Consider the following 68,648-nt stretch of genomic DNA (forward strand, 5'->3'; position numbering starts at 1 on the left):
GTGTTTGGAAGGAGGGTGTACAGGGGTGGGGGGCACTGAGAGCCTCCCTCACTCCCTTTCCTGCAGGCTCAGAGACAAAGTGGTTTCAGGGGTGCAGCCTAGCATGTGGATTCATTTTTTTTTACCAGCACCCAAAATGTGTTACTGCTCTTTGCGTGTGGATTTGAGAGGTGGAAGTGGGCCCCACCTCAGCCCTCTCCTGGGCAGCTCTGTCGCTTGGTGCCTCACCTTTTGCACCTGAGAAATGGCCGCTGTGAGGCTTACACGGGCCGACGCCGACGAGCGCCAGTGTGGGGCTTGGCATTGTTTTATCACTGTCATTGTCATCGTCGTTATCAGATGCAGAGGCTGGGATTTCCCTAGGACCAAAGGGAGCTTGCGACGTCTGGCAGGTGGGGAAACTGAGGCCTGAGCGAGCGTCCATGCTCTGGCACAGCAGGAGCAAGGGCTCCGAGCGGAGGAGGCTTGGGTTCAGACCCAGGCTGCACGGCGCCCTGGCTGTGTCACCTTGGGGGCTCTTGTCCCCTCTCTCGGGGCCTCAGCTTCCTTGCCTGCAGACAATGTGGTCAGCACCAGCCCTGGAGGAGGTAATGGCGGGATGCACAGGTGCTGAATCCGGGTTTCCTCTCCCGCCTGGTGGCACTGCGGGTCTCAGGCAGGGTCCCTGGTGGGAGCTGCTCCCCGGAGACCTCGGCAGGTGCGTCGGCACCAGCCCAAGCATCTCAGGACACCAGACTGTGTGTGTGTCCCTGTCCCCGGAGAGCGTGGCTGCTGGGACAGTGTGCTCTGTTCCGCTAGAAAAGGTGGCCAACTGGGCTCTGCAGGAAGCCGCTGGGGGTCTCCCTAGCCTGCTTGTGTGCACAGCTGTGGCATGGACAGAGAAAGCCTGAATCCTGCTGGAACCCTGCGGGCGGGCAGAGCCGGCCTCCTGCTCAGCGCCCTGGGTCTCCCAGGCGATGCCAGCCCTTAGAAGCAGACCTGTGGTGCGCTCAGACTAGAGAGTCAATGACTGACGAGCAGCAGTGATTTGCCTCTTAGTCCACAACAAAAGCTAAAATAAAGTGAGCCCGTGAGCGATCGAGCAAGCAGGTGTTAAGGGTGTCGTCTGAGGTGGCGGCCAGGAGGGGCTAAGAGAGGTGGTATTTTCATCCACGGAAACCAGGCCACCAAGGCTGCGCACGGCAGAGATGAGAGGGCCCGCGCCCTGGGCACCAGCTCTCTGCCAGCAGGGCCCCCACCCCTCCTCAGCTTCCTGGAGAGGAGGAGGAGACAGAAGAGGGGGGGGCAGCCCTGCCCCACCTCCATCACAGCAGGGCAGGTGCCCTGGGGGTGACGGGCGGGCGTGTGCCAGCCACACTGCTGAGTCAGCCCCACCCCACCCCGGGGCCTCGCGGGCGCTGGGGGCTCTGGCAGCCGCGTCAGGGCTGCCCGTGGCCCACAGAAGTTGCACCCAGGAGCAGGTGGGGGGGGGCATGGGAAGCCCCTTCGCTTTCCTCCTCTCCCAGAGCCCAGCAACGGAGGCCACGGAGGCGGCAGTGAGAGAAACGCACGTGGACGTATTTATTGACGGGGAAGGAGACAACTGGTCACCCAGCGCACTCGCAGAGCGGACCCAGGGCCCCCGGAATGGCTTTGGCAGCGACCCCAGAGCGTCCCCCGCTCGGTGGGCTTCCACTGGCCCCACCCCCCTGCCTGGTCCTCCCTGCCCCCAGCCCCTTCTCTGTGGAGTCCCAATACCCGCCTCACACCCTCCGCCCCCGAGAGCTCCTTTCTCCTTGGTTCAGCCCGGGTTGGATCCTGATCCGGTTATAGCAGGAGCTTGCAGATGGAGTTCCACAGAACCTTCTAGAAGGGAGGATCCGGATTCCTGCCCACCTGCTCTAACCATTGCAGACCACGTAAACCTGTGTGCTGTGTTCCGTGGCTCAGTCTGAGGTCTCACCAGGGGCCACCAAAAACCCACGCCGGCAGAAGTAGCCCCCGAGCCGAAGGGGGCAGGGGCAGGCTAGCCGCCTCCTGTCCATGCCCAGCCAAGCCCGCCTGTGCACGTCAGGGTGACCTCACCCCGGGCTGTTAACCTCTGGGGCAGCTGTGTCTTCCCCTGTGGGAGGGCACACGGCTCGGCCAGGGGTTTACTCACAGGTGAGACTCAAGCTATGTGCAGGGTCCCCAGTCGCTGGGAGAAAACCTCCCAATTCCTCCCCCTCCTACTGCCTGCAGCAGGAAGGGGAGTAATTAAAGAGCATTAGAGGAAATTAACCCCGCCTGCAAGATAAGCTGATGCCTCCCACCCTCTTCCAACACCTGGGCCCCTCCCTGGCTACATCTGGACCGCCAGCTCCGCTCAGATCCAGAGCCAGGTACCGGGGATCCAGGAGCATCCGGACTGGAGATCCCCCGGGGCGCCCCCTGCCCTGCCTGCAGTCCTGGCCTCCTGCACCCCCACCCTGGCCTCCTGCTCACTTTGCCTCTCAGCGATCCTGAGCCGGAAGCCAGGACTCTCCTAATTAAAGGCTCAGCCAATGGTAACAAGCACCTGCTGAGCATGGAGTCGGGAATTAAAGGGTTTGCTTTGCTTTTCTTTCTCCTGTTTGCCATCAGGCCCAGGTGCTGAGCTGTCCTGCGTCCGGGTGCCTACACACAGGCGGAGGACGCTGGGGTCACAGCCTCGGGGGCCCCCAGGGAGGAGACAGCCGGTCTAGCCAGGAGGACCACCTGGGTCTCCCCTGCTGTGTTCTGAGAGCCAGAGCATCCTGGAGGCAGCGCCTCACCGAGACCCCACGGACCTTCTCCTGGGGCAAACCCAGAGTCTCTCTCCCTGCGCCCCCGGCAGGCGTCCGCATAGAGCGGCCGCGATTCAAGGTGAGGGCTGCCCGCCAAGGCCCCTCGCAGCCCTTCTCGGACGTGCTGAGGCTGCTGGTCTTTTTCCAGAACATCTGGGGGCTGTGGTCAGTCCGTCCCAGGTTGGGTGGGGCCAGCTCCAGAGTCCAGGCGGGGTGGTGTCCGTGCGTGCTGCAGCCCCAGCGCCCAAGGTGGCCAGCACACTTGCAGGCACTGGGCTGGCGGGGGTGGGGAGAGCGCCAAGTGTCCCCCGGGAGGGCAGCGAGGACGGCTGGTGGGGGGCGCTCAGGGCTCCATGTGCCACCACTTGAAGGCGAAGGGCTTCCGGCGCACGTTGGTGCCGCAGTGGATCTCCCCGAGCAGCTCGTGGTAGGACAGGAAGTCGTCGATGAAGACGCAGCGCAGGCCCAGCGGCTCCAGCAGGGCCCGCACCTTCTCCTCCAGGCAGCAGCGGCCGTCGATGATGGGGCCGTAGGGCTTGGGGATGCCCAGGTGCTTGCCCAGCACCACCATGTTCACCTGCGATAGAGAAGGCAAGGGGGAGGCTGCCTGGCTGTGGAGGCTCCACACGCGCGGCTCCTACCGGGCTCCGGCTGCTGCCTCCCCCTCCCAGGGCCAGGGCCAGCCCCGCCAGCATTCCTGGGCCCCCAGGTCTGTAGCTCAGGAAGAACCAGAGTGGAGGCAAGCAGAGAAGAAACAGATGGGTGGTTTCGAGACTCTGTAACAGCCAGAGCTGTAGGAGAAAACATACACTTGGCAACTTTGTATCAGTCAAAGCCTCCCCTTCCTCCAGCACTCTTTCCATCTACTAGGAAATCAGGATTATAAGGACTTTGTTAGAACAAGAGATTTCGCTGTCACCTGCCAGGAACTTGTGCCATAAGTATGCACTCTGGACAAGGCCTACAGTGCGATGTCCTCACAAGTGTGGCGTGCTTGTGCAGTGCACACCTTGTTCATCTGTTCTTGGCAGCCCTGATCATTGTTATCATTTATCGAGCCGTATACACACAGCCTCTAAATCTCACAACCTCCCTCTGGGGCTGGGGCCACATGATCAAGGCCACATGGCCAAAGGCTGGGGAGATGAAGACTGGAACTTGGATCTGACCCCTGCTTTCACACCCTGCCCGAGTGGGGCCACGTGCGGGGATGAGGCGCTGGGGGAGGGACAGGGAGCCCCTGGGCCACCTAGTGCATTTTGGTGGTCCCGCTCCTTCCTGCCGTGGAGACCTGGCTTGGGCTCTAACTGGGAAGGGCAGTCTCCCCAGCGCAGGGGTGGGGGCTTCTGAGGGAATCTCAGCTCCAGATTGACAGCTGAGGTCAAAAGGCTGTCTTTGGGGGCTCAAAGGGGACTCTGGACCCCGTGTCTGGAGGGCGGTCCTGGGTTGTCTCCAGATGGGATGGGCTGTCTGGGACTCCTTGCCTTCAAACTCCCCACGCCCTGGCCCACCACCCTCAGGTCTGCCCTGCAGGGCCACCCACGGTTGAGGCAGCTACAGGGTCCCTGGGGGCCAGTGCCATGCGCTATCTAGTTGCCCACCAGTGCTGGGGTGGGGGGGAGGCAGGAGAGGAAGAGGAGCCAGGCCGTGCCTCTGCTTCTTCCCTGGTGACAAGTCAGGAGGGTGGGGGCTGGAGCCCACTCTGCTGCCTGTGCTCTGTCTGGGGGCCTCGGTTTCCCCGTCTGACGAGCAGGGAAGCCAGCTGAGCGCCCCCTAAGGGCCCTTGCAGCGAGAAGGGACTGTGGAGATTCCCACGGACAGGGAGGCTGTCGGGCAGGGCCACTGCCCCAGGGAGGGCTGCCCAGGGTCGTGGGCTGTGGCCTTGGCCCTGCCCCACCCTCAGTGGGTCCCCGAGCGCTTCGCCGTCCAGCACAGCGGCCGCCGCCAACTACACACAGCTGCTCACGCCCAGCTTCACGGTGAACGAAACGGATGCTTCCGTTATTAATCCACACGCGAGCGCCCCATGGTCACACACAGGCGACCACGTGTCCACGGGGCCCTGACACATCTCGCGGGAAGTGCGCGGTGTGAGAAAACCAGGCCTAGCTTTCAGCCTTGTCTGCAGCAAATCCCACTTCGGTTTCCGTGCACAGCTGTCTGCCCCCTGGATCCAGAATCTTCTCATCCCAGGAAGTCCCGTGGCCGCACGGCTTTGCAGGGTTCTCCCAGCTACAGGTGCCCTGGCATCCAGTGGGCAGAGGCCAGGGCTGCCATCAACCCATACCCACCCGGCATCGGGGCCTCTGCCCCTGCCTCCAATCCGCACCTAGACCCCAGGGTCACTTCCGACCTTCGGCTTCTCCGAGAAGAGGGATTTCAGCTGCAGCAGGGCTCCCCCACCCCTCGCAGCTGCCACCGCCTGGCTTCCCTTCCCGAGGGCTTAATGAGTGCTTGGGCCAGGCCTGCACCTGTACCACCAGCATCTCCGGGTGACAGGCAGGTGAGATCACACCTGCTCACACTCGCCAGCTGCCCCGGGGAATGAGAGCCGGAGGCCTTGCCTGTGCCACCTGCGCAGCTGCCCTACCCCAGAGTTGCCTTGGAGAGCCACACGGCGCCGGGGGTGGGGGGCGGGGAGACAGCCGGGGTGGGGGTACAGTGTAGGCAGCCAAGACCCGGAAAGGAAAAGCTGAGACATTCAGAACCCGGCTGTGCTTTGGGGGCAGGGGCTTCCCTGTGCCCCACGGTGTGTCCCTACCCCGTACCCACTTGCCTCCCAGACAGGTGCACCTGCCTCATCGTGACCAGCAAAAATGCCACGTGGGGGCAGGCGCTCAGCCCCCCTCTCCCACCATCCAGGAGCGGCCAGGTTCAATCCCCACCACAAGAATTTGCTCCAAACTCCCCACCGTGCAGTCCCCACCTCCAGCTGCCAGCAGAGACCCAGAGGCGGGGTCTCCCCCACCCCCAGCACCCCCGCTGTTTGGGCTGGGGAAATCCCTGGCCATGGGCGCCGCCCTGTGCAGTGCGGGTGTGTATGGCAGCCCTGGCCTCTGCCCATGGTGCCAGGAGCACCCGCCTCGTTGGGACACCCACAGTGCTACACCCCTGGCTCCGGCTTCCTGTGGGACGGTTTGGTTCATCAGGCTCCTGCACCGGCGGGGGAGACCTGGAGCCGGGGCCAGGCCTCAGCCCGCCCAGTCCCGGACATTGTGGGTATTGGGTAGTGGACCAGCAGGGACGAATCGGTCCTGGTTAAGAACCATGCAGGGAAATGGTCTCTGTCTACACACACGCATGCGCACACACACATATGCACATGCACGAACACAATGCACACACGGGGGGGTGGGGGGCACATGCCCCTGGCCGCAGGGGAAGCCTCTCACCATGTCGGGGAAGAAGGCTTCCGCGTAGGAGCCCTTCAGGGTGAAGAGCTGCGGGATGTCCACGATGTCGCTCTCGGTCAGGCCCAGCTCCCGCTTCAGCACCTCGCGGTTCCAGTCGATGCACTTCTGGGGGCAGGAGGGGGCAGGAGGGCTCTAACCCTGGCCGGGCACCGGCTGTGCACAGCTCAGCTCAGCTCCGAGGGCCTGCGCAGGGCAGCAGCCGTTGCCATCCCCTGAGGGGGCGGCTGGGAAGCGGCAGAGCTGGTACCTGGACGGAGCAGGTTCTGGGTCACTAGGACACCATCCCGGCCTCAGCCACAGCACGGTGCACCTGGGCAGCTGGGGGCAAGTGCCCGGCCCCACTGGTGAGGGGCAGGGGGAGGGCATCTCCTCCCACTCACTGGGCAGCGGCACTACCCTTGGGCAAGTCCTGCCCCTTGCTGAGACCCCCAGAGTACAGCAGACCTCCCTCATCAGACTGGGAGCTCCCTGGGGACACAGCCCTGTCTCTCCATCAGACTGTGGGCTCCTGAGAGCAGAGACGCTATTCTACCCACAGGTCCCAGCCACCCCAGGACCATCAGAGACCCAGGGCTGAATCCTCCGCCCATCCCCACAGCTGCTGGGGGAGCTCCTCCTTGGAAGGTGGGGGACCCCTTAGAGCAGCCGGTGGCCCTACTGTGCGCCAGACTGCACGCACCTGTGCATGGAGATTGTCGCTCCTGAGACGCCTGTCTGCCAGCATCTCGTTGATGCTCCTGTTTGCCTTGTGTTTTAACCCTGCAAGAGAAAGACAGGACTGGGGCTGCAAAATCCAGGCCAGGATTTTCCTCCTGCCTCAGAGCCAGGCCTCCAGCAAGGAGATGGAGACCTGGAGACCATGCAGAGGGACCAGGCTGCGGCTGTGGGTAAAACCTGGTGACGGATTCGCAAACCCGTGGGCAGGGACTTCTGTGCGCTGAGCCTAGTAATTATAGCACCAGCTGCTGTTACCAAACACTCACCGTGCCCTGGGAGCCCTGCTCAGTTTGTTACTGAGCTTTAAAAGAATCCTTGGAGGAGTTAGTTATGACCTCCGACTCAGAGGCACCGAGAGGCAGCTCCGACCCCAGCCTTGATCCCAACGCAGCCAGCGGGCGGCAAGACCAGGATCTGAACCCTGTTCTTCCCAATGTTCCACTCCTCAGGTGAGAACACTGCAGTGGGGGCGGGACCAGGGAAGTGGGCAGGTCCTTGGCAGGTAGGAGGGGCGGAGCCTGTCAGTTTCTGGGCCTGGGTGCCTGGCTCCTCCTCCTCCACGCCCCCCTTGAGCCCTGCTATCCTCCCCTCATCCCCCCTCCCCCACAGCTCCACAGCCCCAGGAGAGGAACCCCAGGCTCCTCTCTGAGCCTGGAAGGGGGTGGGAGGGGAGACAGGCGAGCACGAAGGGGCCTGGTGCACACAGGCACCCAGGCACCCCGGTCTCCTTTGCTCTCCCGGGGTGTGCCCCAGAAACCGCCCTGCCCCACCCAGGAAGAGCCCTGGCCCGCAGGTGTCAGGGCAGCACCGTGGGCACTGTCCTGGAGAGCACCTGGTGTGACCGGCCGTTGTCACTCACCCTCAAACTGGGCCGCCTCCCCGTGGCCCTCCTCTCTCTTCTCGTGGAACAGCTGGAGGCAAGCGCTCGGGCTGGCCAGGAGCAGCCGGAAACCCTGGCACAGGGGGAGGGAACAGCTCAGGGGGCAGCCTCCCCCAAGACACAGGAGACCCCAACTTCAGGAGGGGCCCCATTCAGGCCGGGCATGGGGCACCCTTCCTCCCCCATCCTGCCACCAGCCCCGAAGAAAATGTCTGCTATTCCCTGGTCCCCCAGCCTGCAGCCCTCCCCCACCCAGCCACCGGGAACCCGGCTCGCCCTTCCACACCCACCCAGGTGCCTCCTGCCTTTTAGGGCAGCAGCTGAGCTCCCTTGCAAGTGTACCTGCTACCCCCTGGGAGCTCGTACCCCGCTGGGGTGGGCCCCCGGGCCCCCGGAATGCCCCTCCTCGCTCCCTGAGGGCCACCCCCTCCTGGGTCACCTCTGCAAAGCAGCAGAGCGCAGTGGTTAGTGCAAAGACCTGGCCCCTCCGCTCTGAATTTGAATCCTGCCCTGCCACCTGCAGGGCCTCAGTTTCCTCACTGGTAAAATGGGTACAACAGTCACTGCACACATCTCGTGGGCTTGCTAGAGGATTAAGCACTCAGATGAGCGCTTGGCACACAGTAGGTGCTCAGCAAATATCCCCAGCGCGCGCCTGGTGGCTGGGGCTTTGGGGGCAGGCGCACAGCCAGGAAGGGTGAGAACAAGGGCCCTCGTAGTCTGCCCAAGAGCAGCCTCCGCCTGAGGCTCTGCCCTCCCCCCAGGGCGCAGCTGGTCTCAGCCCTGTCACAGCCGGCGGGGCAGGGTCAGGCAGGAGGCGGGGACGCACCTTGGGGTCGGAGGTGGGCACGAAGCTCAGGAACTCGTCCACGTGGCCCACGGACAGCCAGCTCGAGTACAGCTCCACCGGCGGCTGCACCCGCTGGGCCTGCAGGAAGCCGCGCAGCGCCTGGGCCATCCGCCGCCCGCCGGACCTGGCCACGGAGGGACGGGCAGTGGTCACCCCGCAGCACTTCTCGGACGGCCCCTCCCCCCCACGACCCTCTGAGCCGGTCCAAGGGGAAACTGAGCCCAAGCGACTCAACGGGGCTCCCACAGCTGAGGAGTGACAGGGCCAGACCTCCCTGATGGCCAGTGGCACTGGGAGCAGGGGGGACCCCCAGGGGGGGACAGGGGGTCGACACGCCGCGGGTCAGGCCTGTGCCAGCACCGAGTGTCAGGGCGGGGCCGGGACCTGCCCCAACCCCTAGGTGCTCCCAGGAACCTGGCCCCTGTCCTGTCTGTCTCCCAGAGCGCCTGCCCCACCCCCACCCCGACCTCCTCCTTGGGGCCCAAAGGAATCCCAGGAGACAGCTGCATGGACCAAAGGGAGTGGAAGACCCCCGGGGCCCAGCCCGGGGTTCAGGGCAGCGGAATCCTCACTCAAGGGACACACAGCCTTTGGCTCCAAGCAGCCCCTGCTCAGTCCAGCGAGTCCCCGGGGTCAGGGGCTGGCAGGGGCAGGGCTTGTGGCCCCCACACCCCGCACGCCACCATCCCCAGGGAGGCGGCCCAGGAATCTGCATTTGCAGAAGCACCTGCTTCCCACACGTTCTGGTTTGAGGACCCTGCCCCGGGCACCCCGTGCTCAGCACTGTCCAGTCCCCAGGAGTCCCTGACAGGGGGCAGGGCCCCTCCAGAACTCCCTTTGCCAGTGGGGGGGTTGGCATGGAAAGAGGGGGCTGGGGCAGGGGCAGGGAGCAGGACTGGAATCCCCGCTCCGGGGGAGAAGACGTCACCCAAGGCCACGTGTGCATGGAGGGACCCCCAAGATGTCTTAGGCAGGCAACATCCCCATTTCACAGACCAGGCGGCGGAGGCTGAGGGAGTGATGTCACAAGTCAGAACGTCGGAGCTGGCGCAGGGGTGCAGCGGGTTCAGCCGCTGCTTGCGACCCCAGCGTCCCAGGCTGGAGTGCTGCTGGGAGCCCCAGCTGCTCTGCTCGCAATCCGGCTCCCTGCTGGGGGCGAGCGGCAGAAGGCGCCCCAGGGCTGGGGTCCCTGCCACCCGCCCGGGAGACCCAGACAGGGTCCTGCTCAGCCTGGCTCACAGCTGGCTGTTGTGGCCACTCGGGGAGTGAACCAGCGGCTGCAGGATCTCCCCAGCCCTCTGCCTTCCCGATAAACAAATCACTTTTTTTTTTTTTTAATCAGAATGTCTCGCTGCATTCCCCCCTTGCCCTGGCCGCGCCGCGCGCAGACACCAGCACGCGCCCCCTGCACAGACAGCGCTGTCCCGTGCGCTTACTGAGAGGGTCACGTCTCGCCTCGCACTTGCTGGCCCGGCCTGAGGACTCGACTCGGACAAGAACCCACGCCAGCTCCCGACCTCAGACGCAGAGAGCAGTCCTGCCACCACCACGCAGCCCGCGGACACCGACTCAGCGGCCTCTCTCCCTGCTCAGACCACGAGGAGACCTGGCTAAACCCCGGGGTCACTGCCATCTCACGCATGGTAGCTGCAGGACCTCACGGGGCCCCTACGAGGCCTCTGCCCGTCCCCCACCGACCCGGGGCTCCACCTCCCCAGCGCACTCTCTGAAGGCTGCAGCGCCCCCTAGCGCCCACTCCGGCCCCACCGCTCTCTGTTGCACCAGGGACCACCTGGCCTTCCTGGGTCTCGCTAGTCTCTCGCCTCCACCCCACTGGGCTGTGAGCTCCAGGAAGGCCGGGGTCTCTAAGCTGTTCCTGCCACAGCCTCAGCTCCACCCCCCGCCCCGAAACCACGGGATTGGAGGCTCTGCATAATACACAGCCCACGGTCCCCACGAACTGGCACGTGCCACAGACCCCCTGGACAGTGACGAGTGAAGGTCCTGACTCGAAGGTTGGGCTGGATTACAGGAAAGATTTCTCTGGGGTTTCTGTTATTTTAATCTCGTGTTGGCAACTTTAAAGGATGTATTTCAAAACAGTGAGAATGTGTTCCTAAGGAAGCAGCAGGAACCCAAAACAGATAAGGTTGGGGATGAGGAAGCCCCCCCACCCCCACCCCGGGTGCTCTCAGCCCTCTGCGTGGTGGGCAGGGGCATGGACGAGATGACTCCAGCCCAGAGGAGGCTCTGTCTCCGAGTCATCCTCAAAGCCACCACTAGGTGGCAGAGTTGCTCAAAGAACATTTCCAATTCGGCGTGCAGAGGGTGCAGACCCCAGGCCTGCAGAGCCGGGAACCGATGTCTGCTAAGCACCCACTATGCGCCTATTCTAGGCTCCTCCCACTTCGTGTCTTAGTGAATCCTCACGAGCTCTCTGATACCCACACAAGCCCAGCCTCACTCCCCACCGCTCAGCCCCTTACCCCGTCTGCTCCAGCCCCACTGGGCTCCCCGCTGTTCTAATGTCACCTGCCTCAGGGCCTTTACCGACCCTCTGCATGGAGCCCTGCACAGAAGCTCCGTGCAGGTCACCTCCTGTAATCGTCACAACAGCCTTGTGAGATGGGGCCATCTGCAGCCCAGGGTTACAGGCGAGCGGCCGGGGGCTTGGGAGAGGTATGTGATGCGCCTTTCTCCACGCAGTCCGTGCAATTCTCGTCCGCCCTGCGGGTTTGCTCGCTGTCCCTCTCTGCTGGAACATACTAGAATGTAGCCCCGTTCACTGCTGAGAAGCCACGGCAGGAGCAGGGGCAGCGGCCCACGTGGCTGTGTTTCAGTTGGGATTCCCACTGCGCCACTAACACGCCGTGGGCTCCTGGGCCAGGCTCTAGCCCTCTCGGAATCCCAGGACTCCGTCTGTCTGTGGAGGGCCCTATTCCCGTCTCAGCTCTGGGCACGGCCACAGCAGAAACCCCTGCCCGCCGTCCAGGCTTTGCTCCGTGCCTGGGCCCCCCAGAGCACACCGATGGGCGTGGCTGAGCCAGGGCTCCCAGCTCGGCTGCCCGGCCGGCCGCAGGGTGATCTAGAGGCTGGGGCAGGAGCCGGGCCAGGGAGCGGAGCGGAGTCCTCGGAGACCCCCCCCCCCGAGAGCCCCTCCTGCTCCCGAGCCCCCATTTGCTGAGTTCTGGGTCGCAGGCCAGCTCCCCAGGCTGGTGCGGGGCTGGGGCAGGGACCCCCTGAGACCTGGACGAGCCCCGTCCCCGCCCCCCCACCTCTGCAGCCTCCCCTGAGCCCTGCTCTCTCCGGCCCCCAGGCTGTGACCCGTGCGGCGCCCTCTGCCTGGCACACTCTGCCTCACTCCCTTCTCCGTGCCGGGTCCACGTCACCGCCGCCCCCAGGAAGTCTTCCCTGACACCCGCCTCAGGTGCTGTACAATCCCATCGGGCCGACATTGCTCGCCCGTCTCCCTCCTTAGACTACAAACCGCCCGGGGCGTGCTCCTCAGCTGTCCTGCACCCCCAGGCCTGTGGAGAGGACGTCGCCATAAAGTCATTGAAATAGCAGACGGGTGCACGCGACTTCGCCCTCCTGAGCCTCGGTGTTCTCATCTGTGAAAGGGGACAGCAGGGGCAGGCACGCGGCACGCGGTCAAGGTGCTACTTGGAGTGCCCCCCCACACTGGGGCCCCAGTCCCAGCCCCCTGCTCGTGTGCACCCTGGGAGGCAGCAGCGGCCGCTCCGGTACTTAAGTCCCCGCCACCCTCAGGGGAGACCCGGGTGGAGTTCCTGGCTCCTGGCGTTGGCCTGGCCAGCCCTGGCTGTCGCAGGCATTTGGGGAGCCAGCTGGTGGACGGAAGGTTCTCTGTCCTTCGACTCTCTCTGCCTTTTCCAGGAAATAAAAAATCTTGAAATAAAAAAATCAAGAACAAAATGGGAACCGATAGTCCCAAACCTGCAAGAACTAAATGGGCGTGGCGCACAGTAGGTGGTCAATTAACTATGCCCACCTGCTGCAGGGCGGGCCCAGGCTGAAGGCTGGCAGGGAGCGCCGGGCACTGAGAGCCGGCTCACGTGGACTCTCTGCCCCCGGGAGTGCTGGTTTTGCTGCTGGGACAGGGGTCTCTATTAGGCCCATTTTACAGAGGAGGCGACTGAGGCAAGGAGTAGCAAATACACTTAACAAGCATCTGTTCTGTTCCCTCATAGACCCCCGCTCCCCTCAGCAGTGCCTGGCACACACCAGGCGTCTTTACAGAAACTGAGCACCCACTGTGTGCCCGGCACCAGCTGGGCGACAGGTCCAGCGTTAAGCGGCAAGGCCGGACTCAAGCCCAGGTCGCAGGAAAGCTGCCCAGAAGCCTCTAGGCCCTGGGGCCCACAGGGAGTGGCCAGGGCCCGGCCCCCGCTGTGTCTGGGCATGAGTCACGGTCAGGTTGAGCCCGCTCCGGCCCCGGCCGTCCTCGGCCCCAGGCACCAGCCGGGGCACCTGCTCCCCGCCTGGGTGGCTGCCAGAGAGCCTAGCCTCGCCTGCTCCGGAGACCTGAGGCCACCAGGTTCACATCCCAGCACCGCCCGTCTCCCCTGGGCCTCGGGTCTGAGGGCAGCCAGGGGCCGGGGTAGGGCTGGGGGCGTTGGGGCACGCCCACGCTCCCCGCTCACCCCACCAGCAGGCTGGCACCGGGCGTGGGGGGGCGAGTGTGGAGCTCAGAGAGGAAGCAGTGCACCCACACCCCATTCCTCTGTCCCGCCGGAGGGCGTGGCCCGTGGCCAGAGCGCTAAACCCCAAATACCTAGCTTCCTGCCCCATCACAGCCACGGGGCGGGACCCACCGGGTCGCCTCTGTCACCTGGAAACCTGGCCAAACACACCCTGACCTCAGCCACCCGCCCTGGCGACCTCTGGGCCCTTTCGGGAGAAATCAACGAGTCCATCCCCCTGCCTCCGCAGCTCTGCTGGGGCTTCCGGCTTTTCGGGGAGGCCCCCTGCGGACATAGTGCAGGCTGGGGACTAACGGAGCCCCTAAAACCAGGGGAGGCCCTGAGGCCCTGGGCCACGAGCTTGCGAGTCCCCCCCTAATGTTCTGGGAGGTTCTGCAGGGAGAGCCCAGGACTCCGGCTTCCTCGGCCGAGGCTAAGGCCGCCTCCCAGGTCGGGTGCCCTGCTGGGGACCTGGGGCCTAGGGATGGATGCCCTGCGTGGTCCAGCCCTCCCCGGCCCGGCCCCGCACCTGGGGAAGCTGCCGCCGATGAGGATCCGGCCCAGGGGGTAGTCCTTGCCGCCCACCGTGACGGGCGGGCTGACGTCCAGGTTGCCGAAGGAGTCGAGGCTGGAGGCGCCGGAGGTTAGGGTCTCCCGGGTCACATATCCAAAGTCAGGACCCTAGGGGAGGAGCAGCGAGACCCCGCCCCCAGAAGGAGGGGTCAGTTAGGCCAGGAAGGGGCGGCTCTTGGAGTGGGGGTTGGGGGGATAACGGGGGACCTGAGAAAGCACCTCTGGCAGGGTCTCACAAACCCGCACCCCCGCTCTCTGGGCTCCGTGCAACGCAAGCTCCGGTGGATAACGGGATAACCGCATAACCGGAAGACCGCGGGCGCCTGGCAAGGAGCAGCCGTCTCTGAACCCAGAGCAAACCCCGTGGAGAGCAGACCACACTCACAGCGAAAGGCGCCCCCCGGTGCAGCGCGTGCAGAATCCTGGCGAGGCGGCCCCGGGAGGCCGGCCCCCGGCTTTTAGAACTCCAGGGAAGCCGGCGTCAAGGGGAGGCGCCGGGGCCAGCGTCCCGGCCCAGAGGGTTAAGCACCGGTTCGAGTCCCAGCTCCACTTCCGATCCAGCTTCCTGCTAACGCGCCTGGGCAAGCAGCGGAAGGCGGCCCACGTGCCTGGGCCCCTGCACCCACGTGGGAGACCCGGATGGAGCTCCTGGCTCCTGGCTCCTGGCTTGGGCTGGCCCAGTCCAGGCTGTTGCGGCCAACTGGGGAGTGAACCAGCGGATGGAAGACCTCTCTCTCTCTTTCTCTCTCTCTCTTTCTACCCCCGCCCCGTCTGTAACTCTGCCTTTCAAATACATGAATCTCCTTTTTTTATATAAAAACAGAAAAATAAGTTATTTTGGTGCAAAAAAATTTGACCTCGATGCAAAGCGTTCTCATACACGCCGTTCCCTGAACACTTTCTTTCCAACCTGAGAGGGAGCGCGCGCTCCCAGGTTCACTCCCAGCTGCCTGTAACAGCCGGGGATGAGCAGGGGGCTCGAGCTGGGAGCCAGGCCCCACGCCAGGTGCCCCACGTGGGCGGCAGGGCCCCAGTCACGTGGGCCATTGCCACTGCTTCCCAGGGAGGCGTCAGCGGGAAGCTGCAGTCGGGAGCCGGAGCTGGGTAACAAACCCAGGTACCCGGATGTGGGACGCGGTATCCTAACCACTAACAAGACACCCACCCATCCCCCCATGACGGAAACACCCACCCCCAGTAGCGGAAACGCCACCCCTCCTGTAGCTTTTTTTTTTTTTTTTTTTTTTTTTTTTTTTTTTTTTTTGCCAAGCAGAGTTAGAGAGTGAGATAGAGAGAGAGAGTTATAGACAGAGAGAGAGACAGAGAGAAAGGTCTTCCTTCTGTTGGTTCACCCCCCACGTGGCCACTATGGCCGGCGCGCTGCGCTGATCCGAAGCCAGGAGCCAGGTGCTTTTCCTGGTCTCCCATGGGGTGCAGGGCCCAAGCGCTTGGGCCATCCTCCACTGCACTCCCGGGCCACAGCAGAGAGCTGGCCTGAAAGAGGGGCAACCGGGACAGAATCCGGCGCCCCGACCGGGACTAGAACCCGGTGTGCCGGCGCCGCAGGTGGAGGATTAGCCTAGTGAGCCGCGGCACTGGCCCTCCTATAACTTTTTGAAGACCCCCTGTATGCATAGGTTTACATTTTTCACACTAAAACAAGCTTATCTTTTCATTCCACCTTCCATGGATTTTTAAGCGCCTGTACCGTAGGGACAGGGTGAAGGATCTTAGCTTCCATTGCAAGCTGGGAAAGGAGCAAACGAACCCCAAAGAAAGCAGCAGGTGCAAGATCACAGAGAGCAGAAACCCACAGAGGCCCCCGGCCCCACAGGTACAGCCTGGAGCTGGGGCCAGGTGTCCCCCGGCCCCACAGGTGCAGCCTGGGGCTGGGGGCCAGGCATCCCCCGGCCCCACAGGTGCAGCCTGGGCCTGGGGACCAGGTGTCCCCTGCCGGGCACTCGCCCAACCTCTCCAGGCTGGGGCTGATGTCCCCACTGGCTCTGCAGGCCCTCAGCCCCCTGCCCCGGCGCCCCACCCCCACCCCGGACTGGCACGGGGTCAACCAGCAGAGACAGGGCCACTCCAAAGACGGGGCCTGGAGCCCAAGGGCGGGGGCTGTGGGGGCAGCCTCTCTGGTTCCGCATCCTGATGTCACCACTAACTTACTGGGTGGCCTTGGGCAAGTTCCGTAACCTCCCAACCTTCATCTTCCTCCTTCGCAGAGAAGGACTTAGAATAGCTCTATCCATAGGTGTGCCCTGTCAGCTAAATGAGGTAGCCAGTGACATGCTAGGGAGACAGTGCTGGAACTCGCTACATGATGGCAGGTGCAGCTGTTGCCATCCTGAACACACGAGGTAGCATAGTGCCTGGCACACAGCAGGTGTTCAGAAAGCATTCGCTATCCGAGGAGAGGCTCTGGCTCTTAGAACAGGGGCCGGGGGCTCACCAGGGGTGCCCCCTCCCCCCAAAAAAGGCAGCTTGATCTCCCTGGGGCTGACTCTTCTGTTGATTTCCCTTTGGAAAACAGGCCCCTACCTAGAACTGCAGTCCCAGAAAAGGGGCGATGGGCACCGGTGTCCATTTGCATGTGGTTTGCATATCCCTAGCTCGTCCTGCCCCAGCCCCTCCCTGGCTGCCCCCACTTCCCACGTCTGCGGCCCCCCCATCTTCGCAGGAGAGGCCTCGCTGGGGGCTCCCGTAGGAGGGCCCACCCGGCCCCCTCCCCACTCTGCCTCTGTGTACCAGGATCCTCTTCAAGGGGAAGTCCCTCAGGCCTCTGTTCCGGGGCGAGTCAAAGACCACGGGGAAGGACTTGTGCGGGGCCTCGACGTAGCCAAACTCCATCTCGTCCTGGGAGAGGAGGGGGAGGGGAAGGAGGAGGGGGGAGTGAAGTCACCTGACCGCACAGGCGCTATCAGACAGGTGGCCCCCGGGCAGACCTGGGCGGGGTGCGGGCGCCGAGGTGGGGGGGTCCCGGCTGGGCCTAGGGCATGGGGAGGGAGGCCGGGGCCTCTGCCAGGAGCCAGAGGAGGGGGCAGGACCCGTGCAGGCTCCCCTGCCCCAGGCCTCGCCCCCTCCCACACGGCTTCCGCCCCCACCTGGATCCAGCGGTCATTGCGATTCTCCGCCCGCAGGCAGACCACCAGCCTGCAGTCGGCCTTCGACGCCAGCGAGGCCAGGTCGGCCAGAAACTTCTCATTGGAGCCGTGCGGGTCCACCACGCTGCAGAGACAGGGAGGCGGGAGCTGGTGAGGACCTGGGGCCGGGGCCGGGGCCGGGCCGGTGTGGCCTGGGTTCAGCCTGCACTGGGCTCTGGGTGGCCCCCCGGGGTGCAGAGGTGCAGACACAGCCTTTGCCCTAGAGAAGCTCCAGGCTCGTGGGGGACCCAGGGGACGTCCCCAGACCAGGTGACAGTGAGCAGGGCTACGCCCAGGCTGTGGAGCCCAGAGGGAGGCACCTAGGCCAGCACAGGTAATCCGAGAGGCCGCCCTGGAGGTGACCTGGGCCTGAATCTCTAGTCCTGGAGCAGGCGCCCCGGCTCCTCCTGTTCCTTAGCCCGGCCTGAGCCGAGGACCCGGGCGGGGCTGTGAGCAAACAGGCGGACAGGACGCCCTCTGAGTGCCTGCACACACCTGGGCCCAGGTCAGCAGAGCGAACCTGTCCGGCCACCCCCGTCCCGGCCTTGGGACTCGTGCGCAGCCCAGCTGTGGCCCTGTCTGTGGATCCGGCCCCCGCACAGAGGCCTGGCGGGGCCTTGTCCCACGCCCCCCAGCAAGGAGCCCGCCCAAGGTTCTGAGAGATGCAGATGGCCCAGGGCTGCACTGGGCTGGGTTCCCGCGTCCTCAGCAGATGCAGGAGACGAGGCCCTCTAGGGTCGCTACTGCCCAGGCCACGCCCAGGGTGCCCCAGGGCTGCAGCCTTGAGACCACTCAGGGGCCAGGAGGCGGGAGCCGCAGCCGGGGACCTGGGCCAGGCCCGAGCTGCAGGGCGGTGCCCACGCACACCGGCTCCGGTCCTGGGCCCTGCTCCCTGCCGGTCTGAGCGAGGGGCCAGCCAGCACCCTGTCCCCACCCCTCCACATCCAGGGCCATGGGGCGGGGGGGGTGGGGCGGCCTCACCTGCACACATACAGCTCCAGGGGGGGCTGGGTGTTGGGGGTCATGATCCAGGGGGCCACGCGGAAGGTCACGGTGTCTGTGAAGACGGGCGCCTCGGCCAGGGGCTGGGGGGGATGGAGGGAGACTCAGCGCCCAGCCCCAGCCCGGCCCCCACAGCCCTCGGCCGAGCCGCCGTACCCTGGTGTCCAGCAGGCTCACGCTGAGGGAGACCACGCCCGCGAAGTCGGCGTCCGGGAAGGCGAGCCCCTCCACGTGGAAGAGCACCTCCCGCTCCCCCGGCTGTCGCTCCACTTCGTAGGACAGGAGCCGGGGCCCCAGCACCTGCCTGTAGTCCGGGAGGGACCTCCCACCTGCGGAGAGCCAGGGTCAGGGGCCAGTGCCGGGCGGGGTCCCGGGGTGGGCAGGAGCCCCATGGTGGGAGTCCAGGGGCAGAGCCGCCTCGGGGGTGCCAGCTACTCGGGTCGCTGTCCAGCCGCGCCACGCCCACGTCACGTGGCTGTGGCTCAGTGAGTCGGTTCCTCATCTATAAAATGTGCCACGGTGTGTTTCTCGGGAAGCCGTGAGAACTCTGAGCCAGGCAGAGATCAAAGTCCCCGACACAAAAGGGGGCCGGAACCCCAGCTGTGGCCGGAGGAGGGGACAGAGTGTGCAGGGAGGTGCACCTGTCATCCCTGAGAGCAACCATGCGCCCGTTCTCACTAGGCTGGGGAGATGCTGGAGGACTTCCCGCCGCCGCGTGGTGTCTTCCAAGCAGGAAAGCCACAGGGACAGAGAACAGAGGGCGGGGAGGGGCCGGGGAGGTGGCCAGTGTCCCAGCGGTGGCCGGGTGTTTTTATTCGGGACAGTGAAGACGCCAGGGACGAGGAAGAGGCGGCGGCGGGCGGGCGGCGGGTGGGATGTGCTAAATGCCACAGAGCGGTTCACTTAGAAATGTTGCAAGCCGGGCGGCGGCACGGGGCAGCGGTGACCTTGACCCCATATCCCAGCTGCTCCACTTCCCATCCCGCTCCCCGCTCCTGCCCTGGGGAAGCGACGGAGACCGGCGCAGTGGTCCTCGGGCTCCTGACTCCTGGCCTTGGCCTGGCTCAGCCTGGCTGTTGCAGCCATCTGGGGAGTAGACCGGCGGGTGGGGGACTCTCTCTCTTTCTCTCTGCCTTTAACAGCCTCTTCCTGCGGCTTTGCTTAATAAGAACTCTGGGGGACAGGACAGAGAGGATGGGGTGGGGCCCGGGCCGCAGCCTCCCCTGGGCGGTGCTGGGCAGGCAGAGGAGGGAAGAGGTCCCAGGCCGTGGACAGGAGAGGGGCTTTGGTGCTCAAGGTGCCGGGGCCCTAATGCCCGCTCTGCTCCTGGTTGGTCCTATGACAGTGAACTCATGCGTTGGAGCCTCGGTTTTCCTCCCTGTACAATGGGCCCAATGCGGACCCTCGTTCCGGGACACTACATTGGACACCAGCGGCGTCCAGTTTAGAGAGTGATGAATGGGTGGGAGGGCTGGGAGAGATGGGGGGGAACAGGGAGGGGAGGGCGCTCAACCCCCACCCCCACTCCCACCCCCACCCCGGCCGCTCACCCCGAGCACAGAAGACCCGCAGTCTCTTGGCATCAGATGAGGGCACGTTCAGGACCAGCCTGTGGCTGTCGAAGACGCTGTCCGGACCTTCGCAGCTCAGCACCATGGGGGACATGTCCTTCAGGTCTGGGGACAGGGGTGCCTTTACAACCCCCACCCCGGCTGGGTCCCCTCCCCACCCCCCACACTGGCTGGGTCCCCCCGACACCAGCTGGTTTCACCCCACCCCCACCCCGCGATCGCTGTCGCTCATTGGCCAGGCCCCCCCCACCGGCCAGGTCTCCCCCCCTGACCGACCTGGTCCTCTCCCCCAACTCCGGCCAGGTCCCCCCTCCCCCAGCAACCGTGTCGCTCACCGGCCAGCGATATCAGCTGGCCATCATCAAGGTCGGGGTCCCTGGACCTGTCACTGTCACGGTCGCAGTTCACCAGCAGGATGGCCCCATGGCCCTCAGGGCCCCAGTGCCAGGTTCTCTGGGGCCAAATAAGAAGATCTGGGCATCAGAGGGACTGGGGGCTCGGGAAAGGGGGTTCTGCACGGGGCCCGGGCCGCCCCTCCTGGCAGCCTGAGACGCACGCTCTGGGTTTGCTGAAAGACTCACAGAGGGACTGCAGGCTGGGAGCTGGAGCTACCCAGAGTCACCCCGTCTTTGTGCAGTGAACAACGTGTACAACCGCACACACCAGGCACAGGGGCCCCGGGGGGGCAAGGGCACCGCCTCCACACCCAGAAAGGGACCTCAAGAGCCAGCGCCGCTCGGTCCGCCTGGGGCACAGAGGCTGCCTGCCCACCCTGGATGGGGGTGAGGGGTCGAGAACCCGGGGAGACCCTCCCCACCCCAGCCCTCCCCTGTGGCCTGTCCCACAGACGTCCCTGATGTCCACCCACTGTCCTACAAGCCCTGCACGCTGAGGCCCGCGCTGCAGCGGGAAAGATGGCTGGGACCTCGCCCGCCTCGGCAGCCACCGCTCTGCCCTGCTCGCCTCCGCTTCATCTCCAGCCGACTGCGGGGCAGGGCTCAGCCTCGTGGCACCCAGGAGGGAAGAGAACCCAGGCTCGGGGACCACACCGAGCACTGCCAGCCTAATGGCCCTCTCGTCCACCCCACCAGGGCCCAAGTACCCTCGTGCAGTGAGCAGCCTGCACAGCCGTCCACGGCAGCCCTGCACTGCCTTGTCCATAAAGCCTTACGATCCAGGCTGCCTCTCTAGGACCTTTCTCTGCAAACTGCCTTCAGCCTCAGATACCTCCTGCGGGGGAAGACCCCCCCGCCTCCTCCTCCTCCCCCCGCCTCCTCCTCTTCCTCCCCCCACCTCCTCCTCTTCCTCCCCCACCTCCTCCTCTTCTTCCCCCCGCCTCCTCCTCTTCCTCCCCCCGCCTCCTCCTCTTCCTCCCCCCACCTCTTCCTCTTCTTCCCCCCGCCTCCTCCTCTTCCTCCCCCCACCTCCTCCTCTTCCTCCCCCCACCTCCTCCTCTTCTTCCTCCCCCCGCCTCCTCCTCTTCCTCCCCCCCGTCTCCTCCTCTTCCTCCCCCCCCCCGCCTCCTCTTCCTCCCTCTTGGGGTCTAACTCGGGCTCACCACCACAGCTTCCTCTACAGAGGCTCATCTCCTTGCCTCCAACCACTCAACTACAAAGCCCCTGAGCGGTTCAGGGTTCAAAACCAGAGCTCCAGACGGAAGAGGCAGCGAGAAAAGACCCCGGCCCAACCCTAAGACAGCCCGAGAGAGACGCGGAGGGTGCGAGCTGGGCACAGCGGCTCCAGTGCTGCTCGGACGCTGCACCCCACGCAGGGCGCCTGGGTTCGAGTCCTGCTTACACCCCCGAACCCCGCTTCCTGCGAAAGTGCGCCCTGGGAGGGCACCGTTCTGAGACCTCTCTGTCTCTCCTCTCACTAAGGACACAGAGAGTTTAAATCGCCTTAAATATGAGCAGAGAGGATGAGTTCTTGTCCACGAAGCACATGAGTGCTGGTCACGTGGCGTAAGTGCCCACCAAGGCCTGTGTGGCCATCCCTGGAAGGGTTCCCTATGCCTGGGAGACCCCAGACCCTGGGGCCTCGCCAGCCCCCTGGAGGGAGGCCCCCTCCCCCAGGGCCACCCCAGGTTCCGGGGGGTGGCGGGGGGGTCTCACCTTGTTCCTGCGGCTTCTCTTCATCTTGCCGGTACGGCCCAAGTCCACATCGAGGGAAACATCTGGAAAGCGATGGGGCGGGGCTGACGGGGCCTCCCCCAGCCCCAGGCCCACGAGAACAGAGAATGGCCCATTCCCAGCCCAGGGACACCCTCGCCCTGGTCCTCGGCGCTGGGGGCGTCAGTGACTCGGGTGCTGGGGGCCCCGTGTCACTGGCTGTCGAGCTGCCGGCTCTGGTGGCCTGGGCCTTCTGGAGTCTACACTGGTGGCCCTGAGCGCTGGCAGCTGGGGACCCACCCGGGGTTCCAGGGACCGGGCTCTGCTGTCCCCAGAGCCTGCGCCGTGCGCTTGGACTGGAGGGGCCCGTGGCTCTCCGGGATTTGGTGCCAGGTCCTGGTGTCCAGCGAGGGCACACCGGAGACTCAGCCGTGGCTCCAGCTGTGGGCTCCCGGGCTGTGGCATTTCTAGGTCCTCCCCTTCTGCAGAAAGCACCCGGCCCTTGATCAGGCCCGAGGTGGAACAGCCAGGCATCCAGCACATGGCGGGAGGCGGCTGGCGGACAGACCCAGCCGCACCTGAGGTTTGCGGCGCCTGCGCACAAGCTGCAAGGCCGCACCTGCTTTCTGACGGCGGAAGCCCGAAGCCACTCTCCGAAGGCTGAATCTCAGTTCACTGCTGAATGAGCGGACGGGCCTGGTGCGTGGCGGCAGGTGCACCTGTTCCCTGCTGACTGTGCAGCGCCCCTCCCAGATCCCGCCCCCACTCCTGATGGAGACGCACGACCCGGAAGTGAACTCTGTGCCACCAGCTTTGGGCCATAAGACGCTGCTGCTCGGGTCATGCGTGCAACCTGCAGGTGGCAAGGCCCAGCTCCCTAAGCACTGCTGGGGGGAGGGGGACAGGTGCGGGGTGGGGGCCATGGTCTCCAGGGGCGGTACTCACCCACACCAGTGAGGTAGAGCACGCTGTGGGCCAGGGCGCCCGCTTCCGGCTGCCCGAAGTAGGAGACCTTTACCTGGGGACACACAGTCGGCCGGAGGCCGCCCCTTCAGCCACGGCTGTTGAGGGGGGCGGATGGCGTTGCCCCTACAGCCCCACTGGGAGGAGAGGGGGCACGGGGGCCCAGGGGCAGCTGAGGGCCCGGGACGCAGGGGCTCCAGGCTTGTGTTCCCAGCTAGAGGCTGTGGCTGCCCCCCCCCCCCCGGGTAGGCTGAGAACAGGACAGTTTGGGGCCAGGGGCGGGGGGTGGAGGGTGTCCCAGAAGGAGCAGGTGACCGCAGGCCACATCCAGGGACCGGACAGCTGTCGTCACTGTCGTCAGCAAGTCCCGCAAACTCCCCGAGCCTCTGGTTCTCCGTCTACAGAATGGGAGCCATGACCCCCACCCCACCCCCACCATCCCAGGCAGGGGTCTTGGAGCTGCACCCGGTGCTCCGCCCCATGGCCTTGGGGACAGGGCACAGGCAGAGCCCGTCCTGCAGCCATGCGGCCCCAGCCCCCACCCTCTCCAGGGCCTGCTGGGGAGAAGGGATCGTGTCAGTGAGCAGGAGCCCGGGACAGCGGCTGAGAGAGGTGGGGCTGTTAGGAGTGGGCATCTGTTCACGTGCTGTCCCGGGAAGATCCTAGCCCATCCTGCCTCAGGGCCTGTGCACCTGCTCCCTCTGTATATGAATGGGGGTGTGCCATGGGGGCTCCTGCTGTAGGTGGAGCTGGGGTAGGCGACACAGCCCCTGACCGCCACGGTGGCCTCTTACCTTCAAGTCATTTAAGTCCTTGCTGGCGGTGCCCACGGACAAGACCACATCCACGTTGGCATCCAGGGGCCAGTGGGTCTTGCCCGCAGGCTCTGTCACCTGCGTGGGGTCATAGGCCACGAAGACCTCCACGCCGGGGCTCCCGGAGACCCCGAAGGTCTTGGCACCCTGGGGAACGTCCCTGCCAGGAAGAGACCACGGATGACGGTGGCAGTGGGCGGTGCGCCGGGGCTGCCGGCCGTTCAGACAGTGCCCCCCGCCGGGCTAGCGCGCAGCTGGCCAACCTCCAGGCGCCCCACCCTCAAGCCTCCCCCACGTCGGCCACGGCCACGTTCCCCAGGCCTATGGGCCACCCGTTGTCTGGCCAGGTCTCCCGACTTCCGCGGTCACCGCTGTGCTTCCGGCCTCCATGAGGCCCCCTGCAGGGCTGGGCGCCGCCTCGCTCTTCTCCCAGTGCCACCCGCGCCCCTGCTGTCTGTTCCGCAAGCATCAGTCGGGCTGTGTGCTCCTCTGCTCAGGAACAGGGGTCTCCCTCCCGGCGGGCAGAAGGCACGCTCCTCCCAGTGGCACCCAGGCCCCCGCTGACCGCCCTGCCACCTCCCTGGCCCCTCCTCCCCATTCACGCTCCTCACACATTCTGTGCCCACCACACTGGCATTCTCTGCTGTTCCTCAAAGACACAAGGCCGTCCTGCCTCAGGGCCTTTGCACCTGCTGTTCCCTCTTGATAGAATGCTCCCCCCACCCCCACATAGCCACATGCCCCCCCCCCTCACCGCCCGCAGGGTTCTGCTTAAATGTCCTCTTCTCGGCGAGCCCCTCTGTCACCGCATTTCATGTCGCACCTCGCCCCCTCTCCTCGCCCCTGCTCTGACTCCTGCCCATGCCTGCGTGGTGTCCCTCTCTCCTGCTAGGTCCGCCCCCGAGGGCAGCAGTTTTGTGTTTGGTTCCCGGCTGGACCCTTCGCACTCATGACAGTTCCCGGCGCACTTGCTCTTGGATGGAGGCTCCTCACGTCCTGCTGCCCCGCCGGGCGTCCCCAGGCCCACCTGCACCTGATAGAGATGTCGCCCGTGACTGCCGCGGTACCCAGGGACCCACACGAACACCGATTCCCCAGGGCTCTGGAGAGGAGGCCGAGGGCACACACGCTGCCCCCAGCCACAGCTGCTTAGGGCCACGGAGGGAGCCCTGCAAAGGCGGGGCTGAGCCCACAGGAATTCAGGGGACAGCATCTCGTCCCTTGTCCCTGGATAAACCGGGACTGTGCACCTCCCTGCACCAGGCCCCGCGGGGAGGTCGGGTGAGGGCATGGCCCACCAGTGTTCCTCCCTCCCCTGGCCATCGCCCAAGGTCAGGTCCACGTCCAGAGGCCGCTGGCCTGCCATGTTCCCCGGTGGGGTCTGTTTCCCTATCCTCTGCCTCTGTCCTTTCCTGGACACCAGGGATTGAACCCCCTGGAGACCCCTCCCCTGGTCCCTGTGTCCCCGCCAGACAGCTGCCCCGGGGACAATGGTGATGCTGGTCAGCTCTGGCCATCACATGCTGCTGCCCGCCGTGCCCCCATGAGGAAAACACTCATCCCCACACGAGGCAGGAGTGCATGGGGGCCCCGGCCCCCCGAAGCTGCCCGCAAAATCCTTGCCACCACCAACCCACACTCTCCATGGCCGCGCGCCCTGACGCCGCCAGCGATCCCCGGCTTAACCCACTGCACCACACTACCGTCCCCTAAGTTTGCTTTTAATACAGAGATGGCCCCTGATCTGTGGTCTTACAATGTTAAAGCTTTATGATAGTACGAAGTGCACCCAAGCAACCATTCTGTTTTCCATTTTCAGAATAGGATTCAACCTTTGGCTAGCACAGTGGCATAGTGTACAAAGTCACCGCCTGCAGGGCCGGCATCCCCCATGGACGCCGGTTCGAGTCCTGGCTGATCCACTTCCAATCCAGCTTTCTGCTATGGCCTGGGAAAAAAGCAGAGGATGGCCCAAGTGCTGGGGACCCTGCATCCACGTGGGAGACCAAGAAGAAGCTCCTGGCTCCTGGCTTCAGATCAGCCCAGTTCCCAGCTGCTGCAGCCCTTTGGGGAATTGAACAAGGGAATGAAACATTCTCTCTCTCTCTCTCTCTCTCTCTCTCTCTCTCTCTCTCTCTCAGAGCAGGGGCCTGCGGAGCTCAGCTGGTGGACGTGTCTTAGCGCAGGTCCGTCTCCCAGTGGGTCCACGGAGGCCCTGAACGCTTTGAGTTGAAGAATGCGGAGCTGAAACAGACACACCCAGCAACTGAAAGACAGAGACCCGGCTCTGGTACCCTGGCATGTGCACCTGCTGGCCCCAACACAGCAGGCCCCACGGGCCCCCCCCGCCCCCTCCCCTCCCCTTCCCACACCCACGCCCTTGGGGAGCTCCCCCTGACACACTGATGTACAGGGAACCCCGCCTCCACGCGCAGAGTTGGTGAGCTGTCTGTAAAGCATCTCCCTGGGCACCCACGTACCTTGTAGATTACAGCCCTGCAAAACCGCTCTGCAGCCCCTCCTCCTGTGCACCCCCACTCTGCCCAGGCTTCCGGAGCCAGTGGATGGCGGCCACATCCTCAGCCTCCCCTCCCCCCTTCCCTCCTGCATCCTCAGCAGTTCTCGGCTCAGCCCTGGTCCAGGCTGCCAGCCCCTTCCCCGTGGGTCTGGCGAGGCACTGGCCTCCTTGCCTCGGCTCTTCCACCCCAGTCCGTCCCCAACTCAGCAGGAACGGAAGTCCCGCCTCCTCTCCCCCTGCTCAGAACCCTCCCTCGGGATAGGCTGCCGCGCCACCTCCCGGCCCTGACTGCCCCCTCCCCACGTGCCTTGCCCTGCTGTGGTTCTCTGCCTCGATGGTTCCATGGCAGACACCGGGCCCCCGCTTCCCTCTGAGAGAGGACTTCCCTGTCACCCTATGGCAGCCAGGGTGACATGAATGACACCGTGAAGCCAGAGCTGCGTCACCCCGGCTTCACCCCGGCTCCCGCAGCCCCTGGCCTCCGAGGTCCGTGGCGTGGCTGTCTCTCCCACCAGAAGTCAGGGGCCCTGTCTGTTTCCTTCTCTGTGTGTTTCGGCATCCTACTCTGTGCCTGGTGTGTCACGAATGAGGACACAGCCACCCAGCACTGTGCAGGCGGGGAGGTCACTGAGCCAGGATCGGAGCCAGGGACACGGCCGCTGCAAGGGACCAGGGCTCTGCAAAGCCCATCCCACCACCCCCAGCTCCAGGCTACTCAACCTCTGCCAGTCGCAGCCGTGGCCACGCCCACCCCTGTGGGGTCACCAGCAGTGCGTGGCCAGCTCCGTGACCCAGCCTCCCCTGCCTGTGTGCTTGGAAACCCTCTCATGTGGCTCAGGAATCGAATTAGTTATGCACAGAAAAATGGGGTCCTCTCGGGTTGCACGCGTAGTGGAGATTCGTTAAAATACCACATTTGGGGCAGGCGCTTGGCACAGCAGCGAGGATACCACTTGGGATGCGCGTGTCCCACGGTGGAGTGCCTGGGTTCAAGTCCTGGCTCCAGCAGGATTCCGTGGAAGCCCCGCCCAACACGGCTTCCTGCAGCCCAGGCTGCCCCTCCCTGCACCAAACCTGCTCAGGAGCTCGGGTCACCCCTCCATGGGCTGCCGGGCTCCTGGTCACAGCTTCTCGCCCCCTTGGCAGGAGCCAGGTACAGGGGCTTCCCCAGGAGACTCCTCCCCCTGGAGGGGCCTGTGCTGCACCTGCTGGGAGGAGGCGCTGCTTTTCCTGCTGGACCCAAGCAGGCAGAGCTCTGCCAGACAGGTGCCGGGCGGCCTTGCACTCTCATCTCTTTGGCATCCTCTCCTCGCCCTGCCCAGAGGCTCAGAGATGGGGCACCTGCTGCCCTTGCTCACCTCTCCAGTCCCCGGGCTGCAGATGTGGCCTTGGGGGCCTCCAGGTGCACACCTCAGCCCCCAGAGCTGACCTCAGCCCCCAGACCTGACCAGTCGCCAGGTGCGCAGCCAGGCCAGTCTCCAAGCTCCCCACCAGATGAGGTAATGGATTTAAATGAAAGGGACTATTAGCGTCACCATTGCAGACACTGCGCACTCCTGCCCTTGTTACCATGGTTACCATCTTTCCTGTTCTGTAGAAGGAATGTGGCACCAATCCCAGCCTCCATTTCCCTCTCTCTGAAATGGGTATAAGCCAAAGAACCAAGTGCTCAGGGCTCTGGGTGTTCCTAGAGATGGTGCATTTGAAACCTGACCATTGTTAGAGTCCGCTGCTGGCGCTGCCGTCACAGTCACTGCCCTCAGCCCAGCCCACTCCAGCCAGGACCCCTGTGCTTGCTCTGCGCCCGCTCGGCTCCGGCACACACCATCCTGGGGGCCCTCACGGTCAGTCTGTGCCGCCCAGGGCACATCCAGCCCGACTCACCCTGCACCGTCCCCCACCCTGAGCCCAGGGCAGGGCCCCCAGGCCGGGTTCAAGAGAGAGGCAGCTAGGAGAACGGAGGTGATCCTTAGAGAACCTCGCAGAAGGAGGCACACAGGGTGGGTGGAGGCCCGGCCGGGGCTGCTTGCTGTGGGATGCTGGGGCGAGGAAGTGCCCACACTCGGACACCCCTGCTATGTGAGGCTCTCGCCTTCACAACAGCCCTCCTGGGACGTGTTACTGGCCCATTTAAAGATGAAGCCACCCCAGACCCCCAAGAGGCTAGGCAGCCCCTCTGGGGGAGCACGGTCGGCCAAGGCGGGCGTGAGCAGCAGGTCCCGCCTCTCTCCCGGGCTGTCCCAGCTGACATCAGCATGCGCACGTGTGCCCTGCGCGTGCCCCGTGCGTGCCCCGTCAGGGATGGGAGGAAGAGACGGCCAGGGAAGACGGAGGAAGGAAACGAGAAGGTGTTGAAACCTGGCCACGCCAGCTCCGCCTTGACACTTCCGCACGGGTGAGCCGTGGAGGTCAGGACAGGCTGTCCCCGCCCACACGCCTGAACCCTGCAGGGGTGAGGTTGGTGCAAGTGGGGAGGAGGGAGCGCACGCCTGGCCGGCCCCGCCCTGCCCAAGTGCATCTGCACAGGTCTTAGACCAGAGGGGGCTGGGAGGTCATTCTGGCCATCCCCCTGCCGGGCCAGGACCCTGAACCTGAGCACCACCTCCCAGGACAGAGAGCTCACGGCCCCACACCTCTCTGTTGTGACAGTTCAGGTCATTAGAAAGTGTTTCCTTTGGCTCGGCTACAAGCAGCCTTCCAGAAGCTTCCACCCCCCCGCAGCTCTGTAGGCCACGCCTCATCTCAGGGACTCTGGCGGGAGGGGGCGTGCAGCAGTCCCACCCCAGAGCTGGGGCAGTGCAGCCCTGGGGGCGGGAGTCAGCTGGGCAGGGGTGGGGGCCCAGGGGTCCCTTGGGGGTGTCCAGGGCCCTGTGCAGGGGCAGGAGGGGTGCATAACACAGAAGAGATGGGAGACTGTGGCTCCCTGCCCAGCCTCCAATGCACCCGGAGCCCCTGGTGGGGGCGGGACAGCCTCCAGTTTTCCTGGACTGAAATCCAGAGCAGTGGTCCAGGAGCCAGCAGGACCCGGCAGGTGCCCTCTACGCGGCCAGCATGGGGAGGGCTCTGCGGGGGCTGCAGATCCGGCTGGGGGCCCAGCACCACAGGGCACACAGTCCATGGCCGGCCCTGTCCTAACAGTCAACAGCTGCCCCCCCCCCCCGCCCTGCCCTGCCCCGGGACACACAGAGCTCCCACTAGGAGCTCCCACTAGGGCTGCAAACCCACTGTACATCAGTACCTCGCCAGGCACCAGGAAAGTGGACCGGGGCTCCACAGTGGGCAGGGCGTCCGCATGCTCAGAGCGCCCTTCCTCCACTCCAGTCCACCCGCCCGGCCCCTGCCCACCCAGGCTAGAGACAAACTGCAATCCAGACCGCACAGGGCACACAGGGCAGAGCTGGGAATCCACCCTGCCTGGGTCTGCTGCAGAGCTCGCCCTCCGCCCTGCCCCCACCCCAGAGAATAGGCACTCTCCCAGAAGTAGGCAGTCGTGGGTTCAAATCCCAGGCCCGGCAATCATGGGCTGTGGGATTTCAGAAAAGTCTCACGGGGGGCGGCACTGTGGTGTAGCAGGTAGAGTTGCCACTTGCAGCACCGGCATCCCCTATGGGTGCTGGTTCGAGTCCCGGCTGCTCCACTTCTGAGCCAGCTCCCTGCTAATGCACCTGGGAAAGCAGAGGAAGATGGCCCAAGTCCTTGAGCCCCGGCACCCATGTGGGAGACCCAGAAGAAGCTTCTGGCTCCTGTCTTTGGCCTGGCCCAACCCTGGCTGTTGCAACCATTTGGGGAGTGAACCAAGGGATGAAAGATTCTCTCTCTCTCTCTCTCTCTCTCTCGCTCTCGCTCTAACTCTGACTTTTAAAAATAAATAACTCTTTTTAAAAAAGGAAAAAGTCTTTTGACCTCTGTGTCTGTTTCTCTGTCTGCAAAATGGGAATCCCAGCAGTCCCTGTCCCGGGATCTTCTTGTGCGATTTGATGGAGATGGCGGGGGAGCATTTAAGACAGTGCCGCCCCCTGGGCCGCTACCCTAGGGCTGTCCCAAAGGCAAGGAGCCGGGGCCGGGCTCGGGGAGGAGAGGAACTACCTGCCCCTCCCTTTACTCTCCTGGCTGAGGGAGGAAGCAGATCAGGTGTGCAGCCATTAAACCGGCCCCTGGCAATGGTGTTGCCCCCCACCGCCCTGGGCAATGGTGTTGCCCCCCACCGCCCTGGGGGGCGCTCCCACAGCAGGGGTGGGCGGCACCTTCGCAGAGCATCGGAGCCCACGGGAGCAGGTGCCAGGAGCGTTTGTTAAGTGGCTGCAGTGGTCTGCAGACCACAGGGGGTTCTCGGACATGGGGAGGTGTGGGTGCTTGGCAGTGGGAGGGGCAGCTCAGACACCCACCCCCGGCTCCCTGCGCTGGCTCTGATCTCCCCCGTCTTCTCCCCTAGGGCTGGCTGCAGCCAGAGGTACGAGGGAGGGGGGTGCCGTGGCAGACGCCCACCTCGCACCACCCTGGAATTCCAGACTCTCCCAGGGCAAGGCTGTGCCCTCACCTTCTCCTCCTTCCCCAAGATGGCCATTGCTCCTGGGTGCCCAGGGAGGGCCGTGCCCAGGAGCCCGGGAGGAGGACCCCGGGGGCACAGGCCCTCTCTCAAGGGGAGCCCTGCCTGCCCAAGACTGGGGCTGGGGGCAGCTGCCCCTCCTGGGTGTGCCCCGCGGAGACGGTCAAGGGCCGGGCACCTCGAGGTGCCCGCAGGTACGGCCCGGACTTGAGAGGCAGCCTCGTGAGTCACGCTGCCTCTCCCCAGAGCACATTGTGAAAGTCCTCGTTTGTAAAATGGGGACAACAAAGGCGCACACAGCAAGCCGCAACGTCTCCATTGAGCTCCGGCGAAAACAGGCTCAGAGAGGCCGAGCCACGGCCCCAGGGTCACACAGCCGCGCCCGCACCCACCAGCCCCCTAGATTTCAGCGGTTGGTGAATCGGAGCTCACGTGGTCCTGCCGCCAGGAGCTTCCTCCCAGGGAGCCCAGCCAGGTGCCTCCGGACTGGGGCCAAGGCCACAGAGGGGGCCCCGCTCTCTCAAGCCCCACCCCCGGTCCTCTACTGTGGCACCCAGTCTGGCCCAGATGGTGCCAAGTGCGCCCCCTGCTGGGCCCTACTGTGGAGTTTTGTTTATTTGAAGCAAAGAGGGGGGAGAGAGACAGAGATAGGGAAAGCTCCCAAATGCTGGTTCATTCCGCAAATGCCCACAGTGGCCATGGCTGGGCGTGGGCAGGAGCTGGGAACACAGTTCCTGTCTCCCCACCGTGGACTCCTCGCCCTTCCCTCCAGAGCAGTGCCTGGGCCAGGGCTGCAGGGTGGGGTGGGGGGTGGGGTCACTGCAGGATCATCAAGGTGGCCGGGAAGGCGAGCAGGGGAGGTGCACAGCGGGGCTCCGCGTGGCCTCAAACGCTGACGCGGGGCAACTGAGCTGTCTGCCCCGGGCCCAGGCTGCACCCAGGCCCAGACACACGCGGTCACCTGGGAGGACACACACGGTCACCTGGGAGGACACACACGGTCACCTGGGAGGACACACGCGGTCACCTGGGAGGCCAGGTCCCTGGCTGGCTCCGGGGGGCTGTGGCCTGCGCCCGCTGTGAGGAGCTCCCCTCCTAGTCAGGGAGCGAATCCTATCACGGGGTGCGGGTTTTAAAGGCCGTGGCCCACGTGACCCATCTCCTTGGTCAGCTTGGTCGGGTCAAGTGCTCTTACCCACAGGCCCTCGCGTCCTCTCCTCCCGGGTCCACCCACTCTGTGAGGGCCATGGCCGTGAGGGCAGCGCTGTCCTGCCTGCTCCCCACACCATCTCAGGACAAGGCCAGGCAGGACCCAGCTCCCTCAGCTCCATCCTGAGGCCTGGGCACTGCCGAATCAGCCACGGGGAGAAGCCCCCTGATTTCCTGCCTGGTGGAGGGGGCCTCACCTCCCGGCCCTCCCGGGCGGCCAGGGTCCTGGGCTAGCTGTGCATCTGCCGGTTCCTCCTGGGCCTACATCTTTCCCTGCACACCTTGGCAGAGCCGGGCACAGAGCCGGAAGCCACAGAGAGAGAAGCCGGTGACAGTGGCAGTGATGCCAGAGAGAGCCGGGGAAGACACGGCGGGGAAGGGAAGGCGTCGGGGAGAGCCCAGGAGGACTCGACATCACCAGCGCACGATCGCCTTGCGTCTGGAATCTTCCATCGGGGCCCGCCCACCTCGGACGCTCCCAGAATCCTGCCCACCATGGGGACGAGGTGGGGGCAGGGGGAAGAGGAGAACCGGGGGCTGGCGGGGGGGGGGGGGAGGTGGGCTGAGGAGGGAAGAGGAGAAGGAGCAGGAGGAGGAGCAAGTCCTAGCGGGGTATGGCTGCCTTGCGGGTCCCTGCGGATGCCAGAGGCCATCAGTCCAAGAGGGCGTTTCCGGCTCCGCCAGCGCCGTGAGGGACTCCTAGGTGACCCCACCACAGCTGCATGTTCTCCAGGGACCCTCAACTTAAGCTGTTGCTGTCACTTCTCTCCTGCCACGGTGACAGGGCGGCAGGACGGAGCCCGGCGCCTGCCTGTGGCTGTGAGTCCGTGCCGGCTCCGAGCTGCGGCCGCCCCGAGAGGCCCACGGCCCAGCATCCGTGTGCTTCCGCGCACTTCCTCCTTGTCCGTGCCAGAGATGCTTACGCCATATATTGATTCAAAAGGCAGAGAGAGAGAGAGAGAGAGAGAGAGAGAGAGAGAGAGAGAGAGACTCTTCCGTCTTCCCTCCCCAAATGCCCACAGCAGTGCCAGGAGCCAGGAGCCCCATCCAGGTCTCCCATGCGGGTGCAGGAGCGCAAGCCATCTTCGCTGCTTTCCCGGGCCATCAGCAGGGGGCTGGGCTGGATGTGGAGCAGCCGGGACTCGAACCCACATTCCTGTAGGAGGTGCCAAAGTCCCAAGCAGCGGCTTAACCCACAGCACCACAACACTGTGTGTGCACCTGAACTTTGTAACCTGCCTTGGGCATTTTTCACCTGAGAGGCCCTGGGGTGACCCTTCTCCCCAAACTCCCCCTTCCACCCCAAAGAGCTGGTGTGGCCTTGGCACTGTTGAGCAGTGAAGACGGCTGGGCACGTGCTAGTGAGTGTCCCCGTCTCCTGCCTTCTCCATTCTAAGGAATTAGCTCTTCCCCAGCCTCCACCTGGGGCTCTGCTTCTAGCCGCTGGGCAGACAGGGAGGTGGCCAGGCTGGGCCCCCTGCATTGCCTGCGATGCCCACCTTCTCTTTATTGGCCCCCGTCTGGGGGCCACCTCAAGCTACCCAGCAAGGACAGGGAGAGCCAAGGAGACAGGGTGGTGAGCTAGCCCACTGGGGTGGGGGGGTCAGTGTGCTGAGCTAGCCCACTAGGGTGTAGGCATCAGGATGGTGAGCTAGCCCGCTGGAATGCAGGTGTCAGGGTGGTGAGCTAGCCCGCTGGGGTGAGGGGCTCGGATACTGAGTGAGCCCGCTGAGTGCAGGGGTGGGATTTGTAGCTGAGTCAGGGGATTCCTCAGGGTTCCGTCTGGGACACCGCATGGCACACAATTACCCCAAACATAAATATTTCTCCAAATAGGCAGTGCACACAGCCCTCGGGGGAATTCATCACTTCCCATGATGTCACTCTGCACGCCCAGCGCCCCCTGAGGGCCCCGGCGGCCAGCAGCTCAGGTGACCGGGCACGGTCTCTCCTGGAGGCTTCCCTCTCCACCAGCAAGGCCAAGGAGAGAGCCCTGGCCCAGTCTTGGCAGGTGCCAGGCCCGTAACAACAGGAGTGGAGGAGCCCCAGGTCCGTCGTTCATGGTCAAGTGCAGCCCTTCCTCTGCCCCAGCCCAGCCCCCGCAGTGAGCCTCTGGCTTCTCTAAAAACCTTGGCAGGTGGACAAGTGCACCTGTCACAGTCCCGGCTGGCAGGAAGCTCTCCCGGTGCGGCAGATCAAACATCTCTGCACGGGCCCAGCGGAGGTCGCCCCCCCCCCACACACGCTCAGCACCCGAGGCAGCCAGAACATGGCAGCTGTGACGCCCCCCACCTCCGCCGCTTCCTCTGAGCCCCTGCTGGGCGGGGCCATGGGACGGTGCTAAGGTGCTCGGGGTTTCCAGCCTTGGGGAGCCATAGAAAGGACAGGCACTGGGGGAGACGGAGCCCCAGAGCCATCAGAGCTCCGGCAGCCCCCACACAAGGGGCCCCCTATCTGCATGGTCCCATTGGTCCCCCCCGCCCTGGTCTGCTGCGGCCATTTGTCAGATGCAGAAACTCGGGCTCAGCGGCCACAGACGCAGCCAGGATGACTCGAGTCTGTCCGACTCCGGGCTCAGGGCACCCACGCTCCACGCCGAGCTCATCTCGCTGGGGCTCCAGGAAAAAGAAGCCCAGAGACAGGCAGTAACTTGGCCCGCGCCGCACAGTGCGTCAGCGGCGGCGTGAGGGCCAGAGTCCCTGGCTCTTGTCAAAGGCATCTGGTCTCAGCTGTGTTATATGGGGCCTGAGGAACTGACGCACCTCCCAGAACCAACCGTGCCCCTGCTGAAAGATTCAACTAGACAGGATTTTTTTTTAAGCAGTAAGTTCCTTGAAGTATATGCAATACAATTATTTGTTGTTTATCTGAAATTCAACTGGAACTGGGCATGTTGGTTCCTTTCCCTTGCTAAATTGGAGCCAACCCTATGGACAGGGCAGGAGAAACTGCGTGGGTTCCTCACCAGTCACCCACATCTGAGAGAACCAGCCCCGGGGCCAGCGCCCCCAGCAGCCGCTGAGGTCAAGGTCTGGCCTCCCCGGGCTCCCAGCTCCTCCCCCCAACCCCATAGCCGAGCCCCAGGCTGCTGCCAGAGACAGGGCCAGGGAGGGCTCCTGGGGCAGAGCCTCACCCAAAGCCAGGTGGGCCGCTGGGCCTGACATCCACGGAGCAGCCTGGGCAAGCCCAGGAGCGGAGACCCAGGAGGGTCGTGGCAGCTCAGCCCCCACCTGATAAGAGACCCCTGACCTTAGCTCCTCTCCAAGGGAGACCCCTGCTCTAAGCCCCTACCTGCAGAGGGTCTAGCGGCCAGGGAGGGGAACATTGGCTGAGCCAGGTCCCAGGACCCCCACGGGGGCAGAGCCCACGCAGGGGAGGTTTGGGCCAGGAGGAGGAGCTGACACTACAGCTGCCCCCCTCCGACGTCATCATTGTCACTCTCACTGGCACCATCATCATCCTCATCATCACCCAAGGCCCAGGCCTTGCTCCAGGTTCTCCGATCACATGGCCACGCCCTCTCGATCCCATCACCTCGGCTGCCCCCGGATGGTCTCCAGGGATGGGGCTGCCATACACCGTCCTGCGCACCCCAGACACAGCAGTTGGCATGAAACTGAGAGAGACCAGGGGAAGCTCTGTCCTTGTGCCTGTCTTGGGCAACAAGTCACTCTGACATGCCACCCAGGTTCCACTCCGACTTCCAAACACAGAGCCCGTGCCCCAAAGCCTGGTTCAGGGTCAGAATCTGGAGGCCAGACCTCACCTAGCGGCTGGAGACCGATGTCCTGACCTTGGTCCCAGGAGCTGGAGCCTGGAGTGCACCCGACCAAATCCTGGTCCCTCCCTCCCAGGCTCCACAGCCAACTCCACCTCCTCTGTTGTCAAAACAATCCCCAGCCAGCATCTTCCAACACGCCTGAGCCGTCCCCCGGGGAGCCCACCCCGCTGTCTTCCATTGGAGCGCAGCCCCCGGCGGCCAGGCCGGTGCTGCCCAGCCCTCACCTGTGAACTTCCACGCGCGTCTCCACTCCCACCACACACACAGCATAGGTGGGCTTCTCCAGGGACAGCTGCACCGCTCTCTGTGGGGCCATCCTGGCCCCTGGCTCCCAGGTTTCCAGATGGGCTCAGGCACCCCGGTGGCTGTGTGCCCGGCAGCCCCGGCTCCTCTCCTGGGCACCTGGGCACTGCCAGGAAGCAGCGTGAAGTCTGATGGGCTGGTGCTCTCTTCCTCCTTTTTAATTTCACCCTACGACCTGATTAGCCAGCCTGAGCCTGGTCCCCACCTCCTGGCTCCGTGCCCAGTCCGCCTCACGCAGGGCTGTCAATCCAGGAGGCAAGAGGAGGCGGCACCTGCGCCCCAAATGGGAGACGGGGAGTAGGGGCTTCAGCTCACGTGGAGAAGGACCCAACAGCCCCTTCCTTCCTGCTCCAGCTTTGCCTCCACCCTCAGACTCTGCGTGCCTGCATCCCCACTGTGTCAGCGTTTTCTGACAGCTGACTGTGTGCCGGGCGCCAGCAGGTCTCACCCTACGTGCCCGGAGACCGGACAGCACCAAGATCGCGGGGGACTCAGACTGCCGGGGTTCAAGTCCCAGCACTGCCTCTCACAACCCTGCGTCTGCACCCAGTTATTTTATCCCCTTGAGGCTTAGTTCCTTCATACGTGGGATGGCAGCTGCGTGGGGACAACATGAGCGCAGAGGCGGCGGCGGCCACCCCAGGGGAGCACCCTCAGCCAGCCCCAGGGGACTTGGAGAGGAGCCTGGAGCCAGGGTTTGTGGGGGACGCTGACCCGGTTCTGAAAATCCTCTCCTTTGAGCTCAGGGCTGCAAGTTCTGGCTTGAACCCTTCTGTGTGTGCATGTAGAATTTCATTCGCTCACGTGACCGCGGTTTGTGGACCGTCTCCTGTGTTAGGTGCTGCCGTAGGTGGGGGGGAGGTTTCAGCCACAAACTAATTGATCAGGATCCTGCTCACCGACACGCGGGGCAGGCAGACAAGTCAGGGAAAGGTGGGTGACAGTGGGAGAGAGATGACGGTGGCTCAGTCCCAGGAGTGACAGTGATGATGGTGAGAGGCGTTTGGGTTCTGAATGTACCCGGTAGAGAGAGACGATGTTTGCTGATGGACGTGGATGCAAGAGGAAGCGTGGCCAAGGTCTATGGAGGGGTCCAAACTTCCAGAAGGATGCAATTCTTCTCAGGGGGCGGGGAAGGCCCCCACGGGCAGGCTGGGTGGGGGCGTGGCCAGTCTGTGTTGCCTGTCACACGTGGATGTCCACCTCTGAGCGGAGATGCCGTGTTGCAGGTGACATGTTCCCCACGTGTTAGGTATCAGGAGTTACAAGAAGAGTGATGCTCTCGATCCACAGGCCGCACCTCCTCGGCCACGCCACACCCTCACGCCAGGAGGCCCCTACACAGAGGAGAGCAAAGGGCACACAAACCAGAACCTTCCTGTGCTCAGACCTGGGGTGGGGCGGACAGCACAGTCAGAGGAGGGGAGAAGCACCTTGTGCATGGAGGGGAGGTGGCGCACACAGGGCCCCAGCCTGACCTGGAGACAGGAAGCACAAAAGCGGTATGGTTGCTTTGGATTTTGAACCTCTTTCTGGAATGGTCTTTCCTTTTCCATTCCTTAGTTATTTATGTGCACCTTATTTCAAAGGCAGAAAGACAGACTGAGAGAGGATCCACCTGCTGGTACATGTCCCAAATGCCAGGCCAAAGTCAGGAGCCTGGAACTCAGTCCAGGTCCCCATGACCCAGGCCTGCGGGGCGTCGCCAGCTGCCTCCCAGGTGCACACTAGTGGGAAGCTGTTAGCAGCCGAGGAGCAGGGCCGGTGTTGTGGCACAGCACCTGTGAGCCGGCATCCCCTGCGCATGCCAGTTCAAATCCCGGCTGCTCCACTTCTGAGCCAGCTCCCTGCTAATGGCCTGGGAGGGCAGTGGAGGATGGACCAAGCGCTTGGGCCCAGAAGAAGTTCCCAGCTCTGACTGCTACGGCCATGGGGAATGAACCACTGGATAGAAGATCTCTCTCTCTCTCTCTCTCTCTCTCTCTCTCTCCCTCTCTCTCTCTTTCTCTCCCTCTCTCTCTGTGTAACTCTGACTTTCAAATAAATAAATCTTTAAAAGAAGAAGAAGAAAAGGAGGGGGGGGAGGAGGAGGAGGAGGGAGGACTCAAGCCAGGCACTCTGATGTGGGATATAGATGTCCCTAGCAGCAACCTACCCACCGCACCAGATGTCCACCCTGGAATGATCCTCCTTACGCCCACACACACCCAATTGCAAATGTCACTGATCTACAAAGCCCCTTACACCTGGGAGCGCCAAGTCCAAGCCTAGGTTCGGTCCACAGGCACAGAGCGAGCACCACCACCCTCCAGGGCTGGTTCTCCCTCACCCCCACTCCGGCCTCCTCCCCAGAACTATGCCTTTCTGCTTAGTAACATTTACTGCTTAGAAACACGTCCACTTCACATGGAGCATGAAAACAGGCTTCCAAAGGCACCCCAGTGTGTTCCCATGAGAGGATGCAACCGACAGGTGGATGGATGGGTGCATGGGTGGGTGGATGGATAGATGGTTAGGGGAGTGGATGGGTGGGTGGATGGGTGGGTGGGAGGGTGGATGGACAGATGAGTGGGGGGAGTGGATGGGTAGGTGGATGGATGCATGGGTGGGTGGATGGGTGATGGATGGATAGACGGATGAATGGGTGGGTGGGTGGGTGGGAGGGTGGATGGATGGATGAGTGGGGGGCGTGGATGGGTAGGTGGGCTGCTGATGGATGGATGAGAAAGAGGAAAGAAGGGAGGAAGAGGAGACAGATGTGGGTCCATAAAGAGCCATCTGTGAAGGTGACGATGGTGCTGACCATGACCATGACACTAGCAGACACGCACCCTGTCCTGGCCGTGTCCCAGGCACTGTCGGAAGCCCCTCCCACGTACTCATTGGTGTAATCCTCACAGCAGTACCGGGTGGAAGGTGCTAGTCAGGCCTGGAATCGGAATCCCAAGTTCAAGTAAACCGCAGGATGGGGGTGCAGGAGGCCCCGTGGCCAGCTGTGGTCCCGGCAGGGCCCGGGCAGGCCACAGTCATCAGAGAAGCCCTCCTCTAGCTGGCGGACAGAGGGGAGGCAGGAGGTGGGGCAGAGGGGGTGGCGGGCAGGACCGGCTCGTCCCTGATTGTCAGGTGAAGAAGCCGAGGCCCTGAGAAACGGAGGGATCCCCACCCCCACCCCCACCCGAGGCCTGAGGCTGGCGCCGGGGGCTGGGTCCAGGCTGCGAGCCTGGCAGACTCCTAGGAGGCGGGCTCCTCCTCATGCTTGTGGGGATTATTGGAATAGTTTCACTCTTAGGAAAAATGCCAGCCACCCTCATTATGCTGTCTTGGAGGAAAAATAAGAAGAGTTTCCTCCTCTGGGCCTCCCTCCCCCCATTCTTTCCCCTCCCCTCCCCTCCCCCCTGCTCTGAGAACATCTCCTTGAAGACAGCACGACCTGCCCAGGCCCCTGCCCTGACCACAGCCCGTGACAGGCACATCCTGCACACCCGTGCTGGGGGCTGTTTGAGGTCGGGATTCCAGGCGCAGTGCTGGGATATGGGAGCAGCGAGGGGGAGGGGCACCATCACTGCACCCTCTCCCCTTGGGCTGGGCTGCAGACAGCAGGAGGGCCTGCCCCAGCTAGCCCAAGAGGCAGCCCCATGCAGGGACAGGTCACCAGTGCCTGGTGACCGACAGGCTAGCAGACGACTCCAGTGTGTCCCCGGAGCAGCCCAAGGAAGCGGTAGCAGGGCAGGTATCTGGTACTGGGGCTGTAGCATCCAGGGCCTGGCTTTCTCCTTTCTTCAATAATTTTTTTCGCGCACCCACCATGTGCCAGGCGTTAGTCTGGGCCCTGTGATACCACAGTGAACAAGGCAGACCGTGCCCCTGCCCCATGGGGCATGTGCATGGCGAGAGAGACAGGCTGGAGATGTCACACCGGGAACGAGGAACGCAGGCTGAGCCGGGGCCGAGCCGGGGCCGAGCGGAGGGCAGCTGTTTGGGCAGGTGGCTGGGGAAGGCCTGTCCGATGGCGTGATGCTGCCTCTGAGATCAGAACAGGAGAGGCTCGATGGTGCGGCCTCAGACGACCTCAGGGTTGTGCCCCCCAGGCTCCCTCTTCACAAAGCTGAACTTGATCAAAGTTTCCGAACTCAGATGTCTTAGGGGTGTGGCAGACAGCATGAACCCAGAAGCTGCCAGGCCGAGAAGATGGGGTGGGCGTGGCACCTGCAGCAGAGCGAACAGAGCCGGCTTCGGTGAGTACACGCTCACTGCTCCCTAGCAATGGAACCCTGAGGGTCACACAGAACCCATCTGCCGGCCAGACCCAGCCCGGGGGCCGGCGGGTTGAGAGCCCAGCACAGACCCTTACGGGTGGGTGGGTGAGGACGGTGGCTGAGGGGTCACCCTGGCTGCAGAAGACATTGGATACACAGAGGAGGAGCCACTGGGTCCCACCAGGGCATGCAACCAGGCAGGTGAGACACGCAGGCCCCTGACTCTGTCCTCAGGAGAGTCAGCCCCACAGGGCACAGCTCCGCGGCCTCCCAGCCCCTCCCACCCTGGTCACGCAAGCCAGAAACCCGAGTGGCCTCCGCGGTGTCCCCTCAGCCTGACCCAGGACCAGGCAGTCGGCGCCCCTCCCAGTGTCTCTCGGTTCCATTCCTTTCCTAGGCCCCACTCTTAGCGCCACCCCGGTCCCGGCCCCGGCCCCGGCCACCTGCATTAGGGGCAGAGCTAGTGGTCTGCTTGGAACACGCATCCTCGCTCATCAAGCCCCTCTGGAAAGCCTTCGCCAGCTCTTAGGGTAAAGGGGGTGGGGGCCGGGGAGCAGGTGGGAAAGCGGAGATTTTGGGCCCCACCCATCTGGAGTTCCAGGCTGGGCCTGGTTGTTTCTTTCTTTCTCTCTCTCTCTCTCTCTCTCTCTCTCTCTCTCTCTCTCTCGATTTATTACTGGGGCCAGCACTGTGGCAGCGCAGGTTGAGCCGTGGCCTGCAATGCTGGCATCCCATATGGGCACCGGTTTGAGCCCCAGCTGCTCCACTTCCGATCCAGCTCTCTGCTGTGGCCTGGGAAAGCAGCAGAAGATGGCCCAAGTCCTGGGGCCCCTGCACCTGTGTGGGAGACCTGGAAGAAGCTCCCGGCTCCTGGCTTCAGATCGGTGTAGTTGAGGCCAATTGGGGAGTGAACCAGGGGGTAGAAGAACACACACTCTCTCTCTCTGCCTTTCCTTCTCTCTCTGTGTAACTCTTTCAAATAAGTATTTTTAAAAAGATGTATTGCTTATTTTGAAAGTCAGTGACAGAGAGAGAGGGAGAGACAGAAATTTCCCATCTGCTCATTCACTCCCGAAATGATAGCGATGGCCGGGGCTGGACCAGGCCAAAGCCAGGAGCCAGGAGCTTCACTTGGGCAGGGACCCAAGCACTTGGGTCATCTTCTGTTACCCTCCCAGGTGCATTAGCAAGGAGCTGGATCGGAAGTGGAGCAGCCGGGACTCGAACTGGCGCCCACATGGGATGCCAGCACTGCTGTCCACGGCTCAACCCACTGTGCCACGGCACTGACAGAAGAGCAGGAGCAGGTGGCAGAGCCTGCCTTGCGGGACCGTGGAAGGGTGAACGCGCCGTCACCCAGAAGTGTCGTAAGAGAGGCGTGTGCCCAGGGCGGGAACCAAGCGGGCAGGGGAGCCGCCACGGTGGCGGTGCCTCCCGAGCACCCGGGGCTGCCAGTTCTGCGCATTTTGCAAGCGACATCTCCAACCCTGGCACAAACCCCGGAAGTGAGCACTGCCGTGGCCTCCGCTGTGCAGGGAACACACAGTGGCAGAGTCCAAGCCGCCGCCCACGGTCCCCGGCTACTGTGCGCTGCAGCCCTGGCCCCGGGGGACTCCAGAGCCGCTGTTGTCGCTGTACCGGCCCCAAGGAGGGTCAAACCAGGCAGCGCGGCCACCGGCCCCAGCCCCTGCTGTGAGGACACGCTGTGCCCCAGCTGCCGCCCGCCGTCCAGGCTGCAGCCCCTGGCAGCTTCCTGCACAGAGGTCTGGGGCCGGCACTTGGCACAGCGGGGAAAGCTGCCTCCTGGGACGCTGGCATTATGTGTGGGCGCTGTAGATTGAGTCCCGCCTGCTCCACTTCCGTTCCAGCTCCCTGCTAATGTGCCTGGGACAGTAGAGGAAGGTGGCCCAAGTCCTTGGATCCCCGCCACCCATGTGGGAGGCCCCGAGGAAGCCCTTGGCTCCTGGCTTCCGCCTGGCCCAGCGCTGGCTGTTGCAGGGGCTGTTCACTGGGGAGTGAACCAGTGGATGGACGATCTCTCTCTCTCTCTGTGTAATTCTGCCTTTCAAATAAATAAATAAATCTTAAAAAAAAAAAAAAGTAGAGACACCCAACTCTCGCTGAGATCCCTGGGGTGTCGACGACCCAGCTGCACCACTGCTGCACTGCTGGGGCCCCAGCAGCCCCCCAGGACATGGGCCCAGGCCTTCCAGGACTGGGGGACCATCCTGGGGGCGGGGAAGATGCCCACCTGAGAGGCCCCGATGGCTGGGGTGGGGCCCATGCGCTCCCAGAAAATCAGAAGAGGCTTTAGAGCTCACCCGAAGTCCAGGGCGTCACATGGACCAGGACCAGGCAGACTGGGATTCAAAGCCCGCCTCTCACTCCTTCCCCCTGGGGTCCCTGGACTCCTTCTGAAGAGGAAGCCCAGAGAGGGACAGAAGTTAATCCAAGGCCACACAGCCCAGTCTCCTTGCCCTCACCTGGGAGGGCGGCGGGGCACCTGGGAGGGAGGGCCGATGGTCAGGTGCACCAGCACTGGACAGAGCGTGGTCCAGGGGCCAGGCCCGTCCCCAGCTGCTCGGCTGGGTGAGCACAGGCAGCCCCTTCACCCCTCCGGGGAGCTTTGGGCTCATCTGCACGTGGGCTCATTTTGTAATGAGCACCTGCTGCGCACCCGGTCCAGGTGCTGAAGCTTTGTACCATGCCCCCAACACCTCCAGGGAGGCGGCCAAGCGTAGCCCCACTCGGCAGCTGTGTCTAGAGCACCCAGCACAGGCCAGGCCCTGGCGGGCTCGTGGTGGGTATTACTTCCTCTCCTGATCCCCCATGGTCCACCTCATCCAGGAAGTCCTCCCAGATGGCCCTGGCTCCCAGGGAGCAAACCGGCCTCTAAGCGGCTGCCACAGGCTCTGCCCTGGGAAACCACCCGCTTCAGCCCATGGCCCTTGTCCCTTGCCAGATGGCACATCCCAGAGGGCCAGGGCCAGGGCCTGCCCAGGCAGTGGTGTGATGTCAGCACCCCCACCCCAGCCGTCCCTCCACAGGGCTCCTACCCGTCATACCCCAGCCCGGCCCTGCAGCTCAGCAAAGCCAAAGGGGCCGCCCAAGGGAAGAGAAGGGGAGAGGAGAGACAGAGACAAAGGAAGCCCAAGCAGAGAGAAAGAAAACAGAGCAGCAAGGTGCAGGGGTGGAGACCAGGACAAAGAGGGAGGGCAGGGGTGAGGCCGCTGGGCGAGGCCGAGCAGGACCCTGTGCCCCAGAGGTCCCCTCCTCAAGCTCCCTGCTGCCTGCACCCAGCCGGGATGCGGGAGGGCGGGGCCGCCACCACAGACAGGTCTCAATCAAGCACTTTGCACCTGACTTGGGCTCTGGGGCCACGCCCCTCAGCACCTGCCACAGATGAAGAAACTGAGACCGGCAGCCGTCAGGTGACTCAGCCAGTGACCCCGGATGCACCACCGCCAGGGCTGCGGGCGGGGGACTGGAAAGGGAGAAGCAGACTCAGAGAGGGGCAGGACTGGTTCGGGGTCACACAGCAGCCCGCTGAAAGTTCGCGCACCTGCCCCTTGCCCGGCTCCAACAAAAACAAGGTCTAATGAAGTCTTCGGCAAGGAGCTCCAGGGCTTATCAGATGGGCCGTGGCCAACACCCTCGCAGCCATCAGCACCTGCGCGGAGGCCCCTCCCCCCCTCCCCGCCCCCCGCGATCTCTTTGCCAAGAAAGGCAGCCCTGGAACAGCCCCAGCTCGCCCTCTCTCCTGGGAGCCAGGCCCTGGCCGGTGGCATCTCTACTCCCTCGCTGGACCCTCACGCAGCCCAACCGTGACATCGCCAGAGCGAGCCCTCAGACGCCCCGCAGAGTCCTCGCCCCCGGAGGAAGGGAGGGAGCACCCACGCTGCCTCGCATTGAGTGACAGCTCCTGGCACCCGCCCTGGCTCCCCGGGGTCTCCTGCAGCCCGCAGGTGGCTCAGAGAGAAACCGCAAGGCATCCGCCCAGGGTCACCTGGGTCACCCAACCCCAGCCCCGTGCTCCCCAGGTGCCAGGCTCGTGTGCTCACTTCCTGTCCCCGTCCTGGTCCAGGGTGTGGGTCCCCTAGCCCTGCAGGCACTTCCCCTGTGCAAACTATGCCCTGGCCAACATGGGCTGGGAAGAGGGGGCGCTTCCTGGCTGTGGGGCTTCGGGCAGGGGAGAGCCCCTCCTGGGCCACAGCTTCCTGTCTGCACCGTGTGGATGGAGGCACAGCCTGATGGCCTCCGAGGGCCTGGGCTGGCCCATGCGCCCTGCGGGTCCCCCTCCCCCCTGCAGGTACTGCGAGGCAAGCTGGGCTGATCCTGGGCTCCATAGCCGCTGGGAGGCAGCGCCTCCGGTTCCCGAGAGCCGGGACATCTAGGCACAGGTCCTGTGGTTTGCCCAGCGCCCCTGCCCCAGGCTCCTGACCCCAGAAAGCAGAAGCCGGGAGCTAGGAGCAGGCGCAGAGTCCGCCTGAAGGTGCACCTCACACCCGCATGTTGCTGGCCCTGGACGGCAGCAGGACGGGGTGCAGCGGGTGCCCTCACAGAGCTCCCGGTCTGGGGCTGGGGGAGTCTGATACACCACAGCTCGTCACAGACTCCCCTGCAGCCCGGAGATGGGCGCCTTCCTGCAGGAGGTGACGCCGGGACAGTGCCGCAGGAGGTGGGCTGAGTGGCGCCTGCCCCCGCCCCAGCTGCTCACAGCTCTCCTTCCTGGAGAAGCGCCGTGGGGCCGGAGCCTGGGTCCCTGAGCCAGAGAAGAAGGTTGGTGGCCCTGACGAGCTGGGGACGTAAGCCAGCCCCCCAGTGCTCAGCCGCTGCCCCGCTGGCCTCCCAGCCCGGGCCCACTTTGCAGCAGGTTGGAACCCATGGGACAGTTTCCTGAGCACCTACTGTGCGCCAACACCCATAACACTTTCCCCAGCTGATCTCATTTAACTCTCACACAACATTCTGAGGTTGGGTCTATTATTATCTGTGTTTTATTTTTTTATTTAAATTTAAAAAATGTATTTGAAAGAGAGACAGACACGGACACATAGAGACAGATCTCGCATCCACTGGTTCACTCCCTGATTGCCTGCAACAGCCCGGGCTGGGCTAGGGCCAAAGCCGCGAGTGGGGGACTTGGTCCAGGTCTCCCACGCGGGCGGCAGGTGCTCATCTGAAACCTCAGGGCTGTGTCCAGGGCGCGGAGCAGCAGGGAGCTGGAGTTGGGAGCGGAACCAGGGATCGAGCACGGAACTCAGGCGTCCCAAGGGGCAGCTTCGCTGCTGTGCCAAGTGTCTGCCCCTGGTTATTTTAAGTGAGCCTAAAGATTGGACAGGGACTTCATTTCTGAGAGAGAGTAACCCAGGCGAAGACGCTCGACTTCCTTAGTCACCGGAGAAACGCAGCCTCTGCCCGGGACGACGGCAGTTACAAGGCTGACGCCGCCGAGCGCCGAGAAGGCTGCAGAGCCGCCAGCGCGCTCAGACGCCACCCTCGCTGACGCGAATGGGTAGGACCGCTTTGGGAAACTGATGACACAAATACTTCCTCCGGGACCCCCGGCTACCCGCCCCAGCCGGGTTCGCAGCCCAGACAAGCTTTGCCATGGGCTGAGCCTGAGCACAAACGAGACGGCGTGGCGGGAAGGGGTTCTACCAGGTGCTGTGGCTGGGGCGGGAGCCGTGGGGCTTCCTCCTCGGCACACAGCGCGTGGATCTGCAGCTGGCCTGGAATTCTGGCCAAACCCTCTCCACCCACAGTGCTTCAGTTTGCACCTGGCTAGGTGTTCCGTGCCATGACATCGTTGTGGGTTTTTTGTTTTGTTCTGTTTTGGTTTTTTTTGCACACAACACACTCCAAATGGCAGTGTTGCCCATCACCGCCACCCCAGGAGGGTCCCACATGGGTCACATTGGGCTATTCTGGGCATACGTGCAAGACAGAGGAGTCCCTAGCGGGGCAGTAGGGGGCTGGATGCATGGTCAGGTCAGGAGACGGACACCTGTGGGGGAGGCGGGGCTCGGCTTCTACGCTGCCTCACCGGAAGTTCTATTCCTGGACACCCCACGAGAATGGGAGCGTTTCCCACGGAAACACACAGGAATGCTCATGGCAGCCGTGTTTAAAATAACTGCAAAGGAAACAACCCAAGTGCCCGTGGATGGAGAAACAGATACATGAATTGCAATAGTCACACCAGGAAATAGTACCTGACAAGGAAAAAGAACACAGCCCAGTCCTGCCCAGCAACAGGACTAAATCTCACAGACATAATGAGGCGCCAAAGAGCCCAGGCATAAAAGACGAAATACTTACTGGCGATTCCACCTACGTGACAGGTAGATTCCATTCAAGAATCTGTGGTGTCGGAGGTCAGAAAAGCCGTTACCTTCAGGGAGAGTTTGGTTGGCAGCAGGGATGAAGAAGCCCTCAGAGTGTTGGGAATGTGCAATTTTTCTGATTTCTAAGGTGTGTTTGATAGACAGGGAGATGGGCTGGCGCCGCGGCTCACTAGGCTAATCCTCCACCTTGCGGCGCCGGCACACCGGGTTCTAGTCCCGGTCGAGGCGCCGGATTCTGTCCCGGTTGCCCCTCTTCCAGGCCAGCTCTCTGCTGTGGCCAGGGAGTGCAGGGGAGGATGGCCCAGGTGCTTGGGCCCTGCACCCCATGGGAGACCAGGAGAAGCACCTGGCTCCTGGCTTCAGATCAGCGCGATGCATCGGCCGCAGCGCGCCGGCCGCGGCGGCCATCGGAGGGTGAACCAACGGCAAAGGAAGACCTTTCTCTCTGTCTCTCTCTCTCACTGTCCACTCTGCCTCTAAAAAAAAAAAAAGGGAGATGGAGAGAGGCACAGACAGAGACCTCCCATCTGCTGGTTCACTCCCCAGATGCCTGCAATGGTTGGGCCAGGAGCCAGGAACTCAATCCAGGCCTCCCCTGGGGACTGGTAGGAACCCAGTCACTTGAGCCATCACCTCTGTCAGCCAGGGTCCCCCTGAGCAGGGAGCTAGAGCCAGCAGCCGGGTAGCAAACCCAGGCGCTCCGATGTGGGGGTGTCCTGACTGCCCTGCTCTGCCTTAGTACCGCCTTCCTGCCTTATGTGTGGCTGCCTTTCTCCCAGACACCCAGCGCTGGTCCCCAGGGGCCAGCCCCACACCCAGCAGTCACCCACAGCACAGGCCTCCTGGGTGCTGGCTCTGACAGAGGATGGGAGGGGACAGTCTGATGGCGGAGGCACAGCCCACGCTCACTGAGACCCCAAGACTGTGTAGACAAACTGCTCTGATGGTGGAGACAAAGTCCCTGTGGCCCTTGGGACTCTTAGTCTGAGGGGTGAGGTGCGGCTCTGGTCCTTGGGAAGCCTCCAGCCCAATGCTAGGACGGGGCCCCTCTCCTTATCTGATCGGGGAGGCGGCACATCAGCAGGGTGTGGTCAGCAACCAGGTCCCAAGGCTGTCCCTGCCCACATGTGCGGGGCTAATCTCTTACAGGTAGTTCTGGGCTAGACTCGGAACCCAGAGCTGAGATGAACTGGCTGGGGAGGGGAGTTGGGGGACAGCTGGGGGAGGGGCTGCCCAGAGACTGAGGGTCATTGCCCCCTTGTGACAAAGATGTGCTTATGTTACCTCCATTGAGCCTCACCACAGTCCAGGAGCAGGGCCAGCCAGGGAAACTGAGGCCCAGGGCAGAAGCACAAGGGCCAAGGCCACACACGGAGGCACGAGGGAGCCAGCTTTATCTCCGGGGGGAGGAGAGAGGCGGGACAGGGCTGCCGGTGACTCAGGGAGCCGGCTCCCCACACCCTGGGCTCCCGAAGGTGCAGGCAGCCAGCTGGCCTCTGCCCCAGTGCCCTGGAGGTGCCCTGGCTCCGGGCTGCCCAGAGCCGGCCTGGCGCAATCCCGATTGGAAAATGCTTTTATTTGAGGACGGCCTGTGGCCTGCCAGGGTTTACGAGCCTGGTTTATGGGTCTGGCCCGGGGAGCCTGGGGCGCAGTTTCTGCCTGAGCCAAACTCTGCGGAAGCCACAGCTTTTCTGAAAGTCAGGGCTGGAAGGGGACTGGAAATCCCCCAGGGCCTGAGCCAGAAGGAACCCCCGGGGACGAGCTGGCCCAGTCCCTGCCTTCTGCAGACCAGAGCAGGGCAGTGACTTGCCCAAGGTCACACAGCGCACCAGCAGCAGAGTGTGGCCCCCTGGGCCCTGCCCAGGACTCTCACCAGCACTGGGGCCAAGGGTGGGGGCCGGCCCAGGGTGTCACAGAGACCTTCTGTGATTGGCGGGTATGGGGGTGCCTTTTGTAGGGCTCCCCTCTGGCTCTGCATCTGCCCCCTGCAGACCCCAGGCCAAGATGGGGTTTAGGGGACACAGAGGGCCGCATCCTCCCCTCCCCCTGCCCCCCACCACCCTCAGCATCTCCCAAGCACCCCCAGCCCGCAGCCCAGGGCACAGCCCGCAGCCCAGGGCACAGCCCTGGAGCACAACACCGCCTCACTTGCCACTCACGACCGTTGGGAGGCCAGACACCTTTATGAGAGCCAACGGAAGTTCAAAGAAGCTGAGACATCTTGCCTGAGGTCTCCCAGCACCTTACGTGGCAGCCGCAGCGCCAGCCCAGCGGGCTCAGCCCACGCCTGATTTCTCCATGGTGCCGCAGCCTCCTCCAGGGAGCGCCCAGGGCGTCCTGTGACCCCCACCCCTGACCTGGTCCTGGGGGCTCCCAGCTGGCCTTGCCCCCAGCAGGAGTCCTGGAGGAGCCGCAGAGGGGCAGACAGAGGCCGATCTGGCCTCCGAGGGGTGGGGCTCAGCCCACTGAGATCCCCAGCTCAGGGCTGCAGAAGCCTGGGGCCAGACTCGGGTGTGCACAGCTTTAAGGCTGGGGTGAGGGCTCAGGGACTTGGGCTCCGGTTGAACCCTGCTCTGTTCTGCTGTGTGACCTCAGGCAGGCTACCAGCCCTCTCTGAGCCTCTGTCGTCATGAGCTGGTCACCAGCGTCCTGTGATGGCTACAGGGGCCTGATTGGATCAGAAGTTGCACCCAGGACCTCTGCTCAGTGGGGAGGGGCCAGGCCTGGAGCAGCTGTGACCTCCCGAGATGGGCCTGCCTGGCATCCTCACCTGCTGCAGGTGCAGGGGCGGGGGGCTGGGCCAGGGGCTTGGCTCCCTTTGTGGCTGTGGAGCACGGGGCTCCTCCACTTCTGTTACAACTCAGCGGTGAGCTGGAGGCTGGCCCCGGAGAGCCCACCATGCCACGTACCCAAGCGCCGACGCCACCCACGGCGAGGTCGCAGGGGCAGCCTGATGCTGCCTTGGTGGGAACGCGTTTGCCTCGGGCGCCGGCGCACGCCGCGCAGGGGGGATGAACCTTGTGATGTGCCCTTGTGAGCAACTGAAGGAAAAAAAGACAGAAATTGACCTTTCTCAAAATGAAACATTTTTCGTGCTTCCAAGGACAAGGTGAAAAGAGTGAAAAAAGGGGAGAAAATGCTTGCAAACAGGGTGTCTGATGAAGCCTTGGATTCAGAGTGGGTCAGGATGTCTGATAGAGCGCCAGCGCTGTGGCGTGCCCGGTAAAGCCACCGCCTGTAGTGCCGGCGTCCCATATAGGCGCCAGTGCAAGCCCCAACTGCTCCACTTCTGATCCAGCTCTCTGCTGTGGCCTGGGAAAGCAGTAGAAGATGGCCCAAGTGTTTGGGCCCCTGCACCCACGTGGGAGAAACTCCTGGCTCCTGGCTTTGGATCAGCTCAGCTCCAGCCGTTGCAGCCAACTGGGGAGTGAACCAGCGGATGGAAGACCTCTCTCTCTCTCTCTCTGTAACTCTGCCTTTCAAATAAATAAAATAAATTATTTTTTAAAGATTTCATTTATTTATTTGAGAGGTAGAGTTACAGACAGTGAGAGGGAGAGACAGAGAGGTCTTCCGTCCACTGGTTCACTCCCCAGATGGCTGCAATGGCCAGAGCTGCACCAATCCAAAGCCAGGAGCCAGGAGCTTCTTCTGGGTCTCCCACGTGGGTGCAGGGGCCAAGGACTTGGGCCATCTTCCACTGCTTTCCCAGGCCACAGCTGGATTGGAAGAGGGGCAGCTGGGGACTAGAACCGGCGCCCATATGGGATGCCAGCACTGCAGGTGGAGGATTAACCTACTGCACCACTGAGCCGGCCCCAAACTCTTAACAATTTAAAAAAGAGATATATTGCTGTATCTCTTCTGTCACTCTTTCAAATAAATAAATCTTAAAAAAACAAGAGGTCTGACAAGTCAATGGTAAAAAGACAGCCCAGCTGCACAGCGGACAGGGATCTGAGCAGACGTCTCTTCAAGGAAGGCACACCACAGGCCAGCAGGCGCCCAAAAGACCCTTGCCAACCAGAAGTACAGCGAGAGCCCCCTCACCCCCACCCCAAGTCCAGGACCAAACGACAGACGAGAACGAGGGTCAGCAGCAAGGTGGGGAGGCTGGGACCCTCGGCTACAGCTGCCGGCGACGGAAAATGGAGGAGCCCCCAGGACATCGAGGAACAACCTGGAACAGCATGGAGCAACGTGGAACAGCATGGAACGGCCGCTCTGGCAGCTTGGCAGCTCTCTCCTGGCTGGGGGTTGGGCATGGGAGACAAAGGGGCCCCTGCCTGCAGGCTCCTCCCTGTCCTGGGGAGGGCGGAGACCTTCTCCAGGGTCCTGGGCTCTGAGGGGCTGCAGGGGGGATGGGGAAGCGTCCAGAGGCACAAACATGGACGCCCCTGGGGTCCTGCAGGCACCAGGCGCTGCTCCTGCTCCCCCGAGCCCCCCCGCTTGGTTCCACTGCCGCCTTCGCCCGTCTCCGCAGTGCTGCTCGCCAGAAGGCCACAATCCAATCTCTGAGAACCAATTTCTAGATCAAAAAGATGGTTTTCCTCCTTTCTCTTTTCTGTCCCACCAACTCCCGCCTGCGCGTCCGCTGGCCCTGCCGGTGGTGAATCAGGTGTTCTGCTGACTTCTCGGGTGCTGGGTGCCGGGTGCCAGGTGCCGGGTGCACGGATCTCCTGCCACGAACATTTCAGACTGCGCTCTCCCGGCCGGGCCGCTCGGGCTGCGCCCAGTTTTCCTCACAAGCTGTCCTTTGATCGATGAGCTGCTGAGAAGACGGCTATTTCAATTCCCAAGGAAGGGAAGGGGGTTCTTCGGGGCCTGGCGGCATCCCAGGTTGGTCGCGCTGGCGTCAGAGGAAGCCGGCTGGATGACACAGGCTCCTTTCGGTTGTGTCGAGACACCTTCTGCTGGTTGCCACCGGAGCCACTTTTCCAGTGCATTCCATGGGTTTGCCGGGTATTGATCGGCTGCAGGGCGCTCTCTGCGTTTGTCCCATCTCCCGCTGGCAACGGCTCCACTTTCTCTGCTGTGTTTAGCCACCACCGAGATGCGGGTGAATCTCCCACTGTGCAGGTCCACTTGTTCCGTCCTCAGACTCGATCCGTCTTAGTTGCATTTATTTCTACACTGGAGTTTTGCTGCCTTCATAAAATGACTTGAAATTGACCTCCCGGGGCTGGTGTGGGGGTGCAGCGGGCTAAGCCGCCTCTCCTAATGCCAGTGTCCCACACGGGTGCCAGCTCAAGTCCCGACTGCTCGACGCCTGATCCAGCTCCCTGCTACTGCACCTGGGAAAGCAGGGGGAGGTGGTCCGTGTACCTGGGTCCCTGCACCCACGTGGGAGACCCGGAAGACGCTCCTGACTCTTGGCTCCTGATGGGCTCAGCTCCAGCCTTTGCAGCCATCTGAGGAGTGAACCAGTGGATGGAAGACCTCTCTCTCTCTCTCTCTCTCTCTCTCTCTCTCTCTCTCTCTCTCTCTCCCCCTTCTCTCGGTAACTCTGTCTTTTAAATAAATAAAATAAATCTTTTAAAAAAGGAAGGAGCCCATTTAATCCAAGTTACCAATAGGATTCTCTCCTTATCGTTGTCTTCAAGGGCTCTGCTAACAGCCTCCGCCTTCTTCCTGGGGTTGGCCATTCGTGTCTTCTCTCTGTCAATCTTACCAGACATCGGTCAACTTCATTCAACTTTGCAAAGCACTGGGTTTTGGGTCGTTGATCGTCTCCACTGGTTTTTCCACATTCAGTTTATTTCCTTTATTATGTTCTTCTGAAGGCAGGAACTCAAGTACTCGAGACGTCACGCACTGCTTCCCAGGCACCTTAGCAGGGAGCTGGATTGGAAGCAGAGCAGCTGGTGCCCAACACAGCACTGCAGTAAGGGATAGGGGCTTCACCCACTGCGCCACAACGCTGGCCCCACACCTAGGATCCCTGTGTCGCCTCGGTGAGCCGGTTCTCATCATTGTGTAAGTACCCTCCGGACCCTGGTAATTTCTTTGCTCTGGAGACGAAGTTATCTGATAGCCACAGACCTTGCTCTATCCTTTGATTTTCAGATTGCTTTCATCACTGTACTTGAACTTCGTTTCTTGTAGCTAGAATATAGTTGTGTCACTTTTTTATCCGCTGTGCCAATTTTTAGCTTTTATTTAGTTTCTATGCAAAGGGACTTCAGAAAGATCATGGAGAACAGAATGAAAAGATAAAGTTCGGAAGCAGGGAATCAGGGTAGAGGGTAAGATGCCCACGTCCTGTATCAGGGAGCCGGGCTGGGACTCCTGGCTCCAGCCTCCTGCTACTGCAGACCCTAGGAGGCAGCAGTGACAGCTGGAGCAGCCGAGCTCCTGCCACCCCTGTGGATGGCCTGGATGGGGTACCCGGCACCAGCTCTGGCTCCGACCCAGCCTCGCTCCAGTCGTCTGGGTGTGTGAGGAGTGGTCCAGCAGATGAGAGTGCTCCCTCTCCCTCTCTCTCTCTCTCTCTCTCTGCCCTTCAAATAAACAAAGATTTTTAAAAAAGATGTTTATCTTGATGCGAAAATGTTTTTAAATCTATGGATAGCTTTCTCATAATATGAATTTCTCATGAACTTACACATGGATATCAAAATTTTGGGGCGAGGGGCTGGTGCTGTGGCATAGCAGGTAAAACTGCCACCTGCAGTGCTGGCATCCCACATGGGCACCGGTTCAAATCCCAGCTGCTCCACTTCTGATCCAGCTCTCTGCTGTGGCCTGGGAAAGCAGTGGAAGAAGGCCCAAGTCCTTGGGCCCTTGCACCCACATGGGAGACCTGGAGGAAGCTCCTGGCTCCTGGCTTTGGATTGGCGCAGCTCCAGCTGTTGCAGCCATTTGGGGAGTGAACCAGCGGGTGGAAGACCTCTCTCTCTCTCTCTCTCTCTCTCTGCCTTTGCCTCTGTGTCTCTGCAACTCTTATTTTCAAATAAATAAATCTTTTTTTAAAAATTTTTATGCCAAAATAAAGTGATGTTTCCACCCCATTTCCCGTGAACTTTTCGGATATCCCACAGACCGTTTACATTTAATGAGCTTAGGGCTGCTGATTTACTTTGTTCCTCTGTTCCTTCTGTCTGCCTGCCTCTGGGCTACTGGACTGTTCTGGAATTCCGTCCCGATTTATGTGCAGTGCTTTCAAATGCATCTCTCCATATAAAATGTGTGAGTCACTCCTAGGCTCTGTGTCAGAGGGACAGGACTGACCACAACCTCCCGGGGTCGTCATGCCGCCAGTTCCAGCGCGGAAGAGACACTAGCTCTCCTCACATCACTTGGTCCTCCTCATCCGTAAGATGATTGTCTTAATTATTTTATCTGCATGCATGTGTATTTATCATGCATGTGTAGAATCGCATCAGTGTTACAATTTTTTTTTTCTTTTTGCTTCAACCACCAGACACAAGTTCGGAAAACCGAAGTGGAGGGAAAAGGTCATTTGCCATAATGGAGTCCTTTTTATCATTCTGTCTTCCTTCCTGTTTCAGGATTTCTTCTTTGTCGTTTCTACTTAGAAAATGCCTTCTATGGCCGGTGCCGCAGCTCACTAGGCTAATCTTCCGCCTTGCGGCGCCAGCACACCGGGTTCTAGTCCCGGTTGGGGTACCGGATTCTGTCCCAGTTGCCCCTCTTCCAGGCCAGCTCTCTGCTGTGGGCCGGGAGTGTAGAGGAGGATGGCCCAAGTCCTTGGGCCCTGCACCCCATGGGAGACCAGGAGGAGCACCTGGCTCCTGGCTTCAGATCAGCGCGGTGTGCTGGCCGCGGCAGCCATTGGAGGGTGAACCAACGGCAAAGGAAGACCTTTCTCTCTGTCTCTCTCTCTCACTGTCCACTCTGCCTGTCAAAAAAAAAAAAAATGCCTTCTAGAAGGTCTGCTGGGGACAAATTCTCTTGGTTTCCTCTCCTTCGATTTGTTCTTTGTTCCTGGAAGATTTGCTTGCTGGTGTAGAATTCCGGATTCGCAGGTCTTTTCCTGGTGCACCTGGAAAACCAGCCATGTCCTCTGGTGCCCACGGATTCGGGGGACACATCGGCTGTCCTTCCAACCGTCTCACAGACATGAAATGTCACGGCGCTCTCTTACCTCTTGCAAATTTTGCTCCTGTCCTAATTTTCCAGAAGTTTAACTCTTTCATGTCTTGGAATAGTTGTCCTTACGTTTGTCCTGCTTGGAGTGCACTTGGTTCTTAAATCTTCAGGCTTCTGTCTTTTGCTGAATTTGGGAACCTTTCCCATGATTCTTGAAGTCCTTGCTCTCCCTCACCCCTCCCCCTCCTCCCTCCCTGGGACGTCAGTGACTGAGCAGCAGGACTTGTGTTGACAGCCACCAGTTTCTGAAGCTCTGCTCACTTTCTCGGTCGTTTTCTCTCCGTGTGTGTGTTGCTCTGCCTTCAGTTTCCCTGGAATTCCACGTTTCCTCCACTCTGCCGGTGCGCTCATGAACGAAATCTTTATTCCATGCATTATATCTGACGTTCTAAAACTTCCGCTGGTTCTTTTTTACGTCTTCTTCTTGCTCGCTGAGCCTCTCCACTTTCCCACTCACTTCAAGAGTGTTCGCGGTTGCTTGTGCAGCCATCCTTACGACGGCACTGGTAACCCTCACACTGGTGTCACCTCGGTGCTGGTGGCAGTTGGTTGTTTTCTCATTCAGGTGGAGGGTTCCCAGTTCCTGGTATGACAAACGATTGTCTACTGAAGTGGAGGCACTTGTGCTTGGTATGAAGCTCTGGGTCTCACCTAAATCTCACTTAATAGCAGGGTGGGGGCAGGAGCCGGAGCTCTGCCTCCCCACTACACTGGAGGAGACGGGTGCCTTGCACTGCTCGCCACATGACACCTGCCTACCTCTCCTCTGAGGTTTCCCCAAGGAGCTACCGTTACCGTAGGGCAGGGGTATGAAACCTCCCCCCGACCCCATCCACCCCCCATTCAAGGTCAAGGAGACGCCGCATTAGCACCCAGTGGGAATGCATCCCCCATCCTCAACCTTCTGTGACGCCACCGCTGCGGAGGAGTGGGGCGTGCGACGGTGGAGGCCAAGGTTTCCCAGCGCGTGCTTGGCCGGGGAGCAGGTGTCACCTGCGGGTTTCAGTCCTGCCCGGCTGCCCCTTCCTGGTGCCTTGGCCAGAAGAGCCAGCTCCCTCTGCACCCTTCTGTCTGAGCCCCCGGGCGTCTCAGTCTGGGAGACGTGAAGCCAGGAGAGAACCCAGGAAGCCCGGCTTTGCCAGTTCCGGTCGTGGGGCATCAGCTCGTGCAAGTCCACGGCTGCTCCAGCATTCCAGTGAATTGACTCTCCCAGCATTGCGCGGTGACTCCCTCGTTTCTTCATACTGTTTTTGCTTTAAAGTCGGTTTTATCCGAGTTTCATTGAAGCCACACTGGCTCCCTCTGGGTTGCCATTTCTTCTGGTATGTCTCGTTTTCCGCCTCATGTTGCCTGGGGCTTTCCGTGGGAGGAGTGTCTTTAACACCTCGTTTGCTCTCTCGCTTGTCTGACAACATAAGCCTGTCCACTGGATCATCTCCTCCACTTCCAGTTGTCATTGTTGGTTTGCTGATTTTATCCAATCAAATATTTTTTTCAATTTTAAAAGAAGTTATTTGAGAGACCAGGAGGCAGGCACAGGGCTTTCACCCACTGGTTCACTCCCCAGATGCCCACGATGGCTGGGGCCAAGCCAGGGTCAAAGGTGGGGGCATGGAACTCAACCGCTCTCCCGTGTGGGTGGCAGGACCCTCTCAACTTGGGCCATCCCTGCTGCCTCCCCCCAGGGCCGCAGTAGCAGGAGGCTGGAACCCAGGCCAGGGGCTCCGATGTGGGATGCGGGCATCCTAGGCAGCACCTTCACTTCTGGGCTGAATGCCTGCCCCACTCCAATACGGAGCTGCCACCATCTGCCAGGCGCTCCCGGGTGCTGAGACACGCGCAAGTCCAAGCTCCCAAGAGTCAGAGTCTGGCTAGGGGAAAAGGACAATCGAGAAGTGACTAAAATGTACATTGTTGGCACCGGCACTGTGGCATAGTGGGCTAAGCCTCCTCCTGCAGTGCCAGCATCCCGTATGGGTGCCGGTTCGAGTCTCGGCTGCTCCACTTCTGATCCAGCTCCCTGCTCATGCACCTGGGAAAGCAGCAGCAGATGGTCCAAGTCCTTGGGCCTCTACACCCGTGTGGGAGACCCAGAAGAAGCTCTGGGCTCCTGGCTTCGGATCGGCTCAGCTCCAGCTGTTGCGGCCATTTGGGGAGTGAACCAGTGGATGGAAGACCTCTCTGGCTTTCCCTCTCTGTATCTGTGACTCTGCCTCTCAAATCTTCTTTAAAAATGCGTTTTGTCTGCGGAGAATTCCAAATAATTTCTGTAGATACCCTGGCCTCAAGGTGGCCTTGCTTCGCTCTAACAGGAAGACATGGAAAAGGCGAGGGAGGGTTGGCTCTGGCTTCAGCATCTGCTGGGGTCGCTGTGTGGGGTGTCCAGAGGCTGGAGACCAAATCCCGCCACAGGAACCAGAGGTGGGACGTGCCCAGGATTCCATGAGGTCATCAGAGGGCACCTGGTGGCTTCACTAGGAGGAAGCCCCCACGCACACCCTGCCTCCCACATGTGGCACCCTGGGCCACCTCGGGACTCCGCCAGCAACACGGCTGTCCCCACACGCAGCCCCTCGACCCCGGGCCGCCATAACTGAGTCAAAGCAGCGTCTTTTCCCTACAAAGTGCACAGCCTCAGGTGTGGCCTTGCAGTAATAAATGCACATGACACGGGAAGAAGAGGAGCGCTTTCCCCAGGCCCTTTAGGTTCCCGGGGTGGCCGCAGCAAAGGGCGCGGAGTGGCCTGCATGGCAGACACTGTGCTCCCGGCGCTGACGGTCAGGATGGAGGCGCTGGCAGGCCGGGCTCCCGCTGGGGGCTGGGTGGCCCCAGGCCCCTCCCTGCTGGCGGTGGCCGTCTTCCTGTGGACGGGGTGCTCTGTGTCCGCCTGTCTCCCAGCTGCCCCTTCCCATTAGGGGCACGGGGCGGACGAGGCCCCCACAGCCTCCTCCTCCTCATGGAGTCACTGCTGTGGGGACCCCACTTCCTGCCAAGGTCACATGCAGGTGTGTTGGGGGTTACGACTGGCGTCTATGAATGGGGAGGGGGACGGGGACGCAACTCAGCCCACCAGGAGCAGCCGGGTGGCCAGCTGCCACGGGTGTCAGCTCGTAGTGATGTGTACCACGGGGCAGGCGAGGCATCCGGGAGGCGCTCTAGCCACGTGGCCTTCAGATGACCAGGAGGGGAGGGGACACGTGGCGGGGACAGCTGGTCAACCACGTCCCCACCAGCTGGGCTGGCGTGAGGGTGCAGGCTCAGGGATCTGGGAGGTGAAGTCAGAAAGGTGACAGGTGGAACCCAGGTGACCCCTGGGCGGGAGGAAGGGTGGGGTGAGCTGTCACTGGCAGGGCCTAAGCCTGGGAGAGGCAGGAGCTGGCTCGGGTTCTGGCCGAATCCCTCTGGCTGCGGCGCTGACCGCGCGATCAAAGCGGGGGACGTTAGAACAAGCCCAGCAAGATGGGGGAGCCCGTGGGGCTGGCAGCAGGCGGGAAGCAGCGGAGCGGGGGTCAGACGGGGCTGGTTTTCCGGGCAGATCTGACAGTTTCCTGGGGGACGGAAGCTGGGGTGGGAGAGCAACCGTGACGTCAGAGAGGCTCCGAGGTTTCGGTGGAAGCGACTGGAAGCCGCCGTGATGGACTTGGGGCAGGGCCGTAGGGCTGCAGATCGGGCGCTGGTGACCTTCAGGGCGACGCCGTCCCCACTGGCGTTCCAGGGAGGGGCTGGGCCACATGGAGGAATGCGGGCGGGGCGGGCCGAGCCGGAGCCTGGGGGCGGAGCCGCAGCCTGGGGGCGGAGCGTGGGAGGGACCACCAAGGCCGAGGCTGAGCCTGAGGCTTGCCCACGTTCGTTCGCAGCCTGAGACCCAGAGGAGCCTGGGAAGGAGCTGCCAGGAGGCAGGAGGAACGGCGAAAGCGAGGCGTCCCGGGGAGGCAGTGGGATCAGCCGGGGCGGGCGCCGGGAGCAGCGGTTAGGACGCCCCCAGCCCGCCTTGGCATGCCAGGGTGTGGGTCCCAGCGCCCCTTCTGATCCAGCTGCCTGCTGACGGGCACCCTGCGAAGCTGCTTAGACACGTGGGTCTCTGCACCCACGTGGGAGACCCGGCTTGAGTTCCCAGTCCTGGCTGTGGCCCAGCCCAGGCACAGTTGTCCTGGGCATTTGGGGAGTGAACCAACCTGTGGGTGCTTTCTCTGGACCAAACTCTCTCTCTCCCCTCCCCCTCCCATATGTTTCAAATTTAAAAATTACGGATTGACCCCAGCCGGGCCTCCTACCTGATCCTTTTTTAGTTTTCTGAGTGGCTCACATCCCATCAGAACACCCGTTCTAGGCACACAGCTGATGCGACTTAACAAGTACATACACTCGGTAGCCCTCGCCACGGCCCAGGGGCGCGGTCAGCGCTGCACCAGTCGGTTCCACGCCTGTGCGTCCAACCAGCTGCGGGTCAGAAGAGCTTCTTCCCCGCTCTCCCAGACAGCGTGGTGTGATGACCATCTACACTGCGTCTGCCTCGTTAGGTCGGGGGATTACCTAGAGTTGCCTTAAAGTAGACGGAAGCTGGGCGTAGGCTCCATGCAAATTCTAGGCCATTTTATTTAAAAGATTTTTATTTATTTGTGAGGTAGAGTTACAGACAGAGAAAAAAAGAGTCAGACAGAAAGGTGTCTTCCATCCACTCCCCAAATGGCCACAACAGCCAGAGCTGAGCTGAAGCCAGGAGCCAGGAGCTTCTTCCGGGTCTCCCATGTGGGTGCAGGGGCCCAAGGACTCGGGCCGCCTCCACTGCCCTCCCAGGCCACAGCAGAGAGAGACAGACAGCGCTCTCATCTGCTGGTTCACTCCATAAATGCCTGCAACAGCCAGGGCTGAGCTGAGCCGAAGCCTGGGAGCTGGGAGCTGGGAGCTCCACCCAGCTCTCCCAAGTACGTGGCAGGGGCCCCATCGCCTGAGCCATCACCCCTGCCTACCATGGAGCTGGCAGCCAGAGCTGGGAATCAGACCCGAATTCATGGGGGGGGGGGGCAGGCATCTTAGCCTCTAGACTGGACACCAGCCCCTGGTAGAGCGATTCATTGTCCCAAAAAGTCCCCTTGTCCCCTTCTCAAACCACCACCGCCAGCGTCTGTCACTGGAGGCTGGGTTTGTGCCTGTCTCGGGAGTGAATACAAAGCCGTAGATTTCACGCTCGCTTGTTTCCCGTTTCTTTCTCAGAATCAGGTTGGTGGAAGTGCCTGTGCTCCATGCCTCTTTTTTTTTTTTTTTTTTTTTTTTTTTTTTTACAGGCAGAGTGGACAGTGAGAGAGAGAGACAGAGAGAAAGGTCTTCCTTTGCCGTTGGTTCACCCTCCAATGGCCGCCGCGGCCGGCGCGCTGCGGCCGGCGCACCGCGCTGATCCGATGGCAGGAGCCAGGAGCCAGGTGCCTTTCCTGGTCTCCCATGGGGTGCAGGGCCCAAGCACCTGGGCCATCCTCCACTGCACTCCCTGGCCACAGCAGAGGGCTGGCCTGGAAGAGGGGCAACCGGGACAGAATCCGGCGCCCCGACCGGGACTAGAACCCGGTGTGCTGGCGCCGCAAGGCGGAGGATTAGCCTAGTGAGCCGCGGCGCCGGCCTCCATGCCTCTTTATCACTTCCCTAGTACCCCACTCTACGCCACAGCTCGGTGTGCACTCGCCTCCGACGGACACCTGCACCGTCTCCAGCGAGCGCCCCGTGCAATGTGCCTCTGACACAGTCTTTCTGTGAATGCGTCTCATTTCTCTTTGGCAGATACCTAGACGTGGCTGCTCACACGTAAATGTGTGCTGGATTTTATTTTACCTAAAAGCAACTGTATGTCCAATCTCTTCTTTTTTAAAGATTTATTTATTTATTTATTTATTTGAAAGGCGAAGTTACAGAGAGGCAGAGAGAGAGAGAGAGAGAGGTCTTCCATCCGCTGGTTCACTCCCCAAATGGCAACAACAGCCAGAGTTGGGCTGATCCAAAGCCAGGAGCCGGGAGCTTCCTCTGGGTCTCCCACGTGGGTGCAGGGACCCAGGGATTGGGCCATCTTCTACTGCTTTCCTAGGCCATGGCAGAGAGCTGGATCGGAAGTGGAGCAGCCGAGACTTGAACTGAACCGGCGCACATATGGGACGCCGGCACTGCAGGTGGTGGCTTTACCCGCTACGCCACAGCTCCGGCCCTGGCCAATCCCTTTTAATAGCCTCTTGTTCTATGCTCAGACTTTTGATGTCTTCTTTGTGGATTATTTAGCACCTTCATTCCCCAGCAGGCGTATTCTAACTCCGGTACGTGAGGGTTCGCACGTCTGACTTTCTCTCTTGTGGTTTCTACCGAAACTTGCTCGTGGGGCCTTGTTTCTTTGTGTGATTTTACATGTTTTCACTGTGAGCTCATGGTCACGATGACTTAGTTGTGGGACCTGTGCAAGGTCTGGATTGATGTGCTTTCCCCTGGAAAGGTTTTGGGTTTCGTTCCGTGGCCCCCTGGGATGGTGACTCACCAGGAATTGCTTTGAACAAAATCCAGGCAGAAGCAGAGCCCCGTCTGACGGCTGGCTTGGGGGAGGGTTCCTTTCTTTTCTTCATTTTATTCTTTTTCTTTTTTAAAAATCTATTTAAAGATTTATTTTATTTATTTGAAAGGTAGAGTGACAGAGAGAGAGAGAGAGAGAGAGAGAGAGGGCTTCTGTCTGCTGGCTCATTTCCCCAATGGCTGTAACAACCGGACCTGGGCCAGAGCCAGGACCTCCATCCGGGTCTCCCACATAGGTGCAGGGGCCCAAGCACTGGGGCCATCTGCTGCTGCTCTCCCAGGGGCATTAGCAGGGAGCAGGGTGGGAAGCGGAGCAGCCGGGACTCTGGCGCTCAGATGGGGGATGCTCACCCAGCTGTGCCACACCATTGGCCCCTGCTTCTGAGCCAAAGCCAAGAGCCACCGCCGTGCTTGCCCTCTCCTCCTAGAACACAGGTATTTGGGGTTACCCAGACCATGCTTGCCCTCTCCTCCTAGAACACAGGTATTTGGGGGTTACCCAGACCGTGCTTGCCCTCTCCTCCTAGAACACAGGTATTTGGGGGTTACCCAGACCGTGCTTGCCCTCTCCTCCTAGAACACAGGTATTTGGGGGTTACCCAGAGGTGCTGACGTCCTTCTGGCTCTCAGGTTGGCCCTGTACACGGTCAGTCTCGGGCTTCACTTCCTGTCCCGCACGCATCTGTTAAAAGCAATGCTCAATGGGGCCAGCGCCATGGCTAACTTGGTTAATCCTCCGCCTGCGGCGCCGGCATCCCATATGGACACCAGGTTCTGTCCCGGTTGCCCCTCTTCCAGTCCAGCTCTCTGCTGTGGCCCTGGAGGGCAGTGGAGGATGGCCCAAGTCCTTGGGCCTTGCACCTGCATGGGAGACCAGGAGGAAGCACCTGGCCCCTGGCTTCGGGTCGGCGCAGCGTGCCGGCCATAGCGGCCATTTTGGGGGGTGAACCAACGGAAGAAAGACCTTTCTCTCTGTCTCTCTCTCACTGTTTTGACTCTACCTGTAAAAAAAAAAAAAAAAAAAAAAAAGCACTGCCCGATGCTGTCATGAAGGACTTCTGGCAGCTTCTGGTCAAATCAAATGCACCCTTCCCACGCGACCCGGCCATCTGTCCACCAGCTGCTGTTTGCCCACACAACAGCCGTACCCCGAGGCCCGGGTGCCGGACGCTCACGGCCCCTTTATTCACAAGAAGCAAAGGCAGAGAACAACCCAGACGTCCGTGCACCAGGAACACACGTGCGCACGCAGCACGGCTGAGCATAAAGGCATCGCCCAAAGTCTGCTCTCCGCGTGATTCCAACACACGGCGTCCCGAGGAAGGCAACCACGCGGGAACAGGAGAGGGCAGAGGGGCCCGAGGCGAGGGAGGAGGGGGCAGCAAAGCCCCCGGGAGACTGCGGGCAGGGAGCGATTCTGCACCTCAGACAGGACTGCAACTACGCATTTGTCAAAACTCAACGATTTTCCTACCCGAAATGTTGCTCCGTATAAATCTGAACACAGCTTAAAATCCACCAAGCTCAGGGCCAGCACTGTGGCATGGTGGGTAAAGCCACCGCCTGCAGTGCCGGCATCCCATATGGGCGCCGGTTTGAGTCCCACCTGCTCCACTTCCGATCCAGCTCTCTGCTGTGGCCTGGGAAAGCAGTGGAGGATGGCCCAAGTCCTTGGGCCCCTGCACCCACGTGGGAGACTCAGAGGAGGCTCCTGGCTTCGGATCGGCACAGCTCCAACCATTGCAGCCATTGGCGGTGTGAACCAGCAGATGGAAGACCTTTTTTTCTCTCCCTCTCTCTGTAACTCTGCCTCTCAAATAAATAAATAAAACTTTATTAAAAAATCCACCAAGCTCTAATTTACTGGAATCTTTGAGGGTGGCCGCCAGCGCGGGCTGCCTTCACCCTCGGTCTGTGTCCACTGCCTTTTTTTTTTCTAATCTTTTCTTTTTTCGTATTCCCTGCACTTTCCTGCCCGTTCAGTCACAGGTCACAGCCGATGGAGGGAACCCCATCTCTAACCTCCAAGGGGCCCCATCCAGTGGAGGAGGGTGGGGTGGGCAGGCAGGGAGGGGCCTCTTCCAGACACCACCCTGGGGGGCCAGCTGTGCCCCTGGGCTTGGCGGCTTCCGGCTGTGCCGGAGATCACAGAACCTCCGTCAGGGGGGTAATGGCTGTAATTAACCGGAGCTAACCTGAACCTGCGTGCAGAGGGCAGCTGCAGGGCTTGGGGCCAGGCGCGTGACTCACCCAGCCCGGGGGGGTGGGGGACCGCAGATCTGCAGGTGCGCGCCGGCTCCTGCCGCGGCTTCCAGGCAGGACCCCCAGCAACCATCCGAGTGCTGGACCCCGCCCTCACCCAGCAGGACGGCCCAGGGGTGGCCGCGAGGACGCAGTGAGCCGAACCGCTCGTGCTGAGCACCTCTACCCTTCTTCCAGCTCCAACCACCTCCTCCAGGGAGCCCTCCCTGATCCCCCGCCGTCCTGGTCTCAGAGCACACGGTCCCGTTCCATTGGCTGGAGGCCTGCCAGAGGCCAGGCACCCGGGGATGAGGCAGTGAAGGAGACAGACCAGGCCCTGGCCTCGTGCGGCCGGTATTCTAGTAGGGAAAAGGGATGATAAACAAGCTTTAAAACGGTGGAGTTACTCACAGATATGGTTGGGCCCACGAAGCTGAGAAATCCTCACCAAAGAGCCGTCAGTCAAGCCGAAACCTCAGGGATGAGGCCTCAGACACTGTCAGGCGTGTTCTGGGCAGGACGGAGGCTTGTGCAAAGGCCCTGGGGTGGAAGATGGCCTTGTGGGTTTAGGGGAAATGCAAGGAAGGGGAGGGGAGGAAGCCGGAGGCAGCAGGCAGAGGCCACAGAGCCTTGTCCTGCTGCTGGGCTCTTGGGCCGCGGTGCTGACCAAGGCGGAGTCGCTGCAAAGCCCTCGGCCGAGGACGCCAGGCAGGCAGTGGACACTCGGGAAGCAGGACAGAAGGAGGGGGTTGCAGGGTTGAGGCAGGGCTGCTGGGAGCCAGGGCAGGGCAGGTGCAGGGGGGTGGCAAGAGGGACGGGGCGGACTCCAGGGCACCCAGGGCCCTTTCCCCAACTCTGCTGTCCCCTGGTGCCTCCACCCCTTCCTGGGCCTTATTTCCCACCTGCGAACACCTCTTCCAGGAAGCCCTCCCTAGTTTCCCCCTTCCTTCCCCTAGCCACACCTCTGGCCGTCGGGGAGACTCTCCCAGGGCTGTACACACCCTTGTCGCTCACAGCCGCTCCTCGCAACCATGAGATCAACAGCTGCGGCTGAGGGCAACAGTCCCCGAGACCAGAGGCCTAGGTTAAACCCGACATGAAATCTCTCTGAACGCCCTCCCGCTCCGACGGAGGCTGCAGCCCCGGACCCGAGGGTCTCAGAGTCCCTCTGCTGAGGGTGGAGCTTCCTGGTCCCAGCCGAACTCGGGTCAGTGCCAGCCCGGAGCCCCCCACCCCCACCCTACCCCAGCCCCAGCCTCGGGGTCCAGGCCTGACAACTCTGCCTTCTAAATCTCACTCACCACATCTCCCCCTCCTCGGCCTTCCCGCCCCCACCCCGGCCGGGGCCCTGCTCCCCCCATTTTCCCAGGAACCATCTGCTGAGCTCCTACTACGCGCCCGCTTCCCAGCAGGTCCCTGGGATCGGAGACGGCCAAGGCACAGCCGGCTCTCGGCGTCACCATTGGGAGGACCAGGCGGGCTCGCTGATGCTGGGGGTGTAGGGGAGGGGCGGGGAGGGTGACAGTGATGGCGATGGCTATGGCGAGGGTGATGGGGAGGCGAGAGCTCCCCTGTGTCCCGGCACTTGCCGTCCAGTCCTCATAGCAGCCCCGTGAGGTAAGGTAATGACTTTAATAATGGGCGCCACTTGGCATGTGCTAAGCGCCCGCATTCCTCCGGACGGGAACCCGTTCTCGGAAGCACCATGATTGCCCAGTTCGCCATGATGAAACAGAGGCACAGAGAAGCCTAATGGCTTGCCGAGGTCACACGGCCAGTTAGCAGCACGTGTGCGGAGAGCAGGTGCTGCGGAGTCCCAAGGAGTCCACCCTCCTGGGCAGATCAAGGAAGACATCACGGCGGAGGTGGCGTTGAGCCACGTCCTGAGGGATTGGCAGGGGGTTTCAGGGCAAGGGAGGGGCAGATCCAGGCAGGAGGAGCGGGGTGGGGACTCGGGCTGCTGAGGCAGGATGAGGCCAGGTCCCAGAGAGGCGGGGGGCGGGCTGGGGGGGATGGAGCCCCCACATCTCTCCCTGCGGGTGCTGAAGGTCCTGACCCTTAAACTGAGCGCGACTGCAACCCGCACGGCCCCGCAAGAGCCCTGGGCTACGCCCCACTCCCTCTTGTCCCACCCCAAGTTGTCCGAGGCGGCCTCCCCTGCCCACCACTCCCAGGTTATCTCCCGCCACATGCCTCCTGCACCTTGTTCCCTACCCACATGCCCTCCATGACCCCGACAACCTGCCCACAGCCTGTTCCTCCCCTGGACTCCGCTCAAGGGCCGCCTCCTCCGGCAAGCCCTCCCTGATCGTCTGACCCCATGAGCCTCCTCTCAGCCTGATGGGAACAAGAGCCTGCCAGCCGTCTTCCCCTCGGTCCGGTGTCCCCAGCTGGGGTGGAAGCTCCTTCAGGGCCAAGCGTGTACCCTACAATTCAATGTAAAAGGTGGCTGCTGTTTTCCAAACGCTGAGTCCCGGGCCCAGCATGGCCCCCGGTCGTGGGCTCTGGAACCTGCATGGCCACGCTTGGTCCACGTGAGCTTCCTGCCGCCTGGCGAAACCAGGCTCTGAGAGGCGAAGGGGTCTTTCCCTGAGAGAGGGCTCCCAGCTCTCGGTCAGCAGCTGCTGTCACCCTGCCCGGGCCAAGGCACACGGCAGGTGCTCAGGAGACCGATCCAGAGCCTGGCCGGCCCCAGGGGTCACCCCCGCGGGGAGCGCCCGCCCACCCGGCTCTTTCCGACAGGATCCTCCGCGAGGGCCGCTGGCTGCCCTCCCAGATACTGCTCTGGGCACCGGCCCTCAAGCCCCTGGGGAGCCGGACCCCGAGCACCATGACAGCTGTGGCCCAGACCCATCTAGAAGCTGCATCGAGACCCGGGAGGACCCTGCAGGGCACCAAGGGCAAGCGGCGTCACTCCGGCCCTCGGAGCAGAGCACGGTCGGGAGCAGCCACGCTCCGGGCGCTGCCTGTGCCTGCGCAGGGCTGAGCCACTCCCAGGCCTTCCAGGCTCTCTCCCCAGAAGCCCCGTGACCGCCCCAGGGCACAGAGCAGCCGTAATGCACGGCTTCCACCCCCTGAGTCGGCAAATATCGATCAAACCTCCTGGGAACTGCGCCTGGGAGCCAGCCCCAGGGGACAGGATGTGCAGGGTGGGCTTGCTTGAGGGGTGCCAGCTGTGGGTCTCAGGCACACCCCAGTCCTTGGGGAGGACAAAGACCCCACTGAGTACTGGGGCGGTGGGACTGTGCCCGGGGAGGCGCCCTCGTGGAGCCCTTCCCCCCACATGGACCCCGCAATGTGGGGGCTCCACTCCACGGCAGCAGAGCGGCTGGAGGAGACCCCTGGAACCTGCAGGGCCGCCCCGCGAGGGAGGGCGCAGGGCGGGCCTGTGGCTGAGGCGTCAAAGACGTCCCCCACCTGGGCTCTCTCCCAGTGGGGCAGGCGCCCTGACAAATGGAGCCACCAGGGCAGGAGCCAGAGTGGGGGCTCCTCAGGACCAAGCAAGGGGCTCCTGGTGGGTCTGTGGCCTGAGCTGGCTGAGCCACTGAGGGGCAGACCCTGTCCAGGGCCATTCCGGCCACTTGCAGACAGAGAAACGGAGGCCCTCGGAGGAAGAGTGGCCCGGGGCCACCCGGCCCAGGGCGCAGGTGTGCTGGCAAGGTCCTGAGTCACCAGGCCGGCTTCCTCCTGAGGCCCCGTCATGCCCTCGTGCCGGGCTGCTGAGCCGCCGGGCAGTTACTCACAGGCTGGTCTCAGAGGCCGGAGCAGACAGACGGAGGGGGCGGGGGAGACTGGCCTTGGCCTTGGCCTTGGCCTTGGCCTCTGGCCCACTCCCTGCCCCAGCCCCTCCCCTTCTCCGGCCCCCTCTCGCCACTCTTTCTTTGCGGGAGCCTCTGCTGGCTTCCAGGCTCTGTGTGGTGCCTCCCTCGGTAGGGTGGAGTCCCCTCCCCCACACAGGGCTCCCCCCTCAGACTTGGAGCTCTGCTAGGCAGAAGCTGAGCCGCCCCTCAGGGCAGCCCCGGCCGACTGGGGGCATCTCTGGGGTCTCCCGGATCCCCCAGCCCTCAGGGAAGCTTCGGCCTCGCTCCTTCGGGGCCTCGTGCTGGGCAGGGCTCCAGGAGAGGATCCGGCTCCAGCTCGCCTTGACCAGCCCGAGTGCGGAGCCCACGTCCGCCCGGCTCCGGGCACTGGGACCTCAGGCAAACGGCCGACCTCGGAGCCTCCTGTCCCGCCTTCGCGAAGCCCACGGCAGCGGCCGCAGCCTGCCTGGAGGGTGGCCGAGGAGCAAATGACACGGTGGCCGCCAGCTGCTTAATTCAGGGCCGGCCCCATGAGTGGCCCTCACGGGGGCACTGTCATCGTCATCATGAAAGGACTCACGGGACCCGCCCTCGCCGCCGAGGGGCCGGTGCACCGCACGTTACAAAGCACTCCCCCTTGTGGTGGTGGGGGGCAGTGAGGGAGGTCCCTGCCTCCTGGCCTGCAGTCTCTGTCCCCCTGGTCTGGCCCCAGAACCCCGACCCACCAGGCGACAGGTGCCTGTGCTGTTGAGTATAATTCACAAGCTGGGTGCCTGGGGCACACTGCTTAACCCGTGTGGGCCTCAGTTTCCTCCTCTGAGAAATGGGGGCTGCTTAGGACCCCGCCCCAAGGAGTCAGTGCTAAGAGTTTGCTGAGTTTTTAAAAATATTTATTTTATTTGAAAGGCAGAGTTTGAGAGACAGAAAGGGAGAGAGAGAGGTTTTCCATCTGCTGGTTCACTCCCCAAATGGCCAGTCCAAAGCCAGGAGCCAGGAGCTTCTTCCAGGTCTCCCACATGGGTGCAGGGACCCAAGGACTTGGGCCATCTTCCACTGCTTTCCCAGGCCATAGCAGAGCCGGATCGGAAGTGGAGCAGCCTGGACTAGAACTGGAACCCATAAAGGATGCCGGCACTCCAGGCAGCGGCTTTACCCACTACGCCACAGCGCCGGCCCCCAGCACAGCTTTTTTATAAAACACGTTCCCCATGAGCCTAATGAAGATTCCGCACCAAAGTAAACTTGTCTTTTACTGTGATTTTCCCCCAGACGTCCGAGGCCCCCTCCTAGCCGCATGTTCACCTCCCCACAGGGCACCTGCACCTGCCTGGGCAGTGGCTGAGGGCGTGGCACCCAGGTGTGCAGGAAACACGGCTTTCCCGCCACCAAACGTGGCTCCTAATTACCGAGACAATGAGCAGCCTCAGCCTGGCCAGACCGGTGTCAGTGAACTCTGAGCCAATCACGGTGGGCT

General features: G+C 62.5%; 1 protein-coding gene across 2 annotated transcripts; it reads right to left on the bottom strand.

Annotated features, from left to right (window-relative positions):
- Positions 1–1,536: 1,536 nt before the first annotated feature.
- PADI1 (peptidyl arginine deiminase 1) lies at positions 1,537–36,014 on the bottom strand. Of its 2 annotated transcripts, none has more exons than XM_070079224.1 (16): positions 35,797–36,014; positions 23,498–23,678; positions 22,686–22,758; positions 21,744–21,805; positions 19,968–20,085; positions 19,612–19,737; positions 18,218–18,390; positions 18,041–18,144; positions 17,021–17,144; positions 16,665–16,772; positions 13,873–14,024; positions 8,623–8,767; positions 7,773–7,866; positions 6,876–6,955; positions 6,176–6,298; positions 1,537–3,360 (listed from the first exon to the last, which is right to left on the bottom strand). In XM_070079224.1, exons 1-16 carry the CDS (start codon positions 35,886–35,888, stop codon positions 3,127–3,129), a joined length of 1,989 nt encoding a protein of 662 aa, XP_069935325.1. In that variant the 5' UTR covers positions 35,889–36,014; the 3' UTR covers positions 1,537–3,126. The 2 variants fall into 2 exon arrangements, with proteins under 2 accessions (XP_069935325.1, XP_069935324.1); XM_070079223.1 differs by having other exon boundaries at positions 6,176–6,301.
- Between the last annotated feature and the right edge of the window lie 32,634 nt (positions 36,015–68,648).

The sequence above is a fragment of the Oryctolagus cuniculus genome, chromosome 7, assembly GCF_964237555.1.
Source record: "Oryctolagus cuniculus chromosome 7, mOryCun1.1, whole genome shotgun sequence".
In the NCBI taxonomy this organism is placed as follows: domain Eukaryota; kingdom Metazoa; phylum Chordata; class Mammalia; order Lagomorpha; family Leporidae; genus Oryctolagus; species Oryctolagus cuniculus.

What these genes read in the sequence shown, in the direction of transcription:
- PADI1 (XM_070079223.1), bottom strand. Translation starts at nt 35,888, where the DNA reads ATGGCCCCACAGAGAGCGGTGCAGCTGTCCCTGGAGAAGCCCACCTAT. An exon ending in ACGCGCGTGGAAGTTCACAG is followed by an intron (nt 23,679 to 35,796) that starts GTGAGGGCTGGG and finishes TCTTCCTGGCAG; the next exon opens with GGACGTTCCCCAGGGTGCCA. An exon ending in TCCCCTTGAAGAGGATCCTG is followed by an intron (nt 14,025 to 16,664) that starts GTACACAGAGGC and finishes CTCCTCCCCTAG; the next exon opens with GGTCCTGACTTTGGATATGT.